Consider the following 72,089-nt stretch of genomic DNA (forward strand, 5'->3'; position numbering starts at 1 on the left):
ATAGCATAACTTATATCTGTATTTAAAGACTTTTGTGCAATATAGTCTTATAGAAATAATTGCCAAAACATGGCTGTGGTTTGCATTTTTTTAATATAATCTGAGACAGAAAAAGGCAATTTTTAAAATGTAACAGTGGTATTCAACATGCTATAATACTGTGCTCAGTACACTAATTTTGAAGCCAATATTTCTGTACATGAAAAAAAAAGAGCTATTTATCTATGTTTGTTGGCAAATCGTAGGGGAGGATCCCTCTGATTGTTCACTGCCAAAAATGTGGCATTTTCATTACAGAAGCATTTGCTATGTTAAAAAAAAAAGAAGAAGAAAAGTAAACAAAGCACAAAACAATTTGAAGATATCTTCTCTCAGTGACAAATCAAAAAGTGATATTGTTTTTAATTGTAATAGATGAAAATGAATCTATGTATATATAAGATGTCCAATACTGTAATTAATTTATTAAAGACTGGCTCTCCAGTTCTACAATGGCTGTGTAAAGTTATGTACTTCAACAAGAAAAAAAGAAAAGCTTGATAATTAGTTTTGGAATATGTAGAAAAGTACTTAATAAAAGAATGCCTACATGTAGCACTGTAAAACATTTTGATGACTAGCATCTGTCCTGTGGCATATGTTCCTTGAAAGTGAAATCCAGTGAAGAGCTGTTTATACTAGGAAAAGTTTTATAAGGGTTATGAAGAGATAATTCTCTACTTCAGACCTTAACTGTTTTCATGTACTATCATTACGAATGACTTATTTTAAAAATGTCAAAATCAAACTGTTAATTCTCATCCATAATGAAAAGGCAGTACCGTGCTCAAATCTTTTAGCTGCCGTATTATTTTCTATAAATACACTATTTAAGACAAAACTCTTGTCCAACATTGGCATGTGCGTCTGACATTCAAGAAAACAATATCCTATTGTGCACAAAAAGGATAATAATAATAATAATAATCATTGTCATATTTATATTAGCGTGTTACATTTGAATATTAATATCCCCTGGAGACTATTTTTTTAATCTTGAACTGAATGACTATAATACCGAGTAACCTAAAATGAAAGTTTTAAAAAGATTTATATCCACTGAGAACACTGGCCTTATATTAAGGATGATATTAAAATTATAGGTTTTCTTTGTCATTTTTAACTACCTCTCATTTTTTAATTTATTAAACATATTTTTAAAAAACAAGTTTGGGGTTTTCTTTTTAAATTTATTTTACTTGAAAGGTTAGCATTGTAAGTTTCTTTTTCCATAAACTTAAAACATTTCAAGAATTGTTTTTTTAAGTGAATATGATTTTCTAATTTATATAGAATTCAGGAGACATGATTAAAAGGGCTATTATCTATTCCCTATGCAAATATTTTAACTGTTGCAGTGTTTGACAAAATGGGATTTTAAAAAAAAATTTGCAGAGTAGAAAACAAAATGTTCTGTTTACACTGGCGTTGCTGACTATCCTACCATATTCAGCACTTTTAAAGACATTATTTATGAAAATATAGTTAAAATGCAAGATAGAAAATATTTATAATCATTTCTTTTAACAAATGCTTGTTTTCTTTATGAAAGTGTTGTGTGTTAAGACATAGTTTATCCATGTCACTTAGATATTTACTATTTAATAATAGTTTTTGGTAATGTGTTGAAAAAAGAGCTATGAAGATGTTTACAAAAAGTCATATTTTTTCCTAAAGAGTAAAGAAAGACCTAAAAACATCATCACCTCTATTTCGAAGTTCTATTGTTCCTAAGTCATTTACTTTTTTTCTTGATTGGAATTGGGTTTATTATGCTACTATGATGTGTACACATATATGGTATACTATCATACTTGTTTCTGTGTTTGAGGCACAATAAACTGGTGCACATGATTAGAAGATATGTAATATACTATGATACTCGCATGCATTGATCTTTTAATTGTAGACTTTATATTCTTGTTGTTACTATATATGATGGTGACCTGCTAGTTGTAAGTTATCTTTATAAGATACTTTGGACTATTAGATGAATTGTCTGTTTGACAATATGTTTAATATTTTACCAAATGGGAAAGATAAGGGCCCTTATGAAGAGCCCTAATGTCTAACCTGGGTGTCTGTAAAATACAGATTTTTGAACTTGGTATGTCTTTTTGAAACCTGATAATGAGGTTGGGTTGACAAGGACTCTAGAGCAGATTTATGCATCAGATGTTGGTAACCATGCTTCGTGAGCATTCCTGTGCTAAACTTCTATTTTCACTGGATGGGACGGTTTCTCATTTAATTTCAAAATGTTTGAAGTATCTAAGAATATGTCTGTGTATTTGCAACTCTATCAATTTTTTAAGTATGATATAATTCCTTTTGTTTAAGTTACAGAGCTATAATAAACAAAAAAGCCCTCAACTGGTGTCTATGCTACCATTCCAAGAGCACAATATTTGCTTTATTAGAGTTTGATTTTTCCTAGTGAGTGAATTCCTCCCTGGGGAAAAATGAGCACTTTAAAAGGAGCACTTTGTGTTTTAGATTGCCAAATGATCTTTGTGTACAGTTAGAATCTGCTAATGCGCACAGAAAGATGTTAATGCACTTTCTGAATTGCCTAACTTCAGGTGTATCTAGAATGGAAAGAAAAGTACGTGATATAGATTATGTATATATAGATAAATTGGAGACCCAGATTTCTTCAGAGATTGCTCTTGTACATAGATCATAGTAATAATGGATGGATGATACTTCCTTATTCTAATTGTTATGTTACTCAGAGTTAGCATAGATGTTCTGACAGTGTTATAGGGCACATGTGAATAAGAGCAAAACAGTTTTGATACTGAAATTAAGAAACGCAAATGCCAAGACCAGAACATAGTCCTTTAAAAAAAAAATCTTAAAATATGTACATAGGGTGACCAGTTCTGGTAGTTGGTCATGATGCATGGGGTGTTTATAAATAAGTATCCTTTAATGAACCTAGTATAAAGTATGTATTATATACTTACATGATAGCTCAGTGTTGTAAAAGGACTACAGAAATAGGTAAATAATATTTATTTTGGAGGAATAAATATACATTTTCACTCAATTAAACTTATTTAAAATCATACCGGATTCTTAATTTTGAGTTTATTCATTTTTTCTATACATTTTAACTTTAAATACTAAAAGTATCATAATTTTAGCCATTTAAATTTCAATAAATACATATTATCTATACTCCAATAATTCAAATGTATGAATTGCCAAGATCATTGTAATGTCATGTGTAGCTAATAAAAAAATACATATTATCAAAGGCTTTAGTGAAGAAATCTAAAGGGAAGGAATGTCAAAGACAATCAGAAGATAGGGAATTAAGAGCCTTTTGGAAAACCATCAAAATTTCTTAAAGACTTTAAAAATGTCTATGTATACAGCCATATCAAACATGTATTTTGAACCCTTTGAGCTTGATACATTAGTAAATTATTTTGAAATATAGAAAAGATATTTCCAGAAAACTTTCTTGCCCATCTATTTTACATTGACAGTTTATGACCCTAACCTTCAAAGTATATTTTATCAACACTTAGAGTGTTTTTTTCAGTTTATAAATTTCTGATCAATATATAATGCCCTCCCGAGAAAACAATATATAATCTGTAAAAATTTTAGTAACTTCTCACCTGGTACAATTGCAAACTGATAACTGAAAACTTGCTTCAGCTCTTCTCTGAAACACTGAACAATATCCTTGCATCACATAACAGTGTACAGGGTGATAAGTATTATTTCCAAATATCAGACTTTTCAGTCTTTATAAGAATTTTTTTAAATTATTGTTCTTACAGCTGTAGTCCTATAGTTCCCAGTGACATCTCTGCAGATTCATTCAAGGAGATGCTCTAGACTTTGACTTATGAAACCAGTGTGGAAGACAAAGTGCTACCTAACTGGTAACATATCTCAGTGTGCGACTAATCTGATTACTATGACTAAAGCTCTATGTAAGGAAAAAGGATGTTATTAAGTGCTAAAGAAAATAACCAAATATAGAATTTTTAATACATATGCAAACTCAAAATTTATCATATATTTCTCTTTTCTGTTGGCAGAAATTTAAGAATTTTAAAGCTGCTGATTTATACCTATGAGTTGTCATAACATTCTAGCTTTTAAATAGTTATGCTGTGTTTCTGTCCTAGGTTTGAATACATTTCCTTCTCATAAAGCTCTAACCCTTACTGCTGTATTCAGATGATGTGATACACAATGCTTACAAATGGAAATGTATGTCCACAGATTCACATTTAGAATACAGTGTGAAAGATCAAGAACTTAGAATAACAAATTTGATTTCAAGTTAGATTTCTTTTTGGAGGGGAGGGGTACCAGAAATTGAACCCAGGGGGCTTACCCACTGAGCCATAGCTCCAGCCCTTTTCATTTTTTATTTTGAGACAGGGTCTCACTAAGTTGCTGAGGCTGGCTTTGAACTTGGAATCCTCCTGCCTCAGCCTCCTGAGTTGCTGGGATTACAGGCTTGTGCCACCAAGCCTGGCTCAAATTACATTTCTGACTTCTGTGATGGTGAGCAAATCATTTTTTCTGTCTGAATCTGTTTTCTCATCTGCAAATGAAGAATATTAGTTTACAGGTTGGCAATGATTAAATTAAATTAAAAGAATAGTGTTACATGTAACATTTTATCAAAGTTTTTCAGCTCAATAGTAATTGATACTTTTCACGAATATCTGTGGGTTTTTGTTTGTTTGTTTAAAACTAAAACAGTGTTACCTTGAATATTTGCAAAACATACTTTGGAAATCTAACTAATTAATTATCCAGAAAAATATAACCAAGCTTATTTTAAGATGGAAGATTATAACAATACTATTGTTTTGTTCAATAATATGATTCAAAACCACTATTTTAATTTCAATAATTTCTCACCTTATTTATAATCTAGAAAACTTTCTTCAGTCACACATATACACAGATATGTGTGTGTGTGCATGTGTGTATATATATATATATATATACACATACATATACATATATACACACAATGTTATATATATGTGTATATATAATACACATACAATATATGTTTATATATATACACACATACACAAACATAATGGAAGTAAAAGCTATGTTCTAAATGATAATATAAATATCAAGTCATTTGCCAAATATGTAAATGGATGATAGAGCTAATGCTAAGTTAATAAGAGACTGATCATAACAGACTTTTTAATATTAGAGTAGTATGGTTTTCTTTAACAATTTTACCATGAACATGTGAAAAGTAAGAGTAGTTATGTCTTCAGAAAACTTTTCATTAAATCTTTTTTGAAATAGTTTTATATTTACATTTCTGTAAATTTTCAGTTGCACAGATAGTAAAAAGAAAAACTGTCCTCAAATACTTCACACCCATGGGGGTCATTAATCAACTAATATTAATTAAGTCTATGTTTAGATTTCTTGTTTTTTGTTTGTTTGTTTGTTTTTTATCTAAGGGCCTTTTTCTGTTCCTGGGTCTCATTCACCATACCCTATTCCATTTAGTTGCCATGTCACCTCCGGCTCCTCTGAGCTGAGTCTGTATACCTTTCCATGTTTTCAAGGACCTTGACAGTTTTGAAGAGTATTGGTCAGGCATTTTGTAGACCCTCCCTCTGTTGTGATTTGTCTGATGCATTTCCAGTTTTGGTTTGGGGAAGGAATACCAGAGGAAACATGCCATTCTTGTCACACGATATCAAAGGTGCATGCCATGGTCATGACTCCTCTTGCTGTGAGAATTTCTCAAACTTTGGGATCCTCTTAGCTGTTAATGTTGACCTTGATCAACTGAATGAGGGACTGCCTGTTAGGCTTCTCCACTATAAAGTAATCAATTTTTATAAGGTTACACTAGAGGAAAATTTAATGGACATTTACACTGAGTTTTAAAAAATTCTGAGTAGATTTTCAATACTAATACTAGGTTCATTAAAGGATTAATGACAAATGCTATGAATACAATGAGCTGGAAAATCAAATGGGAGAATAAAACTAAAACAGTGTTACATTGAATATTTGCTTAATAGAGGTGAAAGTAAATTTTTTTCCTTGAACTACCTGTGCAATTATTTTAAGCCTCCACACACTTTGGATAATAAAGATCTTAATCTTATTAATTGTAATAAGAGGTAATTTAAATTGGTAATCATTTTGCTTAGTGCTTTTATATATGCCCTCCACTGAACAATGTACACAATATTGAAATAATGTAAAAGACTTGATATTTTCACCCCAGCTTTAACTATTTGTCATAAATACAATGTTTCTTGTATATGATTTTAAGATGTTTTACTAATACTAAAAATATTAATGTGTTTGATTCTATATACTTTATCATATTGAATGTGTATAATTTCATACTACCATGTTCATTATATTTAGTAATCTATATCCATATTTTGGACTCCACCAACATTTATTAGTGGACAACAAAGAAGTTTTAAGTGCATGAATACATCTTAAGAGGCACCACACTTGGTTATTTTGCAATGCCAAAATAACTGTAGTTACTCATCAATTGCATAGATAATCAAGATTATTTTTCCTCCAGTTTAAATTATTCTGGATTTTTATTCCCCTTTCCTTGACTCTACTTCATGATTTTACCTATGTACAACAGTAGACTTCCCAAAATGCTACATTTTTACCATGTAATAGAATTTGAGCATGTCAACAGTGTAAGAAAATCCAGAAGTCTCATACTAAGTATGTTTGAATTTTCAAAGTAAATCAAACAACAGCTGTTTTCATTTAACTATGTTGTGGAAACCTATGGACACCATTGTAAAATGCGTATGCATTAGACTTTCTTCACTTTCTTAAAATGTTTTTGAATTAATAAAGAATTCACCAATGTATCCTTAGACAAGTTATTGTTTCCTCCTTGGTATAACCCTACAGGAATAAAGGGTACACTTACATGTGTTGCTTAAGTTGCTTACACATCTGAGGAAAAATAAATTCTGGCTGGATTCATTACATTGTTCTATAAGATGATTGCTTATTAGAATTTTGCACCTGTTATAATGAAATATATTCTTGAAATAACATGTTTTGAGAATTCAGCTGAGAGATTTATCATGTTGAGTTCAAATTACTCCAGCCATTTATTTCTGTAGTAAAAGAAAAAAAAAATCAAAGTTGAGTTTAGAGTTAGGAAATAACTGCTCCTAATGGGTATAAACAAACCTACTGTCCCATTCTATTCTTGGATCAACATTAAAATAAAATAGATTTCAAACACTATCTTACAGCAAGACAATTTTGTAAAGTAGTGGACCTTGAACATACAAAGTGAAAGAATTGTAATAATTGGAGCTTTTAAGTATCAAAACTATTTCCATTATGTCAAGGATCATTTCATTCTTTCATTTCACTTCCTTTTTTATGTAGTGCTAAGAGAGAGAAGCAATGCAAAAATGCATATTCTTTTTTTTCCCCAATACTGAGGATGAGCCCAGTCGCTGAGCACACTAGCCAAGAGCTCTACCAGTGAGCTACATCCCCAGCCCCCAAATTAATTTTTTGAAAGAATATTATACTTAACAGTTTTGGTTAGATGACTGAAGGATATTTTAACTTTGTTAAACGCTCCTATGAGTTACCATTTCTTTTTCTTTCTTTTTTAATGTTTTCATTTTTTTTTTTTTTTTTAGAAAAATGAAAAGCTATTTCAAATAAGTTATCTCAAAAACAAAAACACACCATCCGGACACTGGTTAGCACAGATTGCAGGGAATCCCAGATTGAACATTTAACATTTAACCTTTGCATTCCCAGGACTGTCTTGGTTGTATTTATTTCTCCGGTGGCCTGTGAATAAGTGTTTTAAAAACTGCCAGTAAACTTCCGTATTCTTGGCACCTATCTGTAAATTTTTTGGAAGTGATAAGCATCGGGCTGCCAGAGGCAGTTCTTCCTGTGCGCAGTGCTGGGGATGCCACCTGGGGAGAGGCCAGTGAGTGCTCTTCTGCGGAGCAGCACACCCGACCCGGGAGACCGTCGCTCAGGGCTGTTGTGTGGTCTTCACACAGAATTCACACAACTGCGTTAAAAGAAAAACAGGGCTCAGTGAGGACAGACAGGCAACCGAGAGAAGTCACTTGAAACCAAGTAAATTACGTAGCAGACACAAGACTAGACAGCACGTTTTGTGAACTCACTTGGTTCTTGTCTCAGAAGAGCAATTTATTCCCACCCACCCCGCGAGGAGGCCTTTCCGACCCAGGGATAGAACCAGGTGCCGGCCCTCGCAGGCAGCCCTGTCCCGGTCGCCCTCCGCCACGCCCATCACTGTCGGAGACGCCCCTCCTGCTCTCCCACCCGCCCCTCAGGACAGCCTCGCCCCTCTCTACGCCCCGCCTCTCCCCGCCAGCTCCGCCCCCACAGCTCTCTGACCCGCCCTCAGGACAGCCCCGCTCCTCCCCGCGAGCTCCGCCCCCGCCACGCCCCCTGAAATTTGGCCCTCAAGAACTACGCAGCGTTCCCGTGCTGGCCCGGAAGTTCTCGCCAACGCTTCCGAGAGGTCTTTTAAAACCCGCGCGTGCGCCCGACGGGGGTGTGGCTAGCTGTCGCCCCTATTTCCAAGTTCTGTGCAGCGTCGCGAGACCTACTCTGTCCCGAACTTCCGGTTCTGATGGGCCTAGCTCTTTGGGCCGGCCATGCGGGGCGGGCTTCTCTGGGGCGCTGCCCGTGTTCTGTGGGCTGGCCGAGCTGTTGGCGCAGCCCGCCGGCCCCTAAGCTGCAGTAGCCCGCCGCTGGAGGAGCTGTTCGCCCGCGGCGGGCCTTTACGGACCTTCCTCGAGCGCCAGGCAGGGTCAGAAGCCCAGTTACTTGTCAAGGGGCCAGAGTTGGTAGCGGTCACCAAACTCCTGAGCGAGAAGGAGCGGGAGCTGCGGGAGACCGAGCACTTGCTGCACGGTAAGGGCCGCGCCAGGGGAGCGGCGTCTGAGCGGGTTGTTTTTCCTCCTTTGCCCTTTCCATTAAGCCACTGGCCAGGTGTCCACACTACTGAGTTTGAAGCTCTTAACTAATTTGCAGCCTCTTTTTGTTTGTTTTGCATGACAGGTCAAGACATACTTAAACGTGTTCTTTTCTCATTCTTCCTTTTTGGCGCTCTTGTGCTCCCTTGCCACAGTGCTCCGCCCCACTTTATTTATTTCTTTGTTGCCTATCCTTTGGCAGGAGCAAGGACAAACAAGGCACTCTACCCAGTGACGAGCTCCAGACCAGTGTAAAGAGGTGCGACTTAGGATTCGATCTTAAATCTAGGAATGTGCATTTTCTACAGTTTCTCAAGTGACTTTCATGCATTCGAATCTGGAATGGGCTGAACTTTCTGCGCTGCTTCCAGCTCCCAGGGATGCCAAAGTGCTGGTCCATGGGCCACACTTTGGGTGGCAAGGTTCCAGAGAGGGCTGCAGTTTATTGAGGGACACAGAATTAATTATACAGTTGATAAATGAGAACAGATATATAGAGATGAAAAAAGACCCAAGTAAAGAATTTGTTGGTGTTTTAGAGGTGTAAGAGCCTAACCATTATTAATAGTTTATTGATCCCTTATCATGCTTGAAGTTTTACTAAGCTTTCTTTATGGGTTAATTCATCCAGTTCACACAAGCTATGAGGTAGGTACTATGAACCCCATGTGACAGAAGAGGAACCTGAGTCATAAAGGTAAAAAGCAGCACAGATTATATATGGAGCCTCCACTCCAAATCTCACTCTTTTAACCACTGTTCTCTTAATCTAGGAAGAGAGATAAGGGGAATGGCAGTTTGGAACCCTTTTGTAAGGAAAATCAAATATTAATCTAAGATAAGAGGTTGATTTATCCTGTTGGCAGAAGGGAGCCAACAGAAGTTTTTTTATTAGGATGCAAATGATAGAGTTGTAGGAAACCTGATGTGTGGCAATTTAAAAGTCACTCTGGAATGGGATTGAAGATGCCATGAAAAGGGGGGCTAATGGAGTAGTGTGAGAGTTAAGAAGAGTCTAAGTGACTTAAGAGAAAAACAACATGTGATTTTTTAAAAAGAATTAATAAATGGTATTGAGAAAAAATATCTTGGGGAAAAATTAGATTCATAACTTAAGCCAATCTTAAAATCCAAGTGGATTTTAGGAGTATTTTAAAAATCAAACTTAGAGATGTTAACAGACTGTTAGAAATTGTTGCTAAAAGAAATTGTCATTCAGGAAGTCTTGAGATATTATTATGTGGCAGACACTACTAATTACCAAAAAATTATGGAACAACCTTTTAGGAGCTTACAGCTTAATGAGGAAGAGAGATGTTTAAGAAGATAAGTAAAAACAAGTGGGTGAATGTTTTAATTTCTATATTAAAGAGCAGAGTATAATAAAAGGAAAAGTTGGCTTTTAAATGGATCTTGAAGGATAAGCAAGGAGTTGTAAGGTGGATCAAGAGAACAGAATTAAAGGCAAAAGTGATCAGTAAGAATAAAGATACTAAATTGGGAAATAGAATAGGTGTTGTGATAGTATAAGAAAAACCTGAAGCCAGAAAGACAATTAAGAACCTTGCTTGACAAAAAATTCAGATTTTTTTTTTAGACTATAAAAAGTTAGTATATGAGAAGTGACATCTTTCTAAAGAAAAGTTATTGTTGGCACCATTGTTGAGGATGAATTGGAATATTCTCCAGAAATTAGAGTGTTAACAGAAGAGAAATGATAAATTTGGCATTGTATCTCCAGCAGTTTGGATGGGAAAAGAGGAGATGACAATAAGCAATTACTTTAATGGTTGGAGCAAGATACCCCTCTAGAATGGGGAAACTATAGGTGGTGTCCTGTAAATATTTTAATGTATGATATTGAAAGACAAAACAATTAGTATATTACCATTCCCTATGAATAATTCCTCAGTCTAAACCCTCTAGAACTTCTCTGTCCAGTGTAGTAGTCAGAAGCCACAAGTGGCTATTGAGTGTGTAATGTGACTAATTTGAATTGAGATATGCTGTAAGTACAGAATCTCAGTAATTTTGGAAGCTGAGGCAGTAGAATCATAAATTCATAGTCAGCCTCAGCAACTAAGTGAAGCCCTAAGCAACCAGACCCTGCCTCAAAATAAAAAATAAAAAGGGTTGGGGATAGGCTTGGTGGTAAGCCATATCCTGGGTTCAATCCTCACTAAAGAAAAAATTTTTCACATTTTTATACTAGTAACACATTGAAATTATAATATCTTGAATATACTGGTTTAAATAAGATGTAGTCTTAAAATTAAACTACTTCTAGACTCTAGCTCCTATCTCCTTAGCCTTGCAGAACCGAACATTTCAGAACTGGAAAGGCCTCATAGAGTCATGCAGTTCAGAACTTTCATTTTACTGACGTCACCCAAGACTAAGAGCAACTTAGGGGTTGAGTTTTAGCTATAATTCATTTTTCTTTTCCTTAACTGCACATGTTATCCATTTCACCTAGTTTCTTCCATACCATATCCTGTCCAGTACAATTTTCTTCTTTTCCACCAGTGCGTCCCGTACTTATCTCCATTTTGCTGATGTCATAAGCTCTCCTTCAGCTAATTCTTTCCTTTTGCACAACTAAAAAATAAACTATGACTGGCGATATAGCTCAGTTGGTAGAGTGCTTTCCTTGCTTGCACAAGGCCCTGGGTTCAATCTCCAGTGCCACAAAAACTGACTGAAAAATAACTCTTTAAAGGTACTGCTATTTAAATATTTAATCACATAGTGCTTTCAGTTATTATTATGGATTATTTTTTTCTCCTCTAGAAAAGTATAAAGAGAAAAAATGATCTATAATCCTGCCTTAAGGGTACATCTTATATTCCTACTATCACCAGAACCCCAGAAAGGTTGGTTCTTAACAGATAAGCACACAGATACTCTGTAAACAAAGTTTGATCTTTCACAGAAAGAACAATTGGTAATAGCTAAAAAAGGGTCCCATTTTCTCCTTTTGTAGGCTGTCTATTATCTATAGAATAAGTGAGGGAGTATATTATGTACGTCAAAAATAAAAATTCAAAGATGAAACAAGTGTAAATCCAGAGAGACAGGACCATTTCACATAAAGGTTAAGTAGGGTACTTAATTATACTAAGGAAATATTTACTAAGACAATAACTTTCTACTTTTTGATTCAATTTTGGTTTAAGTTCCCCCTCTGGTTTTTTGATCTTGCTAGATGTATTCATTTGTTATTGTTTAGCCTTAGTTGAAAAACTAAAGGTTTGTTTTTTAATAGTTAGATTCATTTATACTTAACCATCAGGGGAAAAAAAGTTTCTCTTCTCACAGCTACTTGCTTACGAAAACTAATGTAGAAATGCTGCTTTTAATGTAATTATTAAAATGACAAGATAGACATTTTATTTTTCCCTTCAGCTATACTAGCAATAAACCTGTTACCCCGGAGACTTGTTAGCAGTTTAATAGTAAGTTAAGAAAAACTCAATTGCTGCCTCTTTTTTTCCTTAGATGAAAATGAAGATTTAAGGAAACTTGCAGAGAATGAAATAATTTTGTGTCAAAAAGAAATAACTCAGTTGAAACATCAGGTACAGTATTGGTATAAAGAACAAATCATGTCATTACTTCCTATGTATTTTATTAGAGGTTTATAATAAAATCAACAAGTAAGTAACTAGACTTTTACTATTCAGAATAAGCTTTTTAACTTAAGTTTTTTCCAGTCTTATTGAGGAGTAATTGACGAAAATTTTATCTACTGAAGGTACTCAATGCATACATTATGAAATGGTTACCACTATCAACAAACTGGTCTTTAAAGTGGAAAAAATATACTTAGTGTGGTCCTATTTTTATACCAAAAGGATTGTAGAGCTCTCACAAAAACACAAATGTCTCATTAATAGCACTTTCTGGAAAAGCAATAAAATATCTCCCCTCTTGCTATTTTAAGGGATCAGAATGGACAGTGGGTAGAAGAGGTTATAAAGAGATGACAGACTGTGGGCACCTCAGGGGCAAGAATGTGTCTTTATTTTGTGTCTCTAGTACTATTAGAGTGCTAGTCCTAGAATTCCAAAATGACAAGTTTTCTCTATTAAGTTTAAAAAACACAGATGTGATTTGAGTCCCCCCCCCCCCCTTTGAGGCTTTAATTTTCAAAAGACCAGTGCTAGGATCTTCTTTTGCATATGTACTGCTCACAAGGCGTTACCTACTTTTTAATAATTGAACAGGGAAGTGTTATAAACCATATAAGATCTCCAAGGAAAAATAAAATCAAGCCAGTAAGTTTAAGATGAATTTTAAAACATTTATTATATTAATAACATTGGTACTCCATGGAAGTACCAATTTAATTATATGGTTTTAATTGGCAAAATGGTTGAATAGTACTCAGCAATGTTAAATTATTTGCTTAGAGAAATTTTAGGTTAAATATCTTAAAATCCTCTATCTGATCATGTAGCTTTTTTTCTTGTTATTAAGTTTCAAATAATTCTTAATTATAGGAGGGGTAATATTTTATGTTTACAGATTATCTGTCTTTTGGTTCCCTCAGAAGAAACTGATGAAAGTGATTTGATCCTGGAGGTAACTGCAGGAGTTGGGGGTCAGGAGGCCATGTTGTTTACTTCTGAGATGTTTGATATGTATCAGCAATACGCTGCATTTAAAAGATGGAATTTTGAAACCCTGGAATACTTTCCAAGTGAAATAGGTAAGTAAATTGTTCAATTTATTTTGGCACAGTATAGTAGTATTTTACTTATCTACATGGGACCTAGAAAAAGGGTTGGCAAGACCATGACTGGGCTTCAGAACTTACTTGTAAGTAAGTCTTAAGCTGTTTTATGCTCATCATTTAGCTAATAATTTTGATTACAAGCATAGCAATTTTGAACAGCTTATACAGTCTAATGGATATTCATTCAGTACTTAATAATGCTGAATGATTAATGGTCTCTAAAAATGGACTTTACATGTTTCATTGATGTCAGTTAGGTAGCACTGTAAATGCTTTGTTTAATCATCATAAGCAATAAAGATTAAATGTCAAAGCAGGCTTATCAAAATGAGTATATTTGCAATCTCTGTTTATGTTTTGTGATTCTTTTAAATATATTTCAGGATAGTAGATATAATAGTTACTTATAAATGTCAGGAATAATAAAAAGAACCTATCTTCCCTATATTTTCAAGGTGGCCTTAGACATGCATCTGCCAGCATTGGCGGTTCAGAAGCCTATAAACACATGAAATTTGAAGGGGGAGTGCATAGAGTACAGCGAGTACCAAAGACAGAGAAGCAAGGACGCATCCATACTAGCACCATGACAGTGGCAATATTACCCCAGCCCACTGAGGTAAGGTTAGTAATCCCCCCTTTTCTAGTGCCCCTTGTCCTCCACTCCCCAGTAACACTCAAAAATTTTACTGAATTGAGTATTTCTTTCTCTTAGTATTTGGCCTTCCTCACATATTTTGAGTTAATTCTAAGAATGAATTATCTTAGTTCAAAATGTAGTTTTACAAAAGATGGTAAAAACTAAATGTTTATAAATGATCCAGTCTTGCTTTATCAAGTTACTTTTCTCCACCACTAAAATAGACATTGTGAGACCATCTCTCTAGGTAAAATAATACTAACTTACTTAAATATGGTTGGGTAGCCTTAATAATGACTTTGCTTTTTGTGACTGGATCCCCAGATATTATTAGAACAAGGATAATTAGTTAATACTTCATAGCCCAATCACATTAACATTGTTATGATGGTTCCTAAAGAGTATTATTTATTCTTAAAAAAGTAATTCTCAATCTAGTTTTGTATTTTTTTTTAATTTCTCTTCTCCCAAAAAGTGATAGGTTTTCAGCATTTTTCAAAATGAAATACATGGTTTGAGAAAGAAATTTAATGGAGGGTTTCTGTTATTAATTTTGAGAGAAAAAGTGCTGTTTGACTCTATGTAATAGGGTTAATAGTTTCTTTAGTTCTGATGTTTGTGTGAAGCATAGATGAGGAACAGTTAAGGGAGAAAGTAAAGTAGAATAAGTAGCAGGAGTCACACCTAGGTACTAGTCACTTCTGGTTTAACGTTTTGGAGATGGTAGGCACTGTCAGGAAATGATGGGATACTGAGGTCCCTATTACCATCTGACGCTTCTAGCAACTCTAAGAATTGTGTAGGGAGACATGGAGGGCTTAGGGAATGGTAATATTCTTATTGCCAAGATTGTGGACATGTCATAATGCAGTTCATAGCTTATGGAAACTTTTAAACATAGCGCTTTTTATAGTGACACCTAAGACAAAGTGTTATCCTGATGTCAGATCACAGTGTATCCACTGAGTCTAGACTCTTGGCATCTTGGCTTTTGCTGTTTCTACTTGTCTTACCTTTGCCTTTAGATGTGTTTGAAACAAACCCTGCACTCAAGCTACCAATTTTTCCCCCTGTGCTAGTCTTTTTGAACTCAGAAATAGTCTACAAATCTCATTTTAGCTTAACACATTTCTAATAATAGCTGTTTTGTTGTTCATTTGGTAAAAAGGGAGTATTTGCAGAGAAGCTAAGTCTAGTTTTTGAGGATTAGAAAGGGTTTGTTTTTGTTCTGTATTATACTTAGATTCTCTACTCTTATTTTTTTTTAAAAAAAGGAAAAAAGGTCTAAAAATAGCATCATTCCAACTATTGTCTATTCTTAAAATTTTAAAGTCTCAACATGAATAATATACATGACATGTATTTATTAAACAGTTCATCCTTATCTACATAGTTGATAAATGTAAGTTTTTAAAATCTTTTTAAACTTCTCTTTCTATGTATAGATTAATCTGGTGATTAATCCTAAAGATTTGAGAATCGATACTAAGCGAGCTAGTGGAGCTGGGGGTCAGCACGTAAATACCACGGACAGTGCTGTCAGGATTGTTCATCTTCCAACAGGTATGTACTTATTTTTTTAACATAAAACTAAAGAGTCACTTTCTGAAGGACTTGACTAATTTTCCACTGCAACAGACCTTTTAGTCACCCAAGGACTATATATTAAAGACAGTTATCGATTACTTGATTTAGAATCTGCACACGATACTCTGCAGGATAATCTCAAAGCCAGGAAAAGAGGGAGTTCTGAACCCAGGGAATTTCCATATTAATGACTATGAAGAGAAAGTACAATCTTTCTAAATGGCCTTCTGAAAATTATATTTAATATTCTTAGCTGTTTAAGAAAAATGATCACAGTGAAGTAATTGTCACTGGTTATATATTTGAAAATGCTCTAAATCACTAGTTCTTGTCTCTTTTGGGGAGAGGGTAACATGGACTCCTTTGAGAAAATGAAGCACTTGATGTCCTACCCAGAAACATACCTATATACATGCAAAGTTTTGCATATAATTTCAGGGTCATCTTCCCATTGAGTTCATTCACACACCTATTAGGCAAAGGGACTGAATCTAAATCTTTAAGTCTCTACTATACACCAGGTAGAACTAAGTGTGCTTTACCAGCCTTAATATAGTGATTTACATGTTATAAAGAGTATTTGGAATTAGCAAACTTCTGCTATCTAGAAAGAATATAAGAACCTCTGTAACTGATCTCAAATAGGCTTATGTCCCATTAACAAGAAGTGATTGATGGGAGTGCTAGATTGATGTTTTTATTCTTTTAAATATGGGAATATCCTCATGTTAAACTTCAAGGTCAAATTTTATGTAATATAGAATATAATAACAGTAATGAGAATAAAGAAAATCCTCAAAAAACATTAATAGTTTTAACTTTTAACTTTTTTCTATAATTGTTATTCAAAAACTTATTGTAGTTAGCTGAGACTAGGAAAATAATCGAATGGTTTGTGTTTATTGTTTAATTATATATGTCTTCAGTATGCAAATGCATTTTGCTATAGTTCAGACTTAAATTTCACTTTTGATAAACTTTAAAAAGCTATTTAATTTTAAAGTCTCCTTTTTATATGAGGGTCCTGTTTTTCTCCCCTGAAAAGATAGAAAAAGAATGAGAAGGAAAAGGAGTATTCCTTCATATTAAGTAAAGAAGATTTTTCTATTAAAACTAATTCTCATAAAACTATTCAGGTGTTGTTTCTGAATGCCAACAAGAGAGGTCTCAACTGAAAAATAGAGAGATGGCTATGAAAAAGTTGCGTGCAAAGCTGTACAATATGCATCTAGAGGAAGAAACAAGTAAAAGATACAGTGCTAGGAAGATCCAGGTAAAATTGAATTTAAAAAAAAAAAAATGTTTCCACAGGATAGAAAATGTTCTTAAATAACTGAGTTTTTTATGTCCAAACTCTTTTCATGTATTGTCAAAGGCAGAAAACAACTCAAGTAGGTTGACTGAGGTATATACCTGTATTATAGTAATTTTGCTCCCCTGCCTTCTATATTCAAAGGCATTCTCAGATTTTGTCAGTTACTGAAAAAAAGATATTGAGTCCCATTCCCTTAATTTTTAACCCTTTGAAAGCCAAGTATGGTGGCATACACCTTTAATCCCCTGGGGAGGCTGAGGTAGGAGAATCACAAGTTCAAGGCCAGTCTCAGCAATTTAGCAAGGCCCTGAGCAACTTAGTGGAACCATGTCTCAAAATAAAAGATTAAAGGGGCTGAAGATTTGGCCAGTGGTAAAGGAACCCTGTGTTCAATCCCTCGTACCAAGGAAAACAAATTTTTATAACTCTTGCAAACTGAACTGAACTTTTTTCCTATTTAATATTTGATTTTGTAACTTACACAGTCCTTTAAGACCTCCTCAGTACGGGGCAGTCATCATCTTATCAACACTCAAGATGGCTACATTAATTCACAGAGATTATGTATACAATATCACTATGCAGTAGATACCATTTGTCTTATTTTTATGTGGTAAATTTAATCTATTTCCTGAACTCATAGAGCATTGAAGTGGCGGAGACAGAATTCAAGTATTAATCTTTATGATTTTAAAGCCCACATTCTTTTTTTACCACATCCCATGTCATTTAGAGATTTAACACGTTAAAACTTGAAGATGTCTTGTTTTGTGATTCAATTGTAAATCAAGAATTTAGTGAGAGTAAGTTAAGTTTGTAGGTCCAAGTTTTCCTGATCTAATTGTATCTCATATCTTTCTTTATACATGTATAGGTTGGAACTAAAGGAAGATCAGAGAAAATAAGAACATACAATTTTCCACAGAACCGGGTCACAGATCACAGAATAAACAAATCACTGCATGGTCTTGAGACTTTTATGCAAGGAGATTATCTACTGGATGAACTTATACAGTCCCTGAAGGACTATGCTGATTATGAATATTTACTAGAAATTATTTCCAAAAAAGCTTAGGTTGGTTTGTTATTAAAGTATTTCATGCACTCAGGAAAATACTACAGCACATCAATTGTGTATATTCATGAGTATTCTCTTAAAAAAAAAGTTTTTACAGTGGTAAGCAATATACATATTCGTAATGCATAATTAATGTAGATCTCAGTGCATTAGTAAAACATGATTGCTGTAAATCTTGCGCTCTTCTGTACAAGAAACAGATGAACTCATTTGTTTCTGTAAGATCCTTAAAATTAAATATTTTAATATTTAATCGAAAAATTTCTTTAACTCTATTTTGAAAAACTTAAAATATAAAATAGAAATATGACTGTAGATACCATAGTAGTCAGGAGACGGAAGCCCTGTCATTAATTGAATTGGTAATAGAATTAACAAGTGAGAATAAAAGAACACTTAGAGAGTACCCTAAGACCGAGAGTACACAGTGTAAGACCATCCTTGCAAGGGTCTTTACTTCCCCATGATGGAGTGGGGCCTATTAGAGGGTGTGGGTATATCCAGTCAATGATGGAAAGGTTCCTGGTTTGCCCAGGGCCAGAGCTGGTATGTAGCTGGTGCATTAGGCCTTGGCATTGCACCTCAAACTCTGAAGGACTGGTAAGCAAGAAGGTTTCTGCCAAAGTATGAACAAAACTGGATGGTAAGCCTTAGTGCATTTCCATAACTAGGGTCTTCCAGAGAGGCAGAACCAATAAGATATATATATATATATAGATAGATAGATAGATAGATAAGGTTGACACACATGATTACTATATGAAAAGTCCAAAATGTGCAGCACGAGGGAGCCAGCTAGAGACCTAGGAGAGCTAGTGGTGCAGTTCCATTCCTACGTAGTCGACTAGAAAACTCTTGCTTAGGGGAGGCTGGTCTTTTTATTCTATTCAGACTTTCAGTTGATGGGATGAAACCCATTGACATGGAAGGAATCTGCTTTGTTCAAAATTCTCTGATCGAAATGTCAATTTTAAAAACTGTCTTTTAACACATTTGGGATTTTAACAATATATATTTAAAATTGGGCTGGGAATGTAGCTCAGTGGAAGGTGTGCTTCGTATGTGTGAGGCCCTGGGTTCAATTCCTGGCACAGCAAAAAATAAATAAGATTTAAAAATAAAATACATATTGGTATATTATAAACACATGCAGAATAACTGGCAAATATGATCTGTGAGCTGACATGGGCTCCTACTTCATTCACTATTTATTCCTAATTAATCAAATAGAATTCTGGAAACCCATGAAACTTAGATAAGAGTACAGAACCATCCTAATTCTTAATATTTTAAGATCCCTCAAATTTGTGTATGTTTGCCAAAACACACAATACAACTGTATTAATTAAAAACCATTCATTTTCACTGCTTATGCATGTCACCACCATGCCTACATCACTAATGTTGACCCCTCTGCCTAGAAAACTTACTCCACTTACTAATGCAGATTTAAGATCCAACCTAAAAGGCATCGTGTCCCCGATAAATAATTAACTTCACATATTGGAAATTTAGTTTGCAATGCAACAGTGTTGGGAGGTTTGGCTTTTGGGGAAGTGTTTGGGTCATGAGGGAGGGCATGAATGGATAAAAGCTGTCATAGAAGGTCTTGAAAAAGGGAGTTGGGCCCTTTTTGCCTTTTTATCTGTCATGTGAGGACACAATACTCAAAGTACCTTCTTAGAAGCGTAAGAATCCCTCCGCAGGTGCTGAATCCTTGATCTTTCTTTGATTTCTTAGGTTCCCAAACTGTAGGAAAATTTGTTCTTTATACATTACCTTGTCTGGAATTGTTACAGCAATACCAGACAGACTAAGATACCACAGTATCTGTATGGCAACAGTTACTTCAAAATATTAATTTACTGGTTTATTTGTACTTTTATTAAAGACAAAATTGTGTGCTAAGGAATAGAAAAGGATGAGTCAGCTGGTGCCCAACCTAAGGTAGGTGCACTACTGAGGATTTTTCAGTTTTGGGGTGGGATACTCTGGAGCTTCAGCTCTTAGCCACACAATTATTAGGACAATGAACGCCCAAGATTCTACACTGCTGTAGTGTGGTATTCTGTAGGTAGGTGTATGAAATCCATTTTTAGCTTGTTTATGGGGACATAACCCTATTTTAAGGAACATCTGTTTATCTAGACCTTACACTATCTCATTAATGCATAAGATTGTGTTTTCACCATTCTTGTCTCTTTAGGACATGACATCACAAGCAGTAATACCTGAAGTATTTTTTTCTAGAAATTTGGTGTATTGTTCATAAAGAACCAAAACTGAACTTATTTAAAAGAGTTTACAGAATGAACTAATCAAAACTCTATTAGGTTGAATGACAGGTTTGAAGCCATAGATAACTTTCAAATGAAAAATCATAATCCTCTATAACTCACCATTAATGGTACCACTTTTCCTCTCTCAAATTTAAAATGTAGACCCCTTAGATTCCTCTGCTTCACATTCAATTTACTGCTAAGATCTATGTCCTCTCATCCTCTCCAATTCCTTTACCACTGACTCTTGTCCAGAATTAATTCTCTCCTGGTATACTAGTTACCTAATTTCTCCCTGCATCCTCTCTAGATGCTGTATAATGCTGGCTACAAATAACCTCCAGATTAATCTGTCTACAAAACAAGCCTCTGATCTCAACATTCCTTTGCTCAACACTGTAATAGGTCCCCACTGCCAAATAAAACTACAACTATGCATACAATACATCCATGACTGGCATCTAGCATCATTACTACTCCCCATTAGGGAAGTGATTTTACATATCCACCTCCTTTATGCTCCGTCAAATTAAAGACCCTTGCATGTAAGCTTTCCTCCATTTTGTTCCTTATACTGTAGATAGCCACCTCCTCCAATTCTCTCAAGAGATATACCCACAGCAGTGGTTCTCATTCAGAGGAGGCTTCACCCCCACCTCAACCCCCACAGAATTTCTGGCAATGTTTTAAGACAATTACACCTTGGAAAGGTGAATGAGAGATGAGTGATGCTGCTGAACACCCTGCAATGCACAGCATAGACTCCACAATTTAAAAAAAAAAATTATCTAGCCTAGAATGTTAATAGTGCTGATGTTGAGAAACCCTGTCCAATGGATTACTCCTTTATCCTGGCATAGAATCAAACTGTGTTCTATAAAAATTCCTCACTGTAACTTCAAATGTATTTGATCTATCCAATGTTCTATTATACCCTTATGTTGTGCACCTAATTCCATCCTGCACTTCTTGACCCCTTTATTAAAAAATGTTTAATGTTATAAAGCAAGCCCACATATAATAAGCAACGAGGGTAAGTATACCATGTTTCAATTATTCCCATATACAACACCCTATATGTCTTGCATGCACTAAGTCTGCAAAGAGAGTTGATCACCAAGAATAAGGACAATTCTCTAAGGAGTTCATTTGCACCTAAAAACTCTGCAATTCTGGTGTTGATTTGCATAAAAAAGAGGTCTGTGCTTCTACTGACATTTTCTAACTTTATCCCTAAAGATGAAATTAACAGGTGTCATGAGCCTGTTAAAAGTAACAGTTAAGAATAATCAAAGCTCAAATCAATTAAGTAATAAACTGAAAAGGAGTGGTACAAATTATTCCAACATGTAACTAACTATGCTTGACTATATTACCTTATTAAAGCTATTTTTATTTTTCTAATAATATGACAGCCCTTTGGGGGGGGGGATCCTGCTGAACAACACTTGTAAGGGATGGTTAAGAGCCAAAGGTTATATTCCATGTGCTCAACTAGTTTAATGAGAACCCTTCCCCACTCAAATTTCCTGCCTCTGCCCATATCTGAAAATAAAGTGAATAAAGACGATTTCTAAAGTCAAACAGGGAAGTAATGTAAAAATGTAGTCAACAACCAAGACCCCAGTAAATGTTCCAAAGCATAACAGAAAACAGTAAATGGACTTTCTGAATCTCACTCCTAGTTGTCATGAGTTTGGTCCTTTGAACCTTTCATCTTACCACGTGAGGACTGTTTGTCAGAAATCTTCCCACTCCGCAGTTTTAGTTCCCACAAAGTGAGAATTGACTTCAAAGCACAATTACCATAAAATAAAAATAATGCCAACATCTTTAATGAATTAACATTAGTTATTAATGTTAATGTTAGTTGCACAGTACATAAAAGAACTTTATATAGTTTTAATATTCACTCAACAACTCCTATGCTAAAATCCATTGGACAGTTACCCAAAGCAAGAAAAACTCTTTAAAAAGTTTACATGGAAACCTACAACACCCTACAGGATCTAGCTTCTCCCTACCTCTCTGGTCATTATCTTCCACTTTCCTCCTTGCTCAATGAGTTCTAGCAAGGAAATCTGGTCTTCCCAGCTCATGTAGCTGTCTGCACTGCCAGCTCAACAAGTAGACAATGGTTCAAAGCATCAGAAACTGTTCTGATCCTCCAAAGTTCTTAAAACCTATGTCTCTCTCCTCCCCATTCTTGATTCATTGTTTTATGTTTTCTTAATGTTTACTAGTATCCTTGTCAATTCCTTTCCCATTTCCTGAAGGACAGGACTCTTTGTCTTTCTAACCCAGTACTTCCAGGACCTACCATCAGAATCAGGCTAGAATAAGGTGAATGGGACACATGCTTCAGGTACAAAACTTAAGGGACTAACATATTTTAGCACCCAAGATTAATATTAGTTTAATGGAACATTAGAAAATGAAGATGCAAAAAAATATGAATTAATTATAAAAATTTTAGGTAAAGATGGATCCAGCCAGCACTTGTATGACTCATCCTAATCTTGGCCCTGCCTCACACAGGAACTGTGTGAACCAATTGCATTGAACATTAACTGAAAGCCAACTGCCAACTCTCCCTTTCTGAGACTACAGGAAATTAAAGGAGGGGAAATAGTAAAAGGCGGGGATTGGGGTTTTTTGAAAACATACATCCTGTAGCTTCACTTAAGGAGCCAAAACCTGAGTCCAAGGAATGCACCCTCACCACTTAGGCGCATGCTCAAATAATACCAGGTTCGGCATCAGTAATAATATGGTGCAATATGTCAGCAAAGATTTAACAATCGCCAGGAAAAACATTCACCCAGCCAGAGGTCTTCAGTTCAAGAAAGTTGGAATTTTATTTCTTTGAACAGCACTAATGTCTCTTGCACTTAGCCCACGGAGGAAAGAAAAATCAGGAAGGCATACAAACAAATTCAGTACACCTAACGTCGGGGGGGGGGAGAGAATCAATCGTGGTTGAACAACTACAGCTGAAAATACACATAAACTCAAGAGCAAGGATTCACGTTCGGCCACGCCGGAAGGCGTAAACACCAGGCTCCATTCTCCCGCCACAGGGCGACTAGCTTCAGGGGCCCCGCCTCTATACAAGGTCGCGCACCTACGTACCGCTACCTGCTCCGCGCCCGCCGCGCCCCGCCCGCTCTGGAGGGAACCGCGGGGCACTACAGTGCGCAAGCGCCAACCCGCCAACTCTCTGGCCTCCCGCCAAAAGCGCCTGCGCAGAGGCCTTAGACGAGGGGAGGGGCAAAATTAGGAGGGAGAGGCGAGCGCGCCTAAATCCTAGAGAGGCGGGCTCCGTAGGGCTTGGGGGAGGGTTCGTCTTCCGGAAAGCCTGGATTCCAGGACGACCAGAGTCGCCGCTCACCGGTCTCCCGCTTGTGAGACGATCGAAGAAAGTTGGATATCGTTTGTGCCCGTCAGAGATCTTCGGAGAAGCCAGAGCTGTCTTCTGGCTAATAATGGGGCTTGAAGGAGGGCCGTTCCCAGGACGGCGGAGTGAACTGCGGAGGGTGTACGCGTGCGTGGTAGGCTCTCTCCACGTGCAGCTGGACCGCGGGCTCCCTGTCCTCCTAGGCCCCGCCCAGACTGCAGCATCTTTGGGGACTAGTGGAGCAGGATGGAAGGGGGTTGGGCTTCGCGGCTCGGCCCCGCCTCAGCAGCCTTCAATTGGGCGTGGGCGAGGACGTCCCCTCCCACTGCCTTCCTATTGGCGCGCGCGTGCGAGAGACGCTCCTCATTGGGCCGCGAGGATTTGGGCACCAAATTCAAAGATTTTAAAAGTACCAGCTGGCGCCTTTTAAGAACTACAGTCCTGTGAAGCAGGCACCCGCTTGGCCGCTGGTGTGGCCGAAACCACACCTGAGGCGGACCCCAAGTCCACTGGCATGAGCTGGCGCCCCTGCAGCTGCGAAACACGGCCTTTCTCCTGCTCTAGCAGCTCTTGCTCCTGCAGCTCCAGCGCGCTGACAGCCGCCGGGCGCCCTCGCTGCCCAGACGGTGAGTGAGGGGAACCCGAGTGTAGTAGCGCCTTCAGTTAGGGGTGCATGGTGAGGGACGCAGTGTGCTACACCTGACCCTGCATTCTCCCCAGCCTGGTCGCGTGGCCTCTCGCAGGACCCTGGGGCGGGCGACGGTCGCGATGGTTCTCAGATGGGGGGAGAGAGAAGTCTGGGGTTCTGAAAGGGGAGACCAGATGTGTTGGGAAGCGGTGGCTGACCGCGGGGTCCCGCCGCCCATGCGGAACCTGGGCTGAGCTGCGGGGAGGTGGGGCGGTGGCAGACCAGGCTGCTGCTAATCCCGGGAAGGTCGGCCCGCCCCACCCGCTTGAATGGGCGCCAAAATGCCCCCTCCCCGCCCCCACCCCCGCTGGAGCTGACAGGTTTTGCGCGCGGGACACCCCAGGGCCGCCAGGTGCCTGCCCTCTCCCCGCGTCCCTCTCCCCGCACCTCTCTCCTGGCCCCCTCTTCTGCATCCACGCACACCTCTCAGCCCAAGCCCACTCCCGGATGCTCCTCCTGGGGCTGGCTGGCGGGCGCGGGAGATCCTGCTCCGGTGATCTCCCGCCTCCGGAGTCCCGCGCCCGCAGGGGACGGCCCACCCACCCCGCCGGATTTTCAGGGTCTACTCCCCTCTCCCGCCAAATGGAGAGGATCTCCCCCCCCCCCAGTCCCACATCGGACCAAGCTCCATTGGGACATCCAGACAAAAACGTCAGTTTTATCCTTTTTTTCTCTTTTTGCTCTGTAACTCAATCTCAAGGCCTAGATTCGAAAGGGAAGGGTTAAAATAAAAGCACTTTTTAATACAAACCTGTGAATTTGTCTAGGGTATTTAGCCAATTTGTGAGAATTGAAGAAGTGATTTTTATTTGGCTGTATTCCTGAACAGCTACATAGTCCTTTATTACAAAATTTAGGTAGATTGGAGGGCACTCCAACGCTTATTTTTATCTTCTTTGTTGCCATCTCTAAATGAAGTCCTAATGCATTATTTTACCTCACAAATGGCCCCAAATGGAAAAAATAGCAAATCTGTATTCCAGTGTTTGGTGATGTCTCATTCATTAGAAAAGGAATCAAGTAGTAAAAGAAATTAATTTTAACGGGTTCAATAATATATACTTCTAAAATATCCCGATACCTAACTCTGCCTTCGAAATTCTGAACGTTGATGTCTTTATGATGGAATTTTTTTTTCTCCAGTTTTCTAACTACCTTTCTCTCTTAAAAGTATTCACTGCTTCCAAGGTTTTATTTCTGCCTGTTTACAGATTTGAGAAAACTAAATATCGCATCCAAATACTTTTGAAAGTAGGCTTTCCTAAAATTTTCTGTTGAGGATTATGGCTGATTTTTCAGCTTTGGCCATAGGTCTTGGCTCTCAAATTCTTAAGGAATGAGCATGTGTAGCCTTGTGCACATGGTGGTTATCTATAGAATGTCTAGATTGGGAAGTTAAATGGAAGGTCAAATTTGTAGAGTTTGTCATAATACCACTTGTTTCATGATTGAACTGAGTTGGTTAATAAGAGTTTTTTAAAATGCAGTATTTGAGTATCATTAGTATCTGTTTTAGGGAAAATGAGAATAGTAATGGAAGGACACTGTTCACTTAACAAAGGCTGGGCAGATATTTTCATTTGAACTTGGATCTGTTTCCCAAATTTTTGCTTTGGAGGCTATTTTACTGCTTTTAAATGTTAATGATGTGCAACTTGAGGAGTATAAGGAGTTTAGTTTCTTCCTCCCATTTTATAGATGAGGAAACAGACTTTGAGAAAAAGTCATTGCCTTTCCCCAACTCTGTAAATAAGGCTGTACATTGGATGGCTCAAACCTTAATTCCTAGGGTATTGTTATTTCACTTTCCCTGATCATCAACATCCAGTACATTAGCAACATAATTATGTCTTTATCCTCCTACATAGTAGACCTTGAACCTACCCAGTTATCTTCATTTCCACTGCAGTCACCCTAGTCCCCAACTCTGTACTCCTGTGGTAAAATACTTTTAACTAACCTCCTAGCCTTCACTTTTACCTTCCTGTACAGCTTCACCACAGCTACCAATGATCTTTTTAAAATGTAAACCAAATTTCTCTCCATTATTTGGAACAGTGCAAAGGTTCGACCTACCCTATGACTGTTCCACTTCTCCAACATTATTTCTGAGTCATTCTCCCCATCTTACTAAGTTGCAGCACTATTATTACTCTTTTTTGAACATTAAAAATTTACATTTTGCTTGCTTGTGTTTCCCTGAATCTGGAATTTTCCTAACAGATTTCCACAAGGCTTCTAGATTTCAGAATATCACCTTCTCTAAAGGTCATCCCTGATTAATGTCTTCCTCACTCCATACTATCATTAAATATTGTATAAATGAATGAAGAGGCAGAACTGGACTCTTGACCCTATTTGCTAACTTCAAGAGGCTATAGAATCAAGTAATAGTCTCTCCCTTTATCTGGATAATATCATGTCAATTATGGATACAGATAGTTCCCAAAGAGTTTGGGAACACTTGACTTGGTCTTTGGAAAGTACCTGACTAGTTAAAGGCATGCTCTTAGCCTTTGCAAGCAGTTTACTTCTGCTTCCTTTCCTGTTGACAGTGGTATTTAAATCAACCTACTTTTCAGTATTGTTATGGAGATGAAAAATTCATTACAGTCACTTCATATGTTAAAATTAAATCTACAACCAGTATCCAGATTTTATTTCCTTTCTCAAATAAAAACCACCAAGAGCATCCTGTAGAACCAAAAAATAAGGAATGTTCAAAAAACAAAATCATGTGTCATTTGCAGATATGTCAAATGAAAGTCAGCACCAGCTGAAAGAGCTTGCCATAGTGAAAGCTGGAACAAGTTGAGAAAAAAACTTTTTTAAGTAGTGTTGGATTATGATTCAAAACCCATGAGTCTATGCTGATATAAATGGTTGAAAAAGGAAAGAAATGGGATAAAATAGATAAAATCTGCAGAGAGATTCTAAAAGATTATGTATTTACGTCCCTTTGAAAAATAGAAATTTAGACAAAAAGTACAAAAGTCAGCACTTCTCAGAAGTATAAGCTGTATAGTGATTTTTCTTTTTAAATACTATGATATCAGGAGGTAACCGAAAGGATCAGTTCAGCCTGGTGCTTAAGATAAACATTGGAAGTGATAAGTGGCCATATTAATAACTTTTACCTTCTATGGGATGTGATGACAGCATTTTATTTGTGTCTTTTTTCCTAAAAACCCACAACCCCAAACCATAACAAAAACATTAAACAAATACCCATTGATGGGCATTCTATAAGGAAAGTCAGAAATTGGCACAAACAAGGGGTGTCTACCGGAACATGACAGTGGATCTTGGATGGGATTCTGGAGCACAAGAAAGCAATAGGTAGAAACTGAAAACAACTAAAATGTGTATTTTACTTAAAAATGCATCAATATTTGTTCATTAATTGTGACATGTACACCATGGTAATCTGAGTTAGGTACTGGTGCTGAATGTATAGGGGATTCTGTACGGTTCAAATGAAAATACAATGGCTGGCGTGTAAGGCTCTGGGTTCAAGCCCAGCACCAAAGCAAAAAAAGAAAAGTGTTGGCACCATAGTGATAGGTACAGATTCTAATCTTGGTCTTAGCTAAAATATTAGGAAATGCTGACATTTTATATCCGTCTTCATTGTGTCAGGCACTGTATTGTTTGCTTGAGATTGCATCATAAGCAATAGCAGTTGTGTTAAGGAATTTACAGTAAGCTTACAAATTTAAAATCGATTGAGCTAGGAAGCAGGGTTTGATGTGGTCTAAGAAGACCCCTCAAAAAATAAAATGAAACATGAAGCTTAACGTGAATAATAAACTAGGAGTTAACCAGACAAAGGCAGCCAAAAAGATATTCTGGGCAGAGAAAATATATACCTTGAATGAATATATAACTTCTTGCATCATAAATTCTGGCTTTTTGGTCACTTGTAAACAGGTTTGTGCCACATTTCCTGGTGAGATAGTGGAAAAAGCAGGGGATTTACAGTCCAGTGATATGGCTTTCTTATCTCATGATCAGATCTTTTGCAATCTACTTAGCTGAGCTTGACTGTGCTCCATTATCAAAACAGGGTAATGATAACTTTTTTTTTAAGTGAGGACTAATTAGTTGTTTGAGAATATTGGAAATTGCAAACTTTTAAACAAATATAAAATATTTGAATCATTGCTAGCTGTAAAGGACTGTCTATTTAAGAAATGGTGTTGAATAAAAGAGGTTCTATAGGACATTCTTCCCAAATCTAGGTCCTAGAAACAAGGAATATACCTTTGAAAAAGGAGTTCCTGGAGGTCAGCTTCATGCCTTTTTGCTTTAGGCACCTAAAGTAAAAATTATGCCTTTGATAGGCTGCTTCTGTTTTTTTAATCTTCTCATATAAATTGTGATCCTATGTAAATCAAACTTAATTCTCTAGTTGAGACAATAGGGGAAAAAGCTTTGACTGGTGTTTTTGCCAATAAAGGAAACCACTTAATTTGTTCTTAGGATTAGGGTTAATTGGGAAGTTAAAATTTATTTATGTACTCTTTTTAAGTGGACAAAATATCTTGTATTTTACATTTATGTGGTGCTGAGGATCAAACTCACTGCCTCAAGCATGCTAGGTGAGCACTCTACTGAGCTACAACCCCAGCCCTATTTATGTACTCTTTATGTCCCTGAACTCTTAGTTAAAACTTAATTTTTAGGTTTAGTGGGATACTAAAGCATAGGACTGTCACTGTCGGCTTTAGGAAGTTAAAGGGAGCCTCCAATTGCAAATTTACTTGATAGAAAGGTATATTTGTACTTTGGATTGAAAAGTTTTGCTCTCAGTAAAACCAGTTATATTAATATGGACAAATTACCAATATTTAGTACATAAAAACATAGTTTTCTACTTGGGAATAAAGGAAATGTTGCCATTACCACCTCCCTTGTGCTGTATTTGGTGATAATTGGTTACTGAAGACATTTGTTGTTACACCTTGTGGTTGGGGGCTGCTACTGATGTCTAAGAGTAAAGGCTGCTAAACAGCCACATGTTGGGGGAGCACATAAGAGCAAGAATTAAGTGAGTAGAGATAGAGAAACCCTGCTTTATGCTGCCTTCTCCATGTGTCTTAACTAATGTCTTAGGCACGGAGGATTGTGTAAAAGCACTGATTAGATCTTTTAGTCTTTTAAGGTTAAGATTGAATCAATAATTAAGAATTCTAATGAGTAATGTTCAGAAATAGTTACATGATTTGTTGATAGTATTTTTTTCTCTTATGCTACTTATAACCAGTATGTTGTCTAAAGTTGTTTAAAGCAATTGCACAGTGATTCACACCTGCTGACCTATTCCCCTCGAGTTATTAAATATGGTTTTATATCATGTTTTATTTGTCAAGTCTTAATTCTGACTGGTAGCTGAAGTACTTTGATTCTTTGGTTAATTAGTCATGAAACACCTTTGCTCAGTGATTGAATATAGCAACATTTTTAGCACGTTAAGCCAGATATAGAGAGATGTCCCTTTGACTGAGTTTATTCATTACAGTATACAAACACTTTTAAGTATATCTGCACAGTCACCTAGAACCTCAATCAGAATAAAACTTGGAGATGAAAACTGGGAGTTCAGGTATACATTAACGTATGAATGTTCAAAGTCCAGAGTAGAAACACTGATTCTAGAAATGTTTGTGATTACTTTGAGGAAGATTTTAACTTTGGGCCCTACTCTTTGTCATATCACATTCCTCATTTGTTACATGAGTTCAGATGTATATGGTTCCTTTTCCCATTGTTTTTTTACTTAATCAAACGTAGATTCTAAATAGTCAAATTTTACACATATATAGATTCAAAAGCAATCTGTCCTGAAGTCTTCAAGAATATGTATGTCTATAAGATTTAAATATTTCCACATGTATTGTCATTTCAATTAAACTTGGATAATTTCACAGCTTTATAGGCAAATGCATGTAGGCAATACATAGTTCTAAGATAATGCAAAGTTGTTGAATCTTGCATATTCCAATCTAAATTTTGCAATTAAGAAGTAAATGTGTTCTTTTTGTAGGTTGTAAAGAAGAAGGTTTTACTTTTTCTGGCAAAATGAAGTGTGATTTTAATTGTAACCATGTTCATTCTGAATCGAAACTGGTAAAACCAGATGAAAGTGGAAGACAAGGCTCCTACACTCCTGCATATTTAGAAGGTTCTTGTAAAGACTGCATTAAAAACTATGAAAGGTTATCATATATTGGGTCACCAGTTGTGAGCTATAGGACTAAAGAACTTGAACCTAAAAGCAAACCCTTGCATAACAAAGAAAATCAACATGTGCAACAAACACTTAATAGTCCCAATGAAATAGAAGAACTGGACACCAGTAGACTTTGTGAAGACAGTGGGTATTCCTCCTTTACTCAGCAAAGTATCCTCAATGAATATGAAGAGAGTAGCTTTTCACTCGAGGAAGATTTCAGAAACAGCCCACAGTCCTGCCTACTACAGACACAAAGCCCAGAATATCCCAACAAAAACTTGCTGCCAGTTCTTCATTTTGAAAAAGTGGTTTGTTCAACATTAAAAAAGAATGCTAAGCGAAATCCTAAAATAGATCGAGAAATGCTGAAGGAAATTATATCCAATGGAAATTTTAGACTCCAGAATATAATTGGCAGGAAAATGGGCCTAGAATGTGTAGATATCCTTGGTGAACTCTTTCGAAGGGGACTCAGACATCTCCTAGCAAATATTTTGACACAGCTCAGTGATATGGACTTAATCAAGTAAGTATTATTGCTTATTAGAGTATATGAGTATAATCTACTATACATTTCTGTTAGATATCTCAGTATCTCAGTTCTATCAGCTGATACAAAGACTGATGTAGTAGTCTGACGATGTTTAATTGAAATAATGACTGTTTGATCACTGGCACTTATTTCACTACTTGTGTGCCACTAAGATGAAAGAAAATCTTATAGAAGTATGTATTTAATGTGATCATTATGAATTTCATGTTCACTGTTAGAAAACTGTGTTTCTATTGTTTGGCATCTTTTGTTTCTTTTAGTTCTGAAATTTGTAATTTATTAGTTATGTCTCTGGAGATAAACTACATATCTACAGTCTACATATCTAATACGCCTATGACTTTTTGCCACGCTTGATGTATAAAATGTTTTTAGACCAGTTTTTAAGTGTGGGGCTCAAAGATTGTACCCTTTTCTGTTATCATAATGGGCTTTTCAAGTAGATTTCTGCTAATAGTGGTATGTCCTAGAGTACTTCAAAATGTGTCTGCACTTTTTATCAAACATGGTATCATATATCACAATGAGGGCTACTATTTAGTGTTCTCAGGTATTATAAAAAATAATAATAAAGTACAAAGACTGATCCTTAACCTGGATATATGAGAATTACTTGATGAGGAGCTATTTAAAAAATATAGAAACCTGAGCCCCATTTTAGACCAGTTAAACCCAAATGACTAGCCCTGGGCATCTGTCCTTAAGTCTCAAAAGCCTAAAACCATTCTAATGGATAGTTTTTGAAAAACACTTAAATTAAATTTCATTTTTATACTTAGTGTTTCTCTACTATATCCATCTTAGCATATTTTTGGTGCTTTATTTGTTTCTTTTGTGATCATTTATTTTCCAGTATGTCCAAAGTGAGCACAGCCTGGAAGAAGATTCTAGAAGACGATAAGGCAACATTCCAGTTATACAATAAAGCAATGCAAAGAGTTACTGTAAGTCTTTGCAATTGATGTTTTCTTTTTAAAATACACTGCTACTACTCTTTCCTTTAGAAATAAAGGAGAAATAGGAAAGAAAAAAGTAATCTAGAAACCCTTTTCCAAAAGGAAAAATGCTTTGCAAATAATTTTAGCCTTTCACAGAACTTATTAAGAAACCAAATTCAAAAAATAAAGGGAATTCCACCTCAGTTATTTACTTATTTATTGGGTTCCCTCTAGAAATAGAATGCCCAAACTAATAAGGGAGAAATAACTTAAGTTTTCATGTACTGACCATCTAGCCAATCTTGGAAAGAGATTTAATTTGCAATTCTTAGTTATTAATAGATGGCGATGGCCATGCCATCTACTGGTGATAGGGACATGGTGGCTCACACCTGTAATTCCAAAGACTCAGAGAGGCTGAGGCAGGAGGATCGAGAGTTCAAAAGCCAGCCTCAGCAACTTAGTGAGACACTTAGCAACTCTGTGAGACCCTGTCTCTAAATAAAATATTTTTTAAAAAGGGCTGGGAGTGTGGATTACTGGGTTCAATCCTCAGTACCAAAAAATAATAATAATAGGGGCTATAAAAAGTATACTTTTCTTGCCAGAAAAACAGTAATATCAATATATGGAAGATTCTTACTGTGGAAGGGAAATATGTTTATATTTCTAAAATACTTAGTAACTATAGATGTGTCTAAGATTGAGATCAATGCATGATTAAAAGTTTGGGCTTTAGAATTGGACAGGCTTAGGTACAAAAATTTGGTGCTACTACTAAATAAATGACTTTATACAAGTATTGCTTAATTCTCCAGGTTGAATTTCTTTACTGGTATTAATGAAAACTCTAATATAAAAGACTATAAATCTGTTAAATACTATGGTGACACTTATAGTTGGCTCGTGCCATCTACTGGTGATAGGAAGAATGATCATTTGTTCTTTGACATTGTTTATTTTTAAATCATATATTAAATAAATACCTCATAGACTACACATATAAAGTGATTTCTCAGTTTCTGATTCACTTTCCACCAAGAATTAGGCTTTAAATTCTGAATGGTTATTGTGGCTATGTTTAAGCATGTGCAGCTACGTTAGATGTAGGGATAAGTTCCTTTCAGTCCTGTTTGACCTTTCCTATGTGTACAAAACTAAGTGATTGGTTGTTGAATTGATATAGCAAAGGAAATATTATTAACTCCTGTTGAAATTTCTTTAATTAGGAAAACAGCATTAAGTGTTCACCACATGCTTCAACCAGAGAATATGTTATGTTCAGAACTGCATTAGCTTCTGTTCAAAAATCTGCAACACATATTCCTCCCGCCAAAAGTGTGCAAACAAAGTTATCCAGTCAACGTGATCCGAAAAGTTCTACTTACAGTCGGCACAATGAATTCTCTGAGGTAATTTTATGTTTAATCAATGAATTACAAACATGGGGCATTTACTTTTTAAAAAAACTTTTAAAGAAATAGAAAATATTTTTTCAAGGTCAAAATATAACTTAGCTCTTAATAATAACTAATGTATTCTCTTCTAAATTGGAAGAGATATTGATGTTCATTGAAATTTAATTATATCATAATTAGAACAATTAGAGAATTAATAGTTCTTCTGCCCCCTCCATTTCAACTCTCAGAAATGGCTTTAAAAGCCAGGTGCAGTGGCACACACCTACAGTCTCAACAGCTCAGGAGGCTGAGGCCAGAGGATCATGACTTCAAAGTCAGCCTCAACAAACTCAGTGAGACCCTGTGTATAAATAAAACACAAAACAGGGCTAGAGATTTGTCTCAGTGGTCGAGTACCCCTGAATTCAATCCCGGATACCCCCCCTCCCTTGCTTTAAAAAAAAAAAAGATGGCTTAAAAAGAACTCAAGGTAAAAGAGCACCCAACTCCTCAGTAGCTAGGAAGGCTTTATAGAAATGGTGGCATTTAAGTTATTCATTGATGTGCAAGTAGCCTTCAGTGTCTATTTAAGACCTAGCCTGAGGTAGAAGGCAATATATCTAAAAGTGGCAGTGGCCACTGAATCCCCTGACAAGTAATGCTGTCACCCATTGAACAATAGTCTCCTTAAGGGAAAGAAGTCTTATGTGTGATGGTAGTGCTTTAAATATGTAAGGGGGAGTAGAGGTACCCTTCTTGGTTTTACTATAACTAAATTACATTCAGTCCTTACTAAAATTTATGGTTTCTGTTCTTTTTTTTTTTAAGGTTGCCAAGACTTTGAAAAAGAACGAAAGCCTCAAAGCTTGTATACGCTGTAAGTCACCTGCAAAATATGATTCCTATTTACAACGTGCAACCTGCAGAAGGGAAGGCTGTGGATTTGATTATTGTACAAGGTGTCTGTGTGATTATCATTCCACCAAAGACTGTGTGAATGGCAAGCTCCTGAAAGCCAATTGTAAAATGGGTCCTCTTCCTGGTACAAAGAAAAGCAAAAAGAATTTACAAAGATTGTGATGTTATTAAATCAATTATAAATGTGCATGAGGGTTAGTTAGAAAATGTTAGGTTTTAATCTTATCCCCCCAAAAAATGGTTGTGATTTTTTTTGCTTTTTATATTGAAATCAATGTATCTGGGATTTTTCCCCCAGTAAATAGAAGACACGCAACTTCTTAAAATATTTTATGACTTAATGTGAAAAAGCTTAAAATTCTCAGTACAAAACAAAATTTAAATATTTTTTTAAAGAGGGAAAACTACATAGTTACTATCTACTAGCATTTGAGACATCTTGTTTCACTAAATTAATACCAATTAAAATATCAATTTCTGGAGTCTGTTAATTTAAATGTTTGTTTACCTTTCTTAAACCTTTTTTTCAGTGTATATATTTCTCAAGACTGTATCCTTTGTAAAGTCTTCGTGTTTTCCTTATTTCTGAAGTTGGTTTTGATATTTTTGTATATGTGTAAATATGTCTATTTTTATGTGTCAAAGTAAAAAATAAGTGTATTGTATATACCTATAAATAAATTTTGTTATGAATAAAATTATTATGAACTTAATAATATCTGCCTTAAATTTTTATGGTTATCTTAATTCTAGAAACGAAAGAGGTTTGGAATTAAGAAAAGGCCCCTAAAATATAAGGAAGGAACTCACAGATCATCTCAATAGGCTCTCAGAGAAGTTTTAAGGGCTTTGCCCTTCATCTCAGCAGAAGTCAGGTAGCAGTTTTCCCCAGGTGGGGTAAACTCTTCTTTTTTAAGCAGCTTTATTGAAGTAAAATACCTCAGTTTCCATGTGCATAACAACTATGAGGCTTTCCCCACAAGAACATAACCTTTCCTAAGTTTTCTCTACTGTTCTGCAGTTCCTCCTGTCCCTTCCCAGGCACTCGCTGATCTGTTTTCTTTCACATTAGTTTGCCTTTTCAAGAGCTTAATATAAATGGAATTAAAATGTATTGTTTTGTCTGCATGCTTTTGCTGGACATTATTTCAAGATTCATCCAAGTGTGGATGCCAGCAGTCCATTTCTCATTAAGCAGTATGCTGCTGTTGGATATACCAGTTTTATTCACCCTTTGATGGATGTTGGCTTTTCCCCTCATTTTTTGTTTGGTACCAGGGATTAAACTCAGGGGCGTTCAACCACTGAACCACATCCCTAGCTCTTTTATATTTTTTAATTTAGAGACAGGGTCTCTCTGAGTTGCTTAGGCATGCGCGCCACAGAAGCCGGGAGCTTTATCAGAGTGGGCCTTGTCTCTTCTAGTGTCTTTGGAAAAGTTTTCTGTTTTTATGAAGTTGAGATGGTTAGTTTTCTTTTCTGAATCATGCTTTTGGTGTTTTTAATCTAAGAAATTTACCTAGTCTATGATGGGAAGCATGGATTGACACCTGGTTTCTGTACTGTTTGCATACAAAGCTGCTCTTTGTTCGCTGAGTTGTATCTCAAACTCCAACATTATTGCCTTCATTTCTTTAGTTTGGAAGTCTTGAAATTGGGCAGTGAAAGCCCTTTATTTTTCTCTAAATTTTTTTCCTGCTGTTTTGTTTCTGTTTTGTCCATTCTGTTTTATTTCTATGTAAATTTTATAATCAGCTTTACCAGTTTATTTTTTATAATAAGCATGAAATACGTGATGGGTTTTGGCTAAGATTGTAACAAACCCAACAAGGAGTTTTCCAACGATGAACACAGTAATTCTTCTACTGATTTTAGCAATGCTTTATCTTTTCATTATATGCACATTTGTGTCAGATTTATCCATTACATTTTTTATACTAAATGACTTTGATTTTCGATGATTTGTTCCTAATATATTGAAATGCAATTTGTTCTTATATATTGACCTTTTACCTTGAAACCTTGCTAAATGCAGTAAGTTACAATTTTCAGTCTACCAGATTTTCTATGTAAATTATCATATACAAAAAAAAAAGCTTTATTTTTCTTATTTTAATCTGTATACCTATTTCTTGGCACATTTTACTGGCCAAAACCTCTGGTATAATGTTTGATAGAAATGTCAAAGGAGAACTCTTTTAAATTTTATTATTTATATATTTATTGGTACCAGGATTGAACTCAAGGATGCTTAACCACTGAGCCACATCCCCAGCCCTTTTAAATTTTTATTTAGAGATGTGTTCTCACTAAGTTGCTTAGGACCTTTCTATGTTGCTAAGGCTGGCCTCAAACATGAGCTCCTCCTGCCTCAGCCTCCTGAGTCACTAGGATTATAAGTGTGTCCGTGCACCTGGCTACATTTCTAACATGAAGAGAAAATAGAGTAGGGAAGACAAGAAACTTTGAAATACTTTAAGCATGAACATGGAAGAAGCAGGTGATAGGAAGCAGATAACAGCTATAATAAAGGAAGAATAAAACATAAAAGTAAATTTTTTTAAAAGTAGAAGAGGGAATAGGAAAAACTACTTTGGGGAAAAAGAGTGAAGAAGCCGCAAAAAGAGACAAAATTCAAGGTACAAAAACACAAATGTAAGAACAAAACAACTCAGACCACAGTATAGTTTTACCTCACGTAAGTAAAACCAGGGCTAAATAATAAATGAAGAAGCAATTAAAATGAAGCAAAATTATATGAATATATATATTAAATGTGTTCACACAGTGAATGTGCATGGCACACAATCAGAATGGAAAAAAAAAAGTAAATTAATGAAGTAATATTTGAAATTTTTTAAGTAAAAAGGGGAAATGTATGGGGGAAAAGGGATAGACAAAAAAAAAATGAGAAATATAGGGCTTTTTTCCTCCGTCAAAATTCTTGGCATGGGTGGATTTCCATTTTTCATTTTTGGGCTCTGAACCCTTGGCTCAAGGGCTGGGTTGTTCAGTCCACCATCTTTGTCTTCCTTGCATGTTGCCAGCTGTTGTGGCCAAGAGCCAAAGCTGGTTGTAGTAGCTCTTAGTTTCCTGTCTCCCAGATTGGGATGGGAAAGAGGGGTGAATACAGACATGCTGTGTACTCCTGCATTGGGGTTGGTGTAGAGCTCTAAACCAAAAGTTCCAGTAGTTGGAGTTTAATCCAGCTGAACTTTGGAATTTTGTTGGTGGATATTTTAAATTTAATCCACACCCCCTATTGCTGGGGAAATACCAATGGCTGAATGTCCATGTCTCAGGCCTCCCATCCATTCTACTTTGAGAGTGCAGAGTCTAAACCTTCACAGGTCTCACATTCACCACTATGGATGTGAATTAGCAGGGATCAGAGCTGGATTGCAGATGCTTTTGTGTGGCCAATAGCTAGCTGCTATGGGGCATCCACTACAAAAGGAGCTTGCTCTCCTTAGCAGTTTTCTTTGGGCCTATTTGAGTTACACTGGTCCAGGTACACTCTGGGGCTCCTAGTAGATACCTGCTGAGTCAGCTGCCACTTCCCTTATGAGTTCCCAATCTCCTCCCTTGGCTTGCTGTCAGGCCAGGCTTATAAATGTTCCTGTGCTGGTGACCCTGGCTTCTACCCAACTATCTGCCCCCATGAGCTGAGTGATTTTGGTTGCTTTTCACTCAATGACTTCTTCCACCAATTCAAGTCCATTAAGATCAGCCTCCCTCTCTGTTCCACAGGTTCTTCCAGAACAGTTTTGTTTTTTTTTTTTTTCCTGCCACACTTTTCTCTGCCTGCACCCCCCTCTGCTCAAGCAGACCTGGCTGCCACCAGCTCTGCCACCCCAGGCTGGCATGTCTTTAACATACCATAACTTAAATTCTGTGTCTCTGTGATTTCTTTTACTGTCCAATATTGAATTTCAGTGAGTTCCCTTAGTTACCCACCTTGGTTTTTTAAGTCCAGTGCTAAGGAACTGCTGGGCGGGGCTTCTTTCCTCTAAACCCCCATGTTCTCTCCTTAAAATTTTCCTTAACTGTTAATGCCATTGGAAATGGAATTGATCCATGATTTCTTTTTTGGGTATTTCTTGTTGGTTTATACAAATGCTGATGATTTTATGTTAATTTTTTAACATTAAAAACAAGTGCAACTTTTACAAAAAACAAAACCAGACAAGGACACTACAAGAAAATAAAATTACAGGACAACTCTGTTAAACAAACATGTAAAATTCTTAAAAAGACGCTAGCAAACTGAATTGAACAGTACTTAAAAGGGTTGTTTACCATGGCTAAGTCAACCTAAACTTGACATGCAGATTCATTAATGTGATACAACACATAGACAAAATGAAAAAAAAAAAAATCACGTGATCATCTCACTAGATGCAGAAAAGCATTTGACAAAATTACATGAGTAAAAATCAGGTATAGGAAGAATGTAAACATCCTTTCATGATTAAAAACAACTCAACAGCTGGTCATGGTGGTATAGGCCAGTAATCCCATCAACTCAGGTACTGAGGCAGGAGGATCCAAGTTCAAATCCAGCCTCAGCAGTTTAGCAAGGCCCTAAGATACTGTCTCAAAATGAAAACTAAAAAGGGCTGGGAATGTGGCTGATTGGTAAAGTGCCCCTGGGTTCAATCCCCAGTACAAAAGAGAGGGAGAGAACGAAAGAAAGTGAACAATTACGTATAGATGAGCAGAAGTCTTGTCTCACACTCTTTGTTTCGCGATACTAATTAATACTGAGAATATCTGATCTTCCCTGGAACTCTTGAGACTTGGAATTGATTGGCCTGGATTTGATACTGGCTTAGGCACAGGGTTATAAGCCAACATGTCCTTGTGTAAAGTGCTCAATAAAAACGGAACTCACATTCCCAAGCCCAAATAGGTTTGGGCTGACTTGATCACAAAAAGGGATTATTTTAAGCCTTCTGTGTCAGTGAGAATATATAACTTAGATATGTATTTTACTATATATGGTATTTTTTAAAAAATGGTTTTTATAAAGTCACAGTACTCCCCAAAGCTCATTGAAACGTTTTTCTTGGTATTCCAGCATCTACTAATTGCATTGAATGCAAATGAAATCTATTTCCTAAGATTCCTTAGTTGGTTTACCTTGTGGCAAAAATACATACTACTTTGAGAAGGGTCCTTAAACTGACCTTGGCCAAAAATATCTTAGCTAAATGGCTAGCTTCAAAAAGACTCCCTTTCCATGGCTTCTCTGGTCAAGCCAATGTATTCTCATCCTAACAGAGCATGGAACTAACTAGTATTTTTGGTCAGTTGGAATTTAATGGCAGATTAAGTCTAATAAAGTTAAGGTTTGGCATTCCAATAGCTATGTTGATGCTTATAGATAGTAGGGCTTTCATTTCAGTATTTCTGCTAAAATGTTGATGTGCTCATATGCATTGAAACTTGAGTATCGCAAACGCTGTATTAACATGGAAGCACTGAAGCCTGCTTGCTATTAGCCAAGGGCCATGTTGAATTGTTATCTGGCACCCAGAGTTCAGCATTCCCAAGTCCTCTGTCTGGTTTGTCAAGCCTGGTTCATAACAACTTGAGAACCTGCCATAAAGGCTGCACATAAGGACAAAATGGTAGTGACTCTGCTAAAGCAGTTTCTTATACTTCTGCTCTGATTGTTTCCTATCCCCCGCCCCCCAAGTTCTGCTTGAACAATGTGAAAACACCACCACAAGGTGGTGCTCTTTTAACACTGTCCTTTTATTCATATGAAGTTGGATATAAAACCTGGTGGAATAATGTTATTACTTTTCTTTTCCATTTATGTTGTCAGCTTAGAAAATGATGTCCATACATAGTATTAAGGTAAGATATTTGTAGATATAGGCCATTGACCTGTTTTTCTCAGTGATGAAGTTCACTAGTTTTGCTTTTCTTCAACATTTTGAAACATTATTTACATAAAAGAATTTAGATCTGCACTAACCAATGCAAGAGTGACTTATAGCTGTCGAACATTTAAAATGTGGCTTCAAGTTGAGATGAGCTATTGCAAAATGCACACTAGATATGGAAGACTTAGTGTGAAGAAAACCAAAACTCCATCAACAATTTTCATTTTGACTTCACAGAGAAATGATATATTGACTTAAATATTATAAAGACCAGTTCATCTGTTTATTTTTACTCTTTTAGCATGGCAACCAGGAAATTTTGGATTGCATAGATCCCTTACTTCATGTTTCTATTGGGCAGTGTTGGTTTAAGATCATACAACAAATAGGTACCCCCGGAGTTTTGTGGCACTATAACCTGTGTGTCATGCCCTAGTACCCTAATACCCCGGTCTTATAAATCAAGTTCTAGATGTGGAGATGACAGCTTGTTTTCTAGCAAAGTGAAGAAGCAGATCTCATTTAAATAGACATTGACTCTTTCTTTCCTTCAGAACCTCACACTTGTGATTTTTCAGTAATGAGCACTTCATTTAATCCCTGCCCCACTCTCACTCCCATACTGACAGGAAACTGCTATTACCACTGCAGGTCTAGTCCTTGTGTCACTTTTCCCTATAAAGTGCTTCCTAACTATTTCCAGAGTTAATAAATGAAAGATCTAGATATAGTCAGGCTAACCGACTCTTCCTTGGGAGACAGTGCATCTGCCACTGGACTGGGGCTTAGCCTCCACATTAACAGCAGAACCTGCTCTGGCCCTTGCAAACCCTTCTCTGTTTCTTTGACTCTGAAGTAAGTTTTCCTCTTCTTCCTGCAGTTTGAAGTTCATAGAGGACTTTAACTTTGGGGAAAATTTTAAGTAAAAATACTTGGCTGTTTTTCAGAACTGACTTTCTCATTCCAGGGGTAATTTAGAAGTACTTTAAATGAGTGGAGGATAGGTTGTAGAAGAGTAAACAGCTACATATGGTCTAATGCCAGTGGATGAGCATCCTAAAGAATCCATGTTCTAGGCCTAAGGTATGAGAGATCATGTTCTTTCTCTCTAGAAAAACTTGCATTTACACAAAGTCACAGATTCTCAGAAGACAACTATAAAAGCAATCTCTGATGTCTTCCCTGTCTTGCTAAGAGACCAATAGGAAGATAAAAGAGAGTGGTGGTTTCTCCACAGTCTGGACAATAGCAAAGCAACAGTCTTTCTGAGAGTCTCCTGGCCTCCCAGAAATGAGGACTTTGTCACAACTAAGACTGAAGGACAGAGAGAAGAGGAACATAAGAGAGCAAACTTTCTGCCCTCCCTCAGCAGCTGGAGCACAGGATCCATATCATACAGTGTCAGTGACGTCACATTAGATGCCATGCTATCTGTAAGTTGCAGCAGTCAACTGACATTTAACACCCATTGGCATTAAACCACTTGAATGTATAGTTTGATGAGCAAAGAAATACTATCTTACTCCACATGGGCTTTTGCCTGGGAGATCAGAGAGTAAGGGGTGTGAAAGTCATCTGGGAAGACTTAGGAGGGCATCCTCCTAGGAATTTATCAATCCAGAATATTATAGCAGCACAATGAAGGAAAGGCCACATTTCCTCTTAGCTGTCATGCCTGGAAAGATAGTGTACAACAGATTCATGGTCATGTGTTTGGAATGATGATAGACACCTTTTTACTTAAAATTGTTTCTGGTAAAGTCTGCACCTCTGCTCTATATCCCTGGAAATTTCACCTCAAACTGCCCTGGCCTACTTGGGGTCTTGCTTGATTTTCTTCTGTCTTGTTGCTAGATTTTCCTGGCCTTTTCCTAAGTTTGGGAACTCCAGAAGAGCAGAGAGTGTTAGGAAACTTGTTTTGAACTTTTCCTACTGCACTTAGTCTTCCCATTCCTTACTTACCCACCAGAGGGCATAACAAACCTAGCTAATACGCAATTTGCCACTATTTTCTTCAGTACATGCATTGAAACTTTCCTGACTTGTTTAAAATGATTCTCAATTCATCACTCCAAGGTATTGTGGTTGTAAGTAGAGTATTGGAAACCAAATTCCTTGAGTTTAGATGCCTATTTTGCTATTTATCCACTCTGTGGTCTGAGAGAATTCCTTAATTTTTTCTGAGCAAGAGTGTTCTCATCCCTGTGAAATGAGAATAGTAGTAACTTGCTTCACAGGCAACTGTGAGGTTTGATGATTTTAGACACTTGTCTTGGAATCCTGTCAGACGTACAGTAAGCACTCTATGAGAGTTGCTATGAAAGTTTATACTGCTGTCATTTTGAGTGTCAGCTATGTGCCAGGGCCTGCTTACATGCATTGTTTTCATTCAACATACATATGATGGGGAAGTCCATGACCATTTGCTCAATGATCGGACCCAAATGATAAAACAGTGCCTATCTCATTGTAGGTATTCAGTAAATGTTTTAAATAAGTGGAAGATAATGTTTATACCCATACCTATACTATGGATCTTGAAGGTCCCTGTGTTGAAGAGTTGGTCATTAGCCCATGGTGCTATGGGGAGGTGGCGGAACCTTGCCACAGTCTGGCTGGGCACAAATCACGAGCCACTCAAGCAGGAACAAACTTTATTTCTGAACTCCCCCCAACGCCACCCACTGGGTCCTCTCAGGGACACCACACACCACCCGGAACTCCCTCCACTGGAACTTTTTCCAACCAACGCAAACTCTCCAGGAATCCCCATGAGAACTCCAAAGTAGCTAGCAACAGGAGCCCTATTGCCGGACAGCAGGGGTCTATATACAATTGAATAAGCAGCCTGTTTCAATCCAGCATCATCCAGTCACAGCAATTATACACAGCTTAACTTAATTATCATCATCTTAATGACTCGCCTCTCAACCATTACTTCTGGCAAAATGCCAGGGGCCATTCCCACTGGGATGTGGCTCTCAACAGAACTTTTAGGAGAAGGAAGTTAGGTCACTGGAAATGTGCCCTTGAAAGGGGTATTGGGAGCCCAATCTCTTCTTCTGTTTTGCTTCCTCCTTCAAGAGGTGAATAGGTCTCTTCTGTATGGTTTTGTCATGATGTACTCTGTCACCACAAGTCCAAAGCCACAGGGCCAAGGTACCATCAGCCTCTGAAACTGAACCAAAATAAACCTTTCCTCTTTTTAAGATGACTCCCTCAGGTATTTTTTTTTTTCTCAGTGATGGAAAGCTGACTAATACATTCATGTTTTCAGTAAAAGAAACAGGTTCAGGGAGTTGATACAACTTTTGGATCACACAAATAATTGGAATTTCTTGTACCTTACTCAAATAGGTCAAACTCCAAACACAATCTTCTTTACATAGGGTTTTCTAACCTTTAAGTAAGGTTGAGAGTATTGAATAAAACGTGTTTTGAGTGGAGTCTTTCAACTGTTGAGTTTTTATACTGTAAGGAGGAAGAATGTGAGGCATTCCTTTAAGTACTACTTTATGAGGATTGTTTCCACTGGGATTCAGTGGCTTAGCAAAGCAAAGCTAACGGAAGGCTTCACTTCATTATTCACAAGCAAGTCTAACAAGGAGTCATAACTCATTTTTCAGAAGGGATTTTATAAGATGTTTTCTGTAGCCAAGTGGATTAAGCAAAATGTAGAGAAAAATAACTTTAAAAACCAGCTTTACACTCAATTCACGTGTTTGGAGGGACACATGAAAGTGAATAACATGGCTGAATACTCTAGTCCTTGGTACTCAGCAAGAGGGCTGCGGGCCATCAGGATCAGGATCAGCAGGAAGCTTGCTGGAAATGCAGTCCCATCCTGAACCTACTGAGTCAGAAGCAGCATTTTGAAAAGATACCCAGGTCATTTATAGACCCAAGAAGTCTTGAGAAACTGTTCTAGCTAAACCAAACCATTCATTGTGGAAAACCATAAATGATAGATTCCCAATAACTAAGTAATCACAGCTGAGCATGTTTCAAAAGTAAAGCAATGGAAGACAAATTATGCTAGGCACCATAAAACTTCAAAACATTGGGTGGTGGGAGGAGCATGCTCTGGAATGTGTTCTAAATGGAAAACTAAAAAACAAAACAAAACATTTATTTCTTCTTAGAATTGTGCACTCTGCCAATTTAGAGCAGGTTCCTCCAATTTTACAAAAATGATTTCTTGTGTGGATTACTTGTGTGAGAGGTTTGACTTCCTTTTATTTGGGGGCTTACATGACTTGAAGTCATTTTACTGTCAAAGGTACACGTATGCTGTATGTGTGAGTCATCAAAATGTTTTTCTTAAATCCAAGGTGAAGGTGAGTAGCCAAGCTACAATTGATGGGACTGTCATTCTTCATGACAGATGTCTCACATTTGATTATAAAACGTTTCTGCCTAAGAAAAGGCAGAAAAATCTTCAGTGATATGTAGGTCTCAGTTATATGGAAATATATTATAAAAACATTTCTGCATAGTATGTTGCATATATACATGGGCAAATATTGTATATACATACACATCTGTTATATGTAGGCTACACATGTTTACACCTATTGGTACCATTTTAATGTTATTTTAAATGTGTGTAGTTTATATATAATTTAAAGTAGTTTTAATAAAATTTACAATATCTTTTCAAAAGTAGTACTCATCATTTTTTGTAATAAAAATAGATATATGTCTTAAATGTTCTTTTTAAAGTTATAACAGTACTAGCACTAAAATATCTTTGTAGGCTTTTCTTTTTTTATTGCTCAACCATATCTGTATAGTCTAGTATTATTAGAAATTATTCATTAGCTATAAACAATAGTAGTAATAAATTCTTCCAATGATTTTCAGAATTTCTTTCATTTAATTACCTATACATATTTTTTCATCTGCAAAAGCAAACTCTTGGGCCTGGGATTGTAGCTCAGTGGTTACGCATGCATGAGGCACTGGGTTCGATCCTTAGCATCACATAATAAATAAATAAATAAATAAATAAATAAATTTAATTTTTTTAACATGAAGCTGATTACTGCTCTTGGGTAGTCATTTGCAGCTCTCTGACTCGACATTTACTCACCTTAATATAGAATATTTTAATTAGATTCATCTCTGATATTATCTTTGGTTTGGTTCAAAACCAAAATGGTAGCAATTCTTTCCGTTTACATCTCTATAAATGTGCACAGGATCATAGATTTGATATCCCTAGTTTTTGTCCTTACTTCAAAATCTAGTTGAATAAAGCAGCAGCATTAGTTTAGCTCGTTGTGCTTTGGAGAATTCTTTTCTTGAAGGAAACCAAATGGTGTTATTAATGGCTGTGGTGGGTTCACCTGAAAAGCACCGTGCTTTAACTTTCAATTTGATATGTATTTCAGCAAAACAGGGGGTTCATCCTGCTGAGAATGGCTTTGTACTTTGTGAAACAGCCATTGTTCTCTTGCTCTTCTCTCTTGCTACTACCATAGAGGGTGAGCGCGCACATGCCATATACTTTGGCTATGTCTTGGTGGTTTGGGGACGACCTATTTGAAAATGTAGTAAAATTGAAGATTCCCTCAATAGCACTAGTGTAGATCATTACCAATGGAAAATATTTGTGATGCTTTATTTGTTACATTTTAATATATTACTGTTGACTTTAGTTGAAGATGATTTCAGTGTACTATGGAATTCAGAGGCAAGTTCCTGATCTAATGATTTAATGTGTGTAAGTAAAGAGATCACCAAATATAAAGAAAGCATATTGTGATTGTTTTTTTTTTTCTTGTCAGTTAAATACATTTCATGGAAATTTGATCTCTGAGGATTCATAAGCAACACTTTGCAGGATTTTCTAGGGGCATAGTTTTTGTGATACTCAAATGAATAGAGAAGTAAAATTAATATTTTTACAAACAGAAAGAGTTCATTAGCTGAATACCCTTAATCCACTCCTTATAGTACTTTTAAAGGTATATTAGACTACATGTTGAATTCTCCTGAGGAATAGAATCTAATGGAAAACTGGTCTCATTCTTGAGTGGGACAATTCTACCTTGTTATTTCTTTACATAGATTATCTATATTTTCTATGTGGACATTTTAATCACTTGTCAATTTTTTTGCTATTGAAATCCTGGTGGGTAGAGTTTGGTTTTAGTAACATTTACATATTTGTTCCAGTTTATTTTGTAACCCATTTTATTAAGAATACAGATTTTATTAATTTGTATTTTTTTTAAATGTGCCATCATGATAGGGATCATAACATGCTGTTTGAATTCTTTTAATCTTTTAATCTTTATCTCTATTCATCTTTTTAGTTCCAACATAATTTATTTTAGAATTCCCTTTGTCTTTATCAATACCACTGGGGAAAAAATGTTATCAGTAATTTCAGTGACTCAGCTTTTGGTTTTTTTTTTTTTTTTTTTTTTTTGCTTTTCATTTTTTTAGTTTTCTCTATATCATGAGTTTCTGCTCTTGTCCTTACAAGTTTCTTCTTTACTCATCTTTGCATTCCTGCCACCATTCTAGTTATATTTTCTTGAATTAAACAAATATTGTTTATAAATTTCAATTTTTTTCTTTTTTTCTTTAGCTTATCCAATCAGGGCCATCAATTTCTTCCTCAATACTAAATCAACTATGGGCCAAAGGTTTTAATATGTATTATTTTCACGGGCATTTCATCCCAAGTGTTTTTTCTTTGCCATTACTATTCTTTATGGGGCTACAAATTACTTATAAATAAATACTTTTACATTTCTAAATGAATAGAATTTCAGGCCTATCTTTTTGGTCTTGATTTTAACTTCATTTTTCAATAGAAAATGCAGTGAAGAGATAGTTTATATAATGATTCTCTGAGATTTGCTTGGGCAACTAGAATGAACTTCAATATTATAAATGTTTCATGTTTGCTTTCAACATATATGTTTTCTTTACTTCTAAGATACAGACTTCTATCCATGGTTGAGAACTGCGGTTGTGAACCTCAATCTTTACTTATTTTTGACTCCTCTGTCAATTTTCACAGAACTCTCGTGCTGTTATCTATTTCTTCTTGTCTTGTTATCAATATATGATTTTTATATTTTGAGTCCAGGTCTTTTGTACATACTGCCTCAGGATAGTTAGATCTTTTCTGAGAATTCTCCCTTTTATCACACAGTAGTGAGCCCCTACCACTCAGTTTATTTTTGTTACCTATTATTTAACCTGATAGTAGTTCAGCTCTATCAGATGTTAAGGGCTGAATTGTGTCCTTTCCCCAGGTTTATATAAAATCCCAACCTCCAGTATTTCAGAATGTAGATGTTTTTGGAAGTAAGGTCTCTAAAGAGGTGATTAAGCTAAAGTGAGTAGAATGGGACCCTGACATAATATAACTGGTATCCTTACAAGAAGAGGAGACACCAGAGAAGTGCATCACAGGGGGATGGCCATGCAAGAAGAGAAAGAAGGGGTACATCTGTAAGCCCAGAAGAGCGGGCTCAGGAAAAACCAATCCTGCTGACACCTTGATCTTGAGCTTCCAGCTTCCCTTCTGGAAGTATGAGAAAATAAATTTCTGTTGTTTTAAGTCATCCAATCTGTGGTAGTTTGCTTTGGCAACCCTAGCAACTAGTATATTTCCTTTGATGAATATTTGCTTGAAATATCTATTTTTATCTAATTACCACTTTTCTGTGACAGTTTATTTAATTGCTTTAAATTTAATTGCTGTTCCCTTTTATGATATATATATTTTTGTTTCATTGTCAGGTTGATAATTTCCTCATTCTTTTATGTAATCGCTTTATTGTGAATTAATATTTGGCTGAGACTGTGTTTTGTTTTGTTTTTGGTGTGTGTGTGTAGGTCTTATGAACTTGTGCTATGAAAGTATCTTTCAGAACTGTTTCTTAGTTGCAAATATTTTTCACCAGGCTTAGCTTAAATTTTTCACTTTGAAATTCTACCTTCCCAACACAAATATTTTCAATTCCCAGTATGCTTTCATCTCTACTCATGCCTAAGGTTTCTATTAACATAGAAGGTTACTCTCCTGTTTTGTTCTTTTACCCTTAATACCCAAACATGAAAAAGATTTCTTGCTACAAGTCTTGTCTGCTGAGCAGTCTTCTTGCCAGTTTAAATGGAGGGAGAGCTACTGGGAGATCCTGATTTAGGATGGTCTTCTTAGATCCTACTTCCTGCCTTAGACTTTGTCCTAGACTTAATTTCCTGTTCATATATCGTCATTCTGGAAACTATAAGCCAATCTTATTCATAAACATGAATACAAAAACTCTAGCATGTTATTAGTAAATGAATATAATAATATGTAACAAGGATAATACACTGTGAACAAGATGAATAAGTTGGAATTATATCAAGAATGCAAAACAGTTTTAACATTCAGAAATCAATGACTATAATTTTCCACATTAACATAATAAAAAATTATATGATCATGGCTGAGTGTGGTGGCATACATCTGTTATCCTAACAACAGGATGATCAGAAGTTCCAGGGCAGCCTCAGCAACTTAGCAAGACCCTGTATCAAAATAAAAAAATTAAAATGGCTGGGAATGTAGCTTAGTGATTAAGTGTCCCTGGTTTCAATCCCTAGTATCACAAAAAGTGTGTGTGTATGTGTGTGTGTGTGTATACATATTCATATGTTTGTGTGATATATATATATATACATATATATATATATATATAGAGAGAGAGAGAGAGAGAGAGAGAGAGAGAGAGAGAGATAGCAAAACAGAGAGAGAGAGATCAAAACATTTGACATTTGATTAAATTCAATACCAGACATCTGCTTTCAAACGTGCTTCTACGTGCTAGGCATTAAGCTAAGCACTTGACACAACCACTCATTTGACCCATTTAATACCCTTCTCTTTGATCCCTACCCCTCAATAAAAGCCTGAAAACTCTGTTATGGTTTGGATATGAGGTGTTCCCTGAAAAACTCATGTGTTAGACAATGCAAAAGTGTTCAGAGGTGAAACAATTACATCATGAAACTTACAAGCTAATCAGGAGTTTTTCATATTTTGAATGGATTACTTGGAGACAAACTCTAGGCAGGTGGGGCATGACTGGAGGAATTAGACCACTGAGGGCTGTCCTTGGGGATTATATCTTGTCCTGGGTCCTCCTTCACCTCTCTGCTTTCTGGATGCCCTGAGCTGAGCAGCTTCCTTCCGCCATGCCCTTCCGCCATGATGTTTTGCCTCACTTGAGGCCCAGAGCAGTGGAGTCAGCTGAATGTGAACAGAGACCTTTGAAACCGTGAGCCCAAAATGAACTTTTCTCCTCTACATTCTTATTGGTCACAGCAATGAAAAGCTGACTAACACAGTTTTTCAGTTAAGTGCTCTTATTTTACAAATGTTTGAACTGGGGCTCACAGAAGCAAAGTTGAGCCCAAGTCTATCTGATCTCTATGACCTTGTTTTAGACTTGAATTTCAAACACCCTCCTGACTATTCCTCACATATGGAAACCCAGTATCTTGGTATTTTGCTCATTTTTTTCCCTGCCTTTCTACCTATGAAATCTCTTTACGTGGAATAGTTTGATAATAAACAGTGCTGTAAATTTAAGTCCAAGTGTAACATTTTTGGAGAGCTCATATTTTTGGTCCTATCCCTAACTGAAATAAAATACTACATCTTGTGAAATAAATTTTGGAAATAATAAGAAGATATTTGGGGAATAAGAACCTTTATTAATGCCTCTGAAATCATACCGCATAGATGTCCATCTCCTTTTTCTATGACTAAGACTGACCTTTATAGAGGCTTTTGGTTTCTTTGCTTCTTCTTCCTAGGGCCATTAATGACCATCTCAAGTGAAGAAAGAAAAAAATATGACTTGGGAGTGAGTCATGGGGAGAAAATTATGAGGTATCCATTCCCAGATGACAATTATATTTAGGATAATCTACCTTTCATTACATAGAGGGTATGGTGAAATTACTATTTTTATTGCTTTTTCAAAATCACATTTTTTAATAGACTTCAGAAGTTTTTTAAGTGAGAACATCTTAATAAGATTATAAGGAAAACATCAGAAATAAAATGATATTTAAAAAGTGATTTAACATCATATAAACAGCTTTCATATTATTTATTCTCTTTGCATATTATACAGTAAGCAATGTGTCAATTTAGGGGAACTAATTTCTATTTCTCATATTTCCCTGCAGTTTTAATTTCATTCCAAGTTTATTTGATATTGAGTTCTTTGCCAATTGTTCTTTAAATCCATTCAAAATGTATTTGACATAACTTTTGCTCTATACTATTGATTTAATAGCTTTTACATAGCAAAGCACTACTAGCTGGAATAATTGATGATGTTGAAATCCTAAGCATATTATTCGAAGTGACAGATTTATTCATGCAGATTGAATAATGTAAGCATGAATGAGAACTGTGTATAGTATTATTAGATAATATAACTTTGAAGAATCTGGTCTGTAATTATCATCACAGCTGAAAGAGAAATGAAAGTTTTTAAAAACCCTACAACATACTTGATAGCCTGATTTTTCTCTCATGATTATGATGAAATATCAAAACACATTAGTTAATAATTTAATTATTCAAATGTGCTCATAAACATCACATAATTAATAAAAATTAAGAATTGGAAAATAATAAATAGGTTATATTGACCAAAGAGTATACAAAGTCATTATGTATAACAGGTAGGAATATCTAAATACCTGTCAATTATTTATCTCCTTCTGAACTTTGAGTATGCATTTATTTTTAAAGTATTTCTAATTATTAGAAACTATTTTTTCTATTTTTAAATTATTCTTATAACATTATCATACATTTAAAAATTCAGACCATAAAGGACATTTATTTATTTATAGATATAGAGAGTACTGGTGGAGTGGTTACCAGGATTATTATCAAATTGACCTTGATGTAAATTAACCTTCTCCAAATAGTTGCACTGGAAAAAGTGGACAGAATGAGTTTGGAAATATGCAGCCTCAGTGGTATCATAGGTTAATCATTCATTCATTCATTTATTATAACAAGGTGTCAGACTCTGTTAGGCACACAAGATACATCTTTGAAAAAGGTGGATAAAGGCCTTGCTGTCACATTACCTATAGCACAGAGTCCAGAGGGAAAAATAGAGAATTAAACAGAAGTAATAAGGTGTAATAGGTTTTATGGATCTTTATATCCTCACTATGCCTAATAATGAATAGCTACATCATGTCCTCCAGGTTCACCTGTATTGTTACAAATGGCAAGATTTCCTCTTATAAAGCTGAATAATATTCTGCCTGATGGCTCTTATATGAGATATTCTATAGTAGTCAAACTCACAGAATCAGGGAAGATAATAGAGATTGACAGGATTTGCAGGATGGGATATCAGGGAGTTGTTCAGTGAGCATGAAGTTTCACTTGTGCTACATGAATAGGTTCTAGAGATGTGCTGTACAACCATGTGCCTGTGGTTAACAATAAGGTCTTTGCACTTCAAAATTGGTTAAGGGTCGATCTCATGTTAAGAGCTATAACCACAAAAAGGTAAAGGGAAGGGAGGCACAAGGAAACCTTGGGAGGTGTTGGATATGTCTATAACCTTGATCTTGGTGATCACCATGCCGGTATCATGGTGTCTACATGGTGTTTCCAAGCTCCTTAAATCCTACACATTAAATATGTGCAGTTCTTTGCACATCAATTATACCTCTGTAAAGCTGTTAGAAAAGAGGGATGGAGGGAAGAGGTAGAGATTGAAAGAAAAAAATCTTCTAGGCAGGTGGAGGATGATCAATGGCCCAGAGTCAAGTGAGGGCATGTGGTGGAATTTGAAAGTGATGGAAAGTAAGGCTGGACACCCATTCTCTAGTTCTGGAAGCTCTGGAAAGTCAGGTATGGATCCATTCAAATGTCAATAGCAACTGCTATGGTTTGAGTGTGTCCCTTAGGCATTTGTGTGTTGGAAACTTCATTTCCAAAGTCGTATGTTAATGGTTTGGAGGTGGAGCCTTTGGGAGATAATAAATATTAGCAGAGATCATGAGGATGAGGCCATCATAATTACTTTAGTGGCTTTGTAGGAAGAGGAAAAAAGACTTGACCTAGTAGCACTTTTGCTCTGTTTTGCCGTACACTACCTTAGGACTCTTGAAGTCCCACCAATAAGAAGATCCTCACCAGAAACAGCCCTTTGACTGTGGATCTTCAGAACTGTGAGCTAAATAAACCTCTCTTCCTTGTAACTCACCCATGCTCAAGTATTTTGTTACTGCAACAGGAGATCGGCTAGAAGATTGATTAGAAGAGTTTAAAGAGCAAAAGAACATGGTCAGCTGTTGCTCTTTTGGTAGATTACACTCACTGTTTTATGTAGAATGGATTTAATTATTTTTTTTTCTGTTGTGAAAATGAGGGTAAAAAGAAGAATGCCCACAAATTTTCTCTTCCAAGAAGAAAAGATGTCAAAAGTCAATTATCTCTGGGATAATTAGAAAGTAGATTAGGCTTTTTGGAGGGCTTAGAAAGATAACATAGGTTTCTGAAAAACAAAAGTTCTGAGTCACTAAATGAACTAGGAGAACAAAGAAAACTAGTTAAATTAACCAGTGATTATTAACAACTGTTGATTTATTTATTCCTTTTATAAAATTTTATTTAATGTCTTCTATGTACTTTAGTTTGTGCTAGGTATTGGATCCAAGTGAACAAAACAGACATGATATCTTCCCTCATGGAATTTGTAGCCTATACATTCTGAACCAGGATGTGTATGACTTTAATGAGTTTGAGCTCAGCTGTTCGAATTTTGTTTGTTGTAGTGGCCTTCCCATCTCCCGTGTCTCCCACAGTCCTAAATTGAGCCATTTTATTTCCCAACTCCATGTTTGTGTTTCCCCCTTCCCCTAGGGCCAATTTTGCCACATGTCATGGGAATGATCCTACCATGGTCAGTAGGGACCTCAGTGTCAGTTACCTTTTGGTTCAGTTATGTCTTTCTGTGGCTCCTGCTCTATCTTTGGTACCATGAGTTTCCATAAATGAGTTTCCTCATTTGTGCTTGAGTGTCTGGACCCTGAACTTGATCCAGGGTACCCAACATCCCTAATTCCATTGCTCTCTATCATAGTTTGTCCCACACCACTTAGGTGGATATTCTGGTTGGCAATGATGATGTTATGATGTTGATGATGATGATGGCTAAAAACAGAAATTTTAATGCAAACCAATATTATTTTCACTCAGTGCTTAGCTCACATCACTTACGGTTTCACTAGCCTTTTGTAACTTTTAATTTTGGAGTTATCTTATAGGCTTATGGGTTGGGTTGACATGTCTGCTCTGAAACAATAGCACCACAGACCCAAGTTATTCACTGATGTTATATGTTACATGACAATTTTTTTCCAAAGTTTTGTTGGATTGTTGGGCTGAGTTTCAAGCACTTTAAATTTTTAAACATTGAAATCATTGTGTTTAGTGGAGATTGAAATAGTTATTTATGTAACTTCACAGTTGCTAAGGTTTTAAAATGTGAAACAACTAAATTTTAGTACAAAAGTCACACTTAAATAAAGCTAGCAGTAGTTCAATGTCAGTGCTTGTAGTTTAAAACAATTTTAAATATGTTAGTCAGATTAATTCAGTCAACACGTACTTATTGGACAGAGTATGTTCCAGGCACTATGCACAATACTGAGTAGAAAAAGCATACTCCTTGCTAGTGAGAAGTGACACCTGGCTTTTCAGAGGTGGCAGCTAGGCAAAGTATGCATCATTGGTTTGCAGGTTTATAAAGGTGCAGAGCTGATTTATATAATCACTAAATGTTCAAACTAGTAATAGTATTGTGTTGAAAATTGTATTGTAAATAATTAATTACTGTATTGCAAATAATTAATTATTAATTAACAATTCAATTTATTAAGCCTCCAAATTGTTAATTTGGGCTCTGATATTTTGCTACTTCATTATCATTAATACTGCTTCCTTTCTGTCCTTACTATTATCACTTTTTTCATCAATCAAGATATAAATATCTACTTGAAACTAATTAACCAATAGATGCACTTATTTACTACTGACTCTATGTACAGTGCTAAGGGGCTGTGAGATATTTGGTATTCTGGGATCCGAAGAAGAGGAAAAACTCTTTTGGGATTTGGGCAGAGGGTGTGAGTTTTTGGACATGAGGAGAATGGAGATGGGTGACAATTTCATGGGAAGAGATGTAATTTGGTCTAGACTTGAAGTTTGGGTCCATGATGAATAAGGAAAGTGAACTCCCTTGGCAGGAGGAGGGAAAGAGTGTGAATGAGAGCAGGGTTGCAGGAGTGTCTTCAAAGGAATGACATCTCTAGGGTGTGGTGAACACTGGAGAATATCTACTGGAAGTTTACTGAAGAGTAAGTTGTATCAGATAGTATAAAACCAAATTATGAGAGAAAGAATCTAGAAACCAAGCAAATGACGTAGGTAGCCACAGAGAGTGTGTCAGACACACTGACTTCATTGAAAAGCAAGAAGATGGACCATGCCAAGGTAGTCCATATGAATAGAGCCAGGTGAGATGGGGTTTGGACACCATTTTCTCTTTTCCCTTGATTCTGCTCAGAACCCAGTCTCCATTGCCAATGAAAGAATAAGATCAGGGAAGCCAGTAGGACATCAATACATAATATTCAATTATTAAGATAATTTTTATAATAATTAAGATAATTTAGTGACTCCTTTTTTTGCATACTGAGAGTTTTTTTTTAACTTTGTAAGAGGACTAGCTGGTTTTTTTTTTTTTACATTTTACATAAATCTTCAGATTCTGATTGGTAAAAAAGTGTTACATAATGAAAAACTTTGATAAAAGAATAAAAAGCAACGTAAATTTTAAGCTTTAGTGAAATAATAGGATGAATCAGCTACCATTCTCAGAAACTTTCTCACTCTTTTCTAGTCAGTCTATTTAATATCAGAAGGGATATGGCTAGTATCAGAGACCTCAGTCCCCCATGGTAATATTCATTCTACCAGTACAACAAGATAACCTACCATACTCATGAAATGGAACCTAACCTCTCTGGGGTTCTTCGAGAGGCTGTTTCAAAGGTGCTGTGGAGTCTGGCCTGTCATACACGCTCCACAAGATCAAATGCCAGTGATGGGATTTGTGCAGCCCAGATGCCAGAGGCCACCCCACAAACTGAACATAAAATTGCTGAAACTCAGGACAAAGAAGGAAGGGCAAAAAGGGATTAATTGCTAATTAGGATTTGAAGAAAACATTCCTTTGTGGTTACTCACATTTTAAAGGTTATTCAACTGTGTTTTAAAAAATATGAAAATATTAAATCATCTTTGTGTCTTTTAAAACGGTGAAAATAAGAAATTATGGCTATCAGGAATATAACTTTAATGTTTCTACATGTGTGTGTACTGTAGTAATAAAATTTTAATTTTCACTGGGAAAAAAATAAAGGAAGCAGATTGTCATTTACCCCTTTGTGAATTAAATGATGATGAATATGTACTCAGCACTGGTCAGAATATTATTCCTATAATGGCCACTTTCCCTAATTTCCTAAAACTTAGAACAAGAAAATTTGAATAGGTGCCAGGGGAGAACCAGGCACTCACATTATTAGAATATTAATGCATAAAATTGGGGCTGGGGTCATGGCTTAGCAGTAGAGCTCTTGCCTAGCATACGTGAGGCACTGGGTTCAATCCTTAGCACCACATAAAAATAAAATAAAGATATAGTGTCCACCTATAACTAAAAAACAAATATTTTTTAAAAAAGAACGGATGAAGCTGACATGACTTGTTCTGAGGGAAATAATTCAAATATGTGAGATTTATTCTGAGAAGAACAGAACAAGAAAAAAAGTAGTTTGAATAAATATCAGGAAAAAACCTTCCTTACAAGTTAATTCAACTAGTCGGTTAAAACATTATCTTCCTATGGAGATATTTTCAAGTAAGATGGACTCACGTTCACATGTTCATTAATTCACCAAGTATTTTTTTGAGCAGTAAATGTATGCAAGATAGACAAGAGTTCAGGTCTCAGATCTTAAGTTGTAGTAAGGGAAAATAAAATAAATACATAAATGAAGTTACAATTTTACATATCAAGAAGTACTACAGAGCCGGGCATGGTGGTGCACGCCTGTTATCCTAATGGCTCGGGAGGCTGAAGCAGGAGGATTTCGAGTTCAAAGCCATCCTCAGCAACTTAGTGAGGCCCGAAGCAACTCAGCAAGACCCTGTCTCTATATAAAATATAAAAAAGAACTAAGGATGTGGCTCACTGGTTAAAGTACCACTGGGTTCAATCCCTGGTACCAAAAACAAAACAAAACAAAAATATTATAGAGAAAACAAACCAAGGCAAGAGGCAAGAAAATGGCCAAATTGAGGCGTATGTTTTGAATGGGAAAGTTAGGGAAGTTTCTTCACCAACATTGATGCTGAAATTTGAGTGGTGAAGGGAAATAACCCTTTGCAATCTGGAAGAAAAGCATTGTGGACAGTCTAGTTAGCAAGGATAAAGCTCCTAAATTGGGGCTGAACTTAGGATGCTCATGGAAGACAAGAAGGCCAACGTGCCCACAGAATAGAGGAGAAGAGGAGGACTAGGAGATGAGATAGTTGGAATGCAGTTTCTGTAGGTTCTGGAAGCCACAGATGGGGAAAAAAGCTCTCATAGTAGTCCTTCATTTAAAAGAAATCAGAACTCTACTGATAGATGGGTAGATATACAAATAATAAGAAAAAGCAGAGAAACAAACCATCCCAAACAACCCGTAACACTTAAACAACAGACTTCATTGACACCACAGTAAAGGAAATGCCAGAGAGAGAATTTAGAAAATTTATAAACTGTTCTATGAGCTAAAAGATGATGTAAGGAATGTATTTAGAGAGAAAATACAGGAATCGAAAGATCACTTCAATAAAGAGAGATTCTGCAAAGGAAAACTTCAGACCAATGTCTTTGATGAACATAGATGCAAAAAGTCTTTAAAAATATTGGCAAAGTGCATTAAAATGCATCAGAAATTGAAATCCTATGATCAAGTGGGATTCATCCCAGGGATGCAAGGCTGGGTCAACATATGGAAATCAATAATGTAATTCATCACATAAATAGACTTACACACAAGAATCACATGATTATCTCCATAAATGCAAAAAGATCATTAAACCCACAAAATACAGCACTCATAATAAAACACTAAAAAAACTAGGGATAGAAGCAACCTACTTCAATCTTGTAAAGCTATATAAGACAGACCCAAGGCCAACATTATTCTGAATGGAAAAAACCTGAAATCATTTCTTCTATAAACAGGAACAAGATGGAGATGCCCATTTTCACCACTCCTACTCAACATAATCCATGAAACTCTAGCTTGAGTAATAAGGCAAGAAGAGAAAATGAAAGGATACAAATAGGAAATGAAGGGCTCAGACTATCTTTGCTGATGACTTGATTCTCTATTTAGAAGACTCAAAAAGCTCCACAAGAAGACTTCTAGAGCTCATAAATGAATTTAGCAAAGTAACAGGATAGAAAATCAATACCTATAAATTATTCGCTTTCCTATACTCCAATGATAAATGTGCTGAAAAAGAAATTATAAAAACTATCTCATTCATAGCAGCCTTAAAAAATAAAATATTTGGGAATAAATATAACAAAAGAGGTGAAGGATCTCTACAACAAAAATTATAGAACACTATAGAAATTGAAGAAGACCTTAGAAAATTGAAAGATTTCCCATGTTTTTGTATAGGAGGAATTAATATTGTCAAATGTCCATCCTCCCAAAAGTGTTACACAGATTCAATGCAATTCCCATCAAAATTGCAATGACATTCTTCACAGAAATAGAAAAAACAGTCATGAAATTCATTTGGAAAACTAAGAGGCCCAGAATAACCAAAGCGATCCTTGGTGAGAAAGCAAATCAGGAGGTATCACAATACTAGACTTTAAAGTATATTGTAGAGCAATAGTAACAAAACAGCATGGTATTGGCACAAAACACACAGGAAGACCAATGGAATAGACTAGAAGACATAGAGACAAACCCACTTAAATACAGTTATCTCATACTGGACAAAGATGCTATCAATGTACAGTGGAGAAGATACCTCATCAACAAATGGTGCTGGGACAACTGGAAATCCATATGGAGTAGAATGAAATTTAACCTCTATCTTTCACTGTGCACAAAACTTAACTCAAAGTGGATCAAAGACCTAGGAATTATACAACAAATCCTGCACCTGCTAGGTGAAAATGTAGGGCCAACGCTCCAACATGTCAGCTCAGTAACTGACTTTCTTAACAAGATCCCCAAAGCACAAAAGTAAAGTTAAAAATCAATAAATGAGGTGGCATCAAAGTCAAAAGTCTTCTCACAACAAAGGAAACAATCAAGAGTGTGAAGATGAAATCTACAGAATGAGAGAAAATCTTTGCCACCTGCTCCTCAGATAGTGGATCAACATTCAGGATATACAAGGAGCTCAGAAAAACTTAACACCAAAACAAACAAACAAACAAACAAACAAAAAACCCAAGTAACCCAATCAACAAACGGGCAAAGGAACTAAAAGACACTTCTCAAATGAAGAAAAATGAAGAGTCAGCAAATGTATGAGAAAATGTTCAATATCTTTAGCAATAAGAGAAATGCAAATAAAAACTACATTGAGATTTCATCTCATTCTAGTCAGAATGGCAACTATCAAGAATATAAGTAACAATACATGTTGGCAAGGATGTGGGGGAAAAGGACACACTCATACATTGTTGGTAGGACTGCAAATTAGGACCACTCTGGAAAGCAATATAGAGATTCCTCTAAAAATTTAGAATGGAACCACTATTTGACCCAGCTATCCCACTCCTCGGTTTATACCCAAAGGACTTAAAAATCAGCATAGTACTGTGATGCAGCACAATTCATAATAGCTGTGGAATCAACCTAGATGCCCATCAATAGATGAATGGATAAAGAAAATGTGGTGTATGTACACAGTATTACTTAGCCATAAAGAATAATGACTTTATGGTATTTGTTGGTAGATGGATGGAACTGGAAACTATCATGCTAAGTGAACTAAGCCAGTTCCCCCAAAATCACAGGTTGAATGTTTTCTCTGATATGCAGAAGCTAATCCAAAATAATACTATTGGATTTTAAAAAAACAATAGAAGTAAGATTAGTGAAGTAAATAACGGGAAATAAAAGGAATGAAGGAGGGATGGGATAGGGAAAGTCAATGGAATGAGTATGATCTAACTTTACTCTGTACATATATGAATATACCACAGTGACTGTCACTATCATGTACATTCACAAGACACTAATTTTAAAATAAAAGAATAAATAGCAGAGAGATTAATAGAAGAAAGAGAATGGGGTGGGAGGGAGGGGAAGGAGAAATACTGGGGACTGAATTAGAACAAATTATATTCCATGATTTTATAATTATGCCATAGTATATTCTATTGTCATGTATAATTAAAACAATAAAAATATTTATAAAAGAAGAGATAATATAAGGAAGATCAATACAGTAGAGGTAGGGGATTCCGGGAGCAAGGAGAGAAGGAACATAGGTAGTACTGGGGATCAAAATGGAGCAAACTTTATTATCTGCATTCTTAAACATGTCACAATGGACCCTAGAATTATGTAAAATTACAATGCACTAATAAACATAAATAAAAAGATAAGGGGCTGGGGTTGTGGCTCAGTGGTGGAGTGCTCACCTAGCATACATATGTGAGGCATTGGGTTCTATCCTCAGCACCACATTAAAAAATAAATAAATAAAATGAAGTTATAAAAAATAAAAAAGATAAAAATAAGGAAATATTATTTTGACATCAAATTTACATTGCTGAGTACCACTAGCCATTAGATTAACCAAAAACTGTTTTGTTTTCAGGTATATTTGTTCCTGGCTTATTGATATGATGGGATAATTTAATCATTTAATTCCTAATGAAGTAGATGGAGAAGAAGGAGGTTAGCACATGTCAGTAGTACCTTACTGCATCATTTGCACCCTCTCTAGAGTTTCCCATAAGGTATGAAGAAAAGTGGCTCTGAGGTCACCAAGGGCCCATGGATCAGAAGCCTGAAACTGAATTCGCTGTTACCTTTATGATGTTCTGAGCCATGTCAGACCTCCACCCTTAGGACTTCATGGTAATGTCCTTAGTTCCATGGGTCCCTCACTGTCAAAACTGCTTCTTTTCGGGGAACACTGAAGGAAACAGCTGTGAGTCGCACCTACCTTCACCTGTGGTTCCTAAGTGACACTTATTTCAAGGTCTCCGTTTTGGTATTTCAAGAGAGTCTGTTCAAGAACAGACCAAGTCTGTGACCATATTCATTGTCATTCCTCTAAATTATCCTATGTTGGGGTGTAGGAAAGCTGGAGCTAATTAATAGAATCCTCAAGTGAGAAATCATATCTTTCTCATTAATTCTTTAAGCTTCTGCCAAATTCATCATTTCCCCCTAGTGCTTAGAATAGTGATTTATACACAGTAAATTTTCAGCATATTTTGTTGAGAAGGAAACTTCACTGACAACATTTAGTATTCTTTATGAAATTTTTGTTAATAAAACACATGATAGATGTTTATCACATTTTGTTGACAGAATGGAAATGATACCAAGTAATTTTGTGAAATTATTTATACAAATAGCATAAGAAATTATCTTTCACTAGAAGCAAGACAGTAAATACTTGTTTTATTCTGATGTAAAAATCTGCTGATACTCTTTCTGATGTATGACTTAGAATTACTATTTATTTTACTTTGCCTACTGCCAAAAATGATTTGATGTAGCATGTCATAATTCAATGAAACAAATCAACAAAAACATACCAATACCTCCTATCCCAATTGAAGCATACAGTACTCTGTGGTGGGTATCAAGATGGATATGGCATGTTCTCTGCATCCGAGAAGCTCAGTGTCTAGCGAGGCCAGTGATTAACTGTAATTATAATGCATGTGGTCAGCTACAGTGGTGATATGAGCAAAGTGCTCTAATGCAATAAGAAAAGACAAACTCAATAAGAACACAAAATCATTGCAATTCTGAAAAAAATGATTTGAGTCCTGCATTGGATGGAGACAGATATAAAAAGAAAATTTGAACCTAAGACAAAAAGCTACTGTAGTTGAATTCTCATATAAGGGGAATCATGAGACTTTCTCAAGAAAAACGCATTATTCTTATAGCACTAAATTTATCATGTTTGCCTTGAATGAGTGTGATGAAAAAAACTGGTGCCACTTCATGTACAAATACAAATGTATAGGAAGTTTTCTTTCTTTTTTGTGGTACTGGAGATTGAACCCAGGCCTTGAGCATGCTAAGGAAGCACTCTACCACTGAGCTATTTCCCCAGTCTTGGAATATTTTCTAATAGTGTGTTTCTATGTCAATACTTGACAATGACTGGCAATAAAATTATATAGTATATCTTCATGAAGACATTGCTGCAGAAAATGAAGATGTTATCAGATGAGAATTTTTTCATGATTTGTTTTGATATGAAAGGTTAACCTAGTTCTGTACAGTAACTAGCAGGTACTATAGTCCATAACAGAGTATTGCTGTCCACTCTTGGTAGACCTGCAAGTGTGGCAACACTGTTTTATAACTGTCTTCCTATAAACACCCAATAATCACTTTACTGGCAACATCATCAGCTAGATGTTCCTTCTGCAATTTGTTTCTCAAATTCTCCATTGGTCTAAAAGGCAGGCCATTAAAAGCAGAAATCAGGCTCTTTGCAAATAAGGTTTTGGCAGCTCTAAACTGTAACGTATTTGGGTTAGTCAAGGAAAAAGATATTACCACAGGAGACTGCATCATGCCATAAATTATGTTGGACAGGACTTGGGCAAAATCCTCATAACAGAGGTCTGTCCAGAGGCTAGGTGGAAGCCAACACATGTGGGAAGGGAGGAGAGCAAGAAAACTCCCTGCAGAGAAAGGAGTTCTCCAGATCCTTGTTTCAATTCTTCTGAATAAATAACCTGCCACGTTTATACATACTGCCATACTAGTGTCTGTTGTATTCTGTTGCAATATGATCCTGCAATCTGTACACGTGGGAAAAATAAGAATTCATACCCCATTTGAATCAAATGTATGATATATGATATGTCAAGATCATTGTAATGTTTTGAGCAACTAATAAATAAATAAATAACCTGCATTGGGATTGCTCTATTTTTAATTCATTTAGGTAACTCCATACTGTTTTCCATAGTGCTTGCTCTTTTCATTTCCACCAACAGAGCACAAAGGTCACAGCTTTTCTGTATCTTTGCCAATACTTTTTATTTTCTTTCTTTTTTTAAAAAAACTCTGGTAGTACTGTGATGTATTTGTATGTCTGATGACTGGTCATGTTAAACATCTCTTCATATACTTAATGGCCATTTCACTGAAAAGATATCTGTTCAAATCCTTTGCCCACCTTTAATTTGTTTGTTGTATTACTGGGTTGTAGGCGTTTCTTATATGTTTTGGATATAGATGACTTATCAGATGTATTTGCAAGTATTTTGTCTTATTTGGTATCTTGATTTTTACTCAGTTGATAGTTTTCTTTGCGCACAGACACTTTTTTAGTATAATGTAGTCTCGTGGTCTATTTTTGGTATTGTTGCCTATGCTTTTTCGGTGCCATATCCACGATCAAAGTTATAACGCTTTCCTCTAAGCTTTCTTCTGGGAGTTTAACAGTGCCAGGTGTTACATTTAAGTATTTAATCCATCTCAAATTGATTTGGGGAGGCACATGGCATAAGGGTAGGTGTCCAGTTTTCCCAACACTATTTGCTGAAAAGACTATCCTTGGTGTCTGGGTGCTCCATACTGTTCTATTGATCTATTAGTTTGTTTTTATGCTATGCTTCTTTGATTACTATAGCTTTGTAATGTATTTTGAAGTGAGGTTTTGTCCTTTCTCAAGATTATATTGTCTATTTGGGATCATTTGTGATTTTTTTTTTTTTGTGGGAGGGGATTCGATGGGAATTCATTTAATCTGTAGATCAATTGCATGAACATAGAATGTCCTGTATGAACATTTTGTAGCTTTCAGTGTTTAGGTCTTTTGCCTCTTTTTCAGAGTATTTGTTATTAGTATAGAGAAGTGCAACTATTCTTTTTCTTATAGCTCTAGGGATTAACCCCAAGCCCTCATGCATGCTAGGTCAGTGCTCTACCACTGTGCTACATCCCCAGCCTACAACTATTTTTTTAACATTCATGTTTTATTTTGCAACTTTGCTGAATTTGTTTATTAGTACTGATTACTTTTTTGGAGGAAAATGGGAAATAACAAATCTTTATTGCTCACAGTATAGATGCTAGAAATTTGAAGACCAAGAGCTAAAAGATTCCACATCTGGAGAGGACACTCTTGAGTTTGCAGGTCTTCTCCTTTTATCCTCATGGTGGAAAAGAGCTAGATCTCTTCTTTCTCTCACGAGGACACGAGATGTCACTGGGGACGCCTCATGACAGAGTCACTTCCCAAAGTCCTGACTTCCAATACCACAATAAGGTTTTAATGTGGGAATTTAGGGGAGACACAAGTATTAGGTTCATAACACTTGCCTTGTTTCTGATTTTAGAGGAACATCTATCAGTTTTTACCTCTGAGTATAATACTAGCTATGAGCTTTTCACATATGACCTTTATTATGCTTTATTATGTTGTCTGAATATATTTCAGTGTTGAGTGCATTCATTCAAGAAAGAACATTGACCTTTGCTAAGTGTTTTTTTTACATCTATTGAGATGATTATGTGATATTTGTCCTCAGTTCTATTAATGTAATGTATCCCAACCAATGATTTTCATATGTTGAGTCATCTTTGTATATCAGAGATAAATCCAACTTGGTTGTAATGAATGATTCTTTTAATGTATGGTTGAATTCAGTTTCTAGTATTTTGTTGAGGATTTTTGCACCTATATTGTATTATTCAGTTTTTTATTATTATAACGAAATGCCTGACACCAGTACTTATAAAGGAAAAATTTATCTAACTCAGTTCAAAGCATGGTACCTGCATTGGCTGAGTTCTGGTAAGGACCAGATGATAAATAGCAAATAGTGAAGCACAAGTGGAGGAAAGATCATATTTGAAACATCCAAGCAGAGAAAGAGACTGGAGTCCCACAGTCCCTTCCAATGTTACATCCCCAAATACCTAAAGACTTCCTGCCAGGCCTGATCTTTTAAAGGTCCATGTATAACCACTCTGGAAACCAGTCCTTGATCACAATAAACACTTTGGGGACACTGAAACACACTCAAACCATGGCTTTCTGCTTCTGATTTCCAAGGGTTCATGCCCATGTTACAATGCAAAATGTAACTTTCAACGTTGCTCAGAAGTCCAAGTCCAAAGTCTTATCTGACAGGCAAGGCAAACTTGTGAGCTCCTGTGGAGGAAAAAATAAAGTTACATACTACTAAGATACAGTGGTGGGATAGGCACAGGTAAACATTTCTTTCCAAAAGGGAGAAATGGGCGATTAGAAAGAAGGACCTGCTCAAAGCAAAAAATAAATCCTAAAGCTCTGTGTCTAGGGACCTGTATACTCTGCAGTGAGGGGTAAGCCCCCAGGGTTTTGGGAAGCCCACCCCTACAGCTTTGCTGGCAGTAGCCCAAATCAATGCCCTCTCAGGCTAGTTTTGCACACTGGCCTGCAACTTCCCCCAGCAGGCATTGCAAGGTGCTGGCACCTCTGCAGCCTAAACTTTTTATTTTCAGTTAGTAGTTAGCTCTTAAGTTCTTAGTTCAACAGAGTTAGAAGTCTCTTATTCCGAAATTCTGGAGATTTATTGCCATTGAATGTTTTTCAATAATATTTGAGATTCTGTGATAGTTGCTATTTCCATTTAAAAATATAGACAGACTATGCTTTCTCTGTGAAACTTTGTTTTGGAAATTGCATTCATATGTTTAGAATTTATTATGCATTGAACACCTGCCTGCTATAAAAACTAGAAACCTATTATAAACTGATTTTTAATGAAAGGTATAATGCTGAAAGGTGGGATGAAATTTGGATCTCCTTTATTTATCTGAAATTCATGATTCTTTATTGTGTTAAAGCTAATGCATGCTTTTAAACCTTATGATATATTATTTCAGCACAGAAGATAATCATAGTATGCATGATAACTTCCTTTTTAAATGACAGTTTTCAGAGATTCAAAGTTTCTCATTGCTTAATAAATTTTATGCCATGCTATTTAAAACCTTATAGAACAGGACTGGGGTTGTAGCTCAGTGGTAAAGTGCTTGCCTAGCATGTGTGAGGCACTGGGTTCAGTTCTCAGCACCACGTATAAGTAAATAAAACAAAGGTCCATAGATAGCTAAAAAATATTTTAAAAATAAACTTATAGAAGACAGCTTTGAAGATTAGTTACCTTTTATTTTTTCTAATAAATTACAAATTCTCTTCTGATATTCTTCAACAATAACTATTATTTGATGTGCAAGTAATGCTGGAGAAATGTTGCATAATTCATTGACCCGAGGCCAAGGGAATGCAGCCAAAGAACTGAGATGGTAGCAGACATCTCTTCAGTCGCCCCAGGTCAAACAACCACTAGTTGGAATGTGGGTTCTGCAACTTCCTTTTGAATGAAGAGATTAGAGTGGAGAAGAACTTCCCATAAAATGTGGGTGGGAGCAATCTGGTTTCAAAAGAAAAAGGGGAAAATGCTTTGCTGAAAATAATAAATGTTGACATAAAATGAAAAAGGTAGACACACAATATAATTAAAAGATAAAAATCACAGAGTACAGAAATAGAAAAATAGAATTAATGAAAAGAAGTACAAATTCAAATTTGAAAACTATTTAAGCAAAAGACAAGCCTACTCAACACATGTAAAATTTAATCAGATATGAATAAATAATTCTATGATGATTCTGTATATACACACATTATTTTTAGTATAGAATGTTTTTAAATTTTTATTAAAACATATATTGGTTAGTTATAAAACCTACCTGGAGAATATACAAGACTATTGTGAGTATCATTAAAAACTTAAATATCTGAAGAGAGACAACGTATTTCAAAATGTAAATTTGTCATAGTACAGAAATAGAAGATAACTATAGTTCAAATTGCAATGGAGTTTTCAAATTGACTTGTAACATATAACATGAATTCATAGTATATGGTAAAAGAAGCAACAAAAATCAGTGCTGTTATGGAAAGATAAATTACGAATTACTTTATTTCACTATATAGGATCAGTACTAGTGACACGTTTCCTTTATCTGTTTAGAATTTAATTACTATAACCTTGAAGTATTCTTTTGGAGCACCTCTTTTTCAATCTGAACTTTTCAAAACTATTTCTTCCTGCTTATTGTAGATAAATTTTAAAAATTATTTTGTCAAGCTCTACATTGATCCATTGAAATATTAACATTTTATGTTATACAAATTAAAGAGATGAAATAAATTTAATTTTTCCATCCATAATCATAACAGATGTCTTTTCATTTACTGAAGTTGCTAAAGAAACAATCTCTTGATATGATTTTAATTCTCTTCATTTAGAAGTCCTATGTATTGTGTTAGATTATATCAGTAGACTGTGGGTTCTGCAGCTTTGCTTGGAATGAAGAAAAATGCATTCCCTTTGAAAGTATGTTTATTATTATAATCAGTGGGTCATTTGACATTCCATAATGATGATATCTAGAAGAGAGCTATGGGTTTTTAAAAATAATAATAGCTGTGTTATTTTTTGAGTGCTTACTATGAGATAAATATAAGACACAAGCACTAAATAGCAGGGCTTTATAAATATGAATTTCATGAATTCAATACTTTTGGTTCTCCCTTGATGAAAGGTGACACTAAAGCAGGAAAAAATAACTAACTAACTAACTAACTAAATAAATAAATAAATAAAACAACTCAAAGGCAACAGACTTTCTTAGAGTTTCCATATCTGTGTTAGGACTACTCCTATTTTCTTGCATGTTTTTCCCAGCTGTCCTTAACACATTAGTCAGAGTTATCATAGTGATGAATGTGCCTCATCATTCAAAATATGTAGCATAGCTGAGTTGGGGATTGGTGCTTGGTTTGTCTCTTCAGACTGTTCTTTGCCTTTAAATATCCTTTTGAACTTTTTTGTTGAAAGCTAGGCATAATTAATTAAATAAGAAGTTGAGATAAGTAGGTCTTTCGTGTGAACTTTTGGGTTTGTCTGGCTAGGAGTTAGGCTGTGGTAGCTATTTGCTTTAGCTGTTGGTGTCAGAAGGTAAAATTTCCTCTTGTGTTCTTGGATTTTTCTCTTTTGTTGTTGGTTGGTTTCCCTAAAGACTGCATCTTAAACAGGGTCTGGGCCTTGCAGTTCTTTCATGGGTAATCTTGTTATTATTCAGGCATCCTATTGATGCGGTGGTCCTGTAGGACATAGAGGTTGGGGAACACTTTATAGCTCTAGAATTAGGTCTTAATCTCTAAGTGGGCCTGTGACTTTGAGCTGTGACCTTCCCTAACGTCCTCATAATCTTTAGGTAAGTCAAGGGGCTGGGTGTGCGCCTTTTCCTTCCCACAAGTTGGACAGGCTATGATGAAATAGCTTTCCTTGAGGGCAGGCCTTTGCTAAAGATAAGAGAATGCTCTGGGCCCATTTTCCTCTCTCCAGTGGGAAGGACAGGGAATTTTCTTCCTCCCTTCAGGATGAGAACCTGGTGGAGTTCCTGGAAATAAAGCTGAGTTTTCTCATTAGATGGAGGTGACAACTTCTAAGCTCTTCATGGATCAGAATGGAAACTAGAAGTCTCCAGCAATAAGGTTTTTAAAATGTTAGAGCGCTAAAAACCCGTGACCAAACTGGTTTACAATTCAGGAAATGTATTTTAAAGTCTACATACTAAACTATTATGTGTACGTAAGTGAATCCCCCAGTTCATTTCAGTGTCTGGGGATACTCAATATTTTCTCCAACTAAGTTGCTGCTTCTGTTACTTGTAACCAAAATAATTTAAATACAAGGCCACCTTCAAGAAGAGCTTTTCTGTTTTCCAGAGGTTCCACTCTACAGACTCCGCTTCTTGTTTCTAATTCAGTTAAGTTTGCTTTTGTTATTTTTGTGATTATTTCCACTGGTGTTCGTGTCTTTTCCTTAGCACAGTGTTTCTGTTCTCAGTTATTCGTCATTGTCCCTGTCATCACTTTGTTTGTGTTCTTGGGGGACATAAAAGTCTGTTTTCCTGATCTTTTCTTTAGGTCGGTTGCACAAAGTCCCAGCTTTAATTCTTCTCGTTCAGCATGGGTCTCTCCTTCTATTTCAGTCACCTTGCTCTCCACTTCCGACTGGATCTCGTGTTGCCTTCACCCTCGATTTTCTGCTTCTGTCCGGCTGCAACTTCCTTGTTTTCTCCGAGGAAGGCATTTCTAAAACATTCCCCCGTTCTTAATGAAAACTGTTTCGAGATAGTTTTCTGTGTTTTCAGGGTACTTAATGAGGCAACATCTTTCTGTCTGCAAACACTGAGATCTGCCTCAGATATTGCCCTGCACGTAAGCATTTTGTTAGGAATGTCGATGGCTTTTCTCCTAGCTGCCATAGATGCTGGCCTAGCTTTGGATTCCTGGGTAGGAATATGGGTGAATTTTATAAATTAAAGGAATATTTCGACTTTGTAGTTGATTTTCATCTAGACTAAATGACTTGAGGTCTCTTGTGCTCTTACTTCTGGGTCGCTGGACTGTTCCAGAGAATCAGCTAAGGTCTATGGCAGTTATTTTAGGTAATAATACATTTAGTGATTATCTTTCCCTGCATGCTTGCTTCTACTTTTACCTTCTTAAATGTTTTCTGCATAAACATTTCAAGAAGCAAGATATTGCTGCCTCATTGGATAGAACACTAATCTCTAGGATATATAAAGCGCTCAAAAACCATAATACAAAGAGAAACAAATAACCCAATCAATAAATGGGCCAAAGAACTTAACAGACACTTCTCAGAAGAGGATATACAATCAACCAACAAACATATGAAAAATGTTCATCATCTCTAGCAATTAGAGAAATGCAAATCAAAACTACTCTAAGATTTCATCTCACTCCAGTCAGAATGGCAGCTATCAAGAATATAAACAACAATAAGTGTTGGTGAGGATGTGGGGAAAAGGCACACTCATACATTGCTGGTGGGACTGCAAATTGGTGCAGCCATTCTGGAAAGCAGTATGGAGATTCCTTGGAAAACTTGTAATAGAACCACCATTTGACCCAGCTATAACTCTCCTCGGTCTATACCCAAAGAACTTAAAAACAGCATACTACAGGGACACAACCATATCAATGTTTATAGTAGCACAATTCACAATAGCTAAATTGTAGAACCAACCCAGATTCAGTATATGAATGGATAGGGAAACTTTGGTATATATGTACAATGGAACATTGTTCAGCATTAAAAGAGAATAAAATCATGGCTTTTGCAGGTAAATGGGTGCAGTTGGAGAATATAATGCTAAGTGAAGTAAGCCAATCCCCCAAAACCAAAGGTTGAATGTTTTCTTTGATATGAGGATGCTGACTCATAATGGCAATGGAGGGGGGGGTGCATGGGAGGAATGGAGGAACTTTAGATAGGGCAAAGGGGAAGGAAGGGAAGGGAGGAGGCATGGGGGTAGGAAAGACATGGAATGAGATGGACATCATTACCCCAAGTACATGTATGAAGACACAAATGTTGTGATTCTACTTTATGTACAACCAGAGATATGAAAAATTGTGCTCTATGTGTGTAATATGAGATGAACTGCTTTCTGCCATCGTGTATAACAAATTAGAATAAATAAATAATTTTTAAAAAGATATTGCTACCTATTACAATCTATCCCACTCTTGTTATAAACTAGAAGTCACAGTTTTAAAATGAAGTAAAATATGCAGGGAAAGAGTGGGCCCTGAGAGACCGTGGTTCCACTGTCCTGGGGAACGAGGCCTCCTAGGGTTGGATCTCAAAATCTTATATAGAACCAAATAATAAATAAAATTCTTTTAACCCAGATAGAATATTCAATTCCCTACTGCTGCAAATGACTATTTTTCTGAATCTCTTTGATTCAAGAAGATATTGTAGTGGACACTGTCCATGTAGTTGGGTCCTCCTTCAGGCCCGGCCTCGTTTCCCAGAGGTCATGGTGTTGGCTCTTAGATGGCTCACAGCCCAATCCCTACCTGGGAATTGACTTTTGCTCAGAGGAACTCACTGACGTTGTGCCCCCTCCTTGGTTCAGATGACATCCAATGACTTGTTGAACTGGTACAAATGTCCAAGCCATTTGTCCCTGTTCAGGACATCTCTGCAGGCCTGTCCCAGCATCAGAGCTTGGAGTGATCAGCAGATGCCTTTGTTGTGACTGTCAGGTTTGGAATGGCTTCCTGCTGAAACCAGTTCATCACCTTACTGTGCCCACAGCTGTGGACACAGTCCTTTCATTACATTTTTCTTCCATTAAAACCTTTTATAAGTGCCTGCTGTCTCTCCCCAGGTACTTGACTGATAGCACATTGAGAGCACTAATGTTAACTCACTGATTCCCATATCATCAAGCATTCAACAACCCAACATTTTAAAAACACCACGGAGAACTTATTCTCTTGTGCAACAAAACAGAAAAATGTTTTTGAAACTAGCTCACTGTACATGCAAAGCCCTTATTCTAAAAATTCCTGAGCATGAGAAAGCTCCAGTAGAGACTTCTACCCTAGGAAAGGGTGGCAGAATTTTTTTTACAGGGTTGTACCTGTAGGAGTTGGGTAAATTTCAGTTGTTTGGAACATAGTTGGTCGAAGGGTTCTCTTTAAGAGAAAGGTCTTTTTCTTATGAATTACAAGTTTTTATTTGAAGCATTTGGAATTTATCAAAATGAGTGGAGGAGACCCATTGTGAGAAGGCCCTGGACTTCATGGATTAGAAAAGCATCTCAGTGGGGAATGAAATCTTGGGAGAAGCACAAGGGAACCTTCTCAGTCTTTTAGTCTTCAAGGGACAGAGTTTATCATCAAGATGGGCAAAACCATTCGAACCAACTGAAGAGCTTACAGATATGTAGGGGAATGGAGATACAGTTTTTAAAATTTAAACTTTTTAGTGAAAGAATGGAAAAATATAGAAACAGATTAAAATAAACCACACACTAAAATATTTACATTAGTTTTTCCATGGGAAAGCAATACACCTGACTAGAGCAATGTGCTTAGTGTATACCTGAGAAGAAAAGGAAGGCCTGCTTTTCTT

The 72,089-nt window shown here is 36.2% G+C and overlaps 2 protein-coding genes across 4 annotated transcripts; both read left to right on the plus strand.

Annotated features, from left to right (window-relative positions):
- The first annotated feature begins 8,619 nt into the window (after nucleotides 1-8,619).
- Nucleotides 8,620-18,642, plus strand: Mtrf1l (mitochondrial translation release factor 1 like). 3 transcript variants are annotated; one of them, XM_077801806.1, is made up of 7 exons: nucleotides 8,620-8,976; nucleotides 12,537-12,616; nucleotides 13,566-13,749; nucleotides 14,232-14,395; nucleotides 15,862-15,979; nucleotides 17,140-17,276; nucleotides 18,193-18,642. In XM_077801806.1, exons 1-7 carry the CDS (start codon nucleotides 8,718-8,720, stop codon nucleotides 18,391-18,393), a joined length of 1,143 nt encoding a protein of 380 aa, XP_077657932.1. In that variant the 5' UTR covers nucleotides 8,620-8,717; the 3' UTR covers nucleotides 18,394-18,642. The 3 variants fall into 3 exon arrangements, with proteins under 3 accessions (XP_077657932.1, XP_077657934.1, XP_077657933.1); XM_077801807.1 differs by lacking the exon at nucleotides 8,620-8,976 and having other exon boundaries at nucleotides 12,538-12,616; nucleotides 13,591-13,749; XM_077801808.1 differs by lacking the exons at nucleotides 14,232-14,395; nucleotides 15,862-15,979; nucleotides 17,140-17,276; nucleotides 18,193-18,642 and having other exon boundaries at nucleotides 13,591-13,702.
- Nucleotides 18,643-24,586: 5,944 nt separating this feature from the next.
- Nucleotides 24,587-34,966, plus strand: Fbxo5 (F-box protein 5). The gene is made up of 5 exons (XM_026399937.2): nucleotides 24,587-24,698; nucleotides 30,807-31,521; nucleotides 32,402-32,492; nucleotides 33,716-33,898; nucleotides 34,715-34,966. The coding sequence occupies exons 1-5, from the start codon at nucleotides 24,587-24,589 to the stop codon at nucleotides 34,964-34,966; spliced, it is 1,353 nt and encodes a 450-aa protein (XP_026255722.2).
- Nucleotides 34,967-72,089: the final 37,123 nt, after the last annotated feature.

The sequence above is a fragment of the Urocitellus parryii genome, chromosome 8 (genome assembly GCF_045843805.1).
Source record: "Urocitellus parryii isolate mUroPar1 chromosome 8, mUroPar1.hap1, whole genome shotgun sequence".
Lineage (NCBI taxonomy): Eukaryota > Metazoa > Chordata > Mammalia > Rodentia > Sciuridae > Urocitellus > Urocitellus parryii.

What these genes read in the sequence shown, in the direction of transcription:
- Mtrf1l (XM_077801806.1), top strand. Translation starts at nt 8,718, where the DNA reads ATGCGGGGCGGGCTTCTCTGGGGCGCTGCCCGTGTTCTGTGGGCTGGC. An exon ending in GACCGAGCACTTGCTGCACG is followed by an intron (nt 8,977 to 12,536) that starts GTAAGGGCCGCG and finishes TTTTTTCCTTAG; the next exon opens with ATGAAAATGAAGATTTAAGG. An exon ending in TAACTCAGTTGAAACATCAG is followed by an intron (nt 12,617 to 13,565) that starts GTACAGTATTGG and finishes TTATGTTTACAG; the next exon opens with ATTATCTGTCTTTTGGTTCC.
- Fbxo5 (XM_026399937.2), top strand. Translation starts at nt 24,587, where the DNA reads ATGAGCTGGCGCCCCTGCAGCTGCGAAACACGGCCTTTCTCCTGCTCT. An exon ending in AGTGATATGGACTTAATCAA is followed by an intron (nt 31,522 to 32,401) that starts GTAAGTATTATT and finishes TTTATTTTCCAG; the next exon opens with TATGTCCAAAGTGAGCACAG. An exon ending in AAGCAATGCAAAGAGTTACT is followed by an intron (nt 32,493 to 33,715) that starts GTAAGTCTTTGC and finishes TTCTTTAATTAG; the next exon opens with GAAAACAGCATTAAGTGTTC.